This window comes from Schistocerca americana, chromosome 1 (assembly GCF_021461395.2).
Source record: "Schistocerca americana isolate TAMUIC-IGC-003095 chromosome 1, iqSchAmer2.1, whole genome shotgun sequence".
In the NCBI taxonomy this organism is placed as follows: domain Eukaryota; kingdom Metazoa; phylum Arthropoda; class Insecta; order Orthoptera; family Acrididae; genus Schistocerca; species Schistocerca americana.
Window position 1 is genome coordinate 828072429 of NC_060119.1, and position 72089 is coordinate 828144517.

The window sequence follows — 72089 nt, forward strand, 5'->3', positions numbered from 1 at the left end:
GTTTTTCCACGGCAGCTGAAAATGTCAGCCGAGAGAAATATGGTGTTAAGTTAGGACGCTGCTTCGAATATCTTGATGCTGCAGTCAGCAGAGCAGAAGCCGATGCCAAGCCCATATAGAGTGGGCCACCCAACTACGTGTGACAGATCAGCCGCGACGTATTCGGCGTCACAGGAGGAGCGCCGCACGTGCCGAGGTCACCTTCAGCGAATCTGCCGCCGGAAATGCCACCGGCTGACTCACTACGTTGCTACCGAGAAAGCGGGGCCTCATATCGAATTTTGAAAACGAGTTTCATGTGACCTTTTGAAGAAAGTATAAAACTTAACAACTTCGCACTGGCAGGACCAGCTGTGAAGCAGGTCGTAACTATACTGCTGAGAGAGAATTTTAAGGGGTCGACACGTAGTACCGCTTCTCCTCGCAGTTTATATCAAACCAATGCACGCTATATTGACAACCGTTAAATTAATTTAATTAAACTTAGTAGGAATTACAATTAATTCGCTACCGACGTTGACCCAAATGTCAACATTGGGGACAAAGTTTCAATAATGTATTGCTGTTCTTTGTGCGGTGACTATCAAAACAATTTCGTTTCTGCTTTACGTGGATTACGAATTAGATGTGTATCTGTATCGCCTGATGTTCAAGAATATTTCGTTACGAAACGCCGGGAAACTTTCAGAAGTAAAGGCTCATTGTCCACCGACATTTACTCGTAAAGTTGATTCCAACGTGTTTCAGAGTAAGTACTTCACTTCCTCGATGACTAGTAAGTGAGGCTGAAAAATATGAGGAACGCTTATTTATCTAGGACATTTAACTCCTTATCTCAAGCACATTCCATGTTGCTGTTGTATTCTTCAATCCAGAGACTGGTTTGATGCAGCTCTCCATGCTACTCTATCCTGTGTAAGCTTCTTCATCTCGAAGTAACTACTGCACCGTACATCATTCTGAATCGGCTTAGTTTAATCATCTGTTGGTCTCCCTCTACGATTTTTACCCTCCACGCTGCCCTCCAACACTAAATTGGTGATCTCTTGATGCCTCAAAACATGTGCTACCAACAGATCCCTTCTTCTAGTCAAGTTGTGCCACAAATTCCCCTTCTCCTCAATTCTGTTCAATACCTCCTCATCAGTTACGTGATCTACCCATCCAATCTTCAGCATTCTTCTGTAACGCTAAATTTCGAAAGCTGCTATTCTGTCCTTGTCTAAACTATTTATCGTCCACGTTTCACATCCATAGACGGCTACGCTCCATACAAATTCTTTTAGAAAAGACTTCCTGACTCTTAAATCTATACTCGATATTAACAAATCTCTCTTTTTCAGAAACGCTTTTCCTGCCATTGCCAATCTACATTTTATATCCTCTCTACTTCGACCATCATCAGTTATTATGCTCCCCAAGTAGCAAAACTTATCCACTACTTTAAGTAACTCATGTCCTAATCAAATCCCTCAGCGCACCTGATGATTTACTTATTCCAATATCCTCGTTTTGCTTTGTTGATGTTCATCTTCTAAGCTCCTTTCAAGACCCTGTCCATTCCGTTCAATTGCGCGTCCAGGTTCCTTCCCGTCTCTGACAGGATTACAATGTCATCGGCAAACCTCAAAGATTTTATTTCTTCTCCACGGATTTTAGTTCCTACTCCAAATTTTTCTTTTGTTTCCTTTACTGCTTGTTCACTACATAGATTGAATAACATCGGCGATAGGCTACAATCCTCTCTCACTCCCTTCCCAACCACCGCTTCCCTTTCATACCCCTCGATTCTTATAACTGCCATCTAGTTTCTGTACAAATTGTAAATAGCCCATCGCTCCCTGTATTTTACATCTGACCCCTTCAGAATTTGAAAGAGAGTATTCCAGTCAACATTGTCAAAAGCTTTCTCTAAGTCTACATATACAAGAAACGTAGGTTTGTTTTATCTTCTAAGATAAGTCGTAGGGTCAGTATTGCCTCGCGTGTTCCAGCATTTCTGTGGTATCCGAACTGATTTTTCCTAAGGTCTGTAAAGGTAAGTATTTTGCAGCCGGGACTTATTAAGCTGACACATCGATAATTTTCACACGTGTCAACACCTGCTTTCTTTGGGACTGGAATTATCCAAATAGTTGAAATGGCTCTGAGCACTATGGGACTTAACTTATGAGGTCATCAGTCCCCTAGAACTTAGGATTACTTAAACCTAACTAACCTAAGGACATCACACACATCCATGTCCGAGGCAGGATTCGAACCTGCTACCGTAGCGGTCGCGTGGTTCCAGACTGTAGCGCCTAGAACTACTCGGCCACCCCGGCCGGCTTGGAATTACTATATTCTTTTTGAAGTCTTAGGGTATTTCGCCTGTCTCATATATCTTGCTCACCAGATGGTAGAATTTTGTCAGGGCTGGCTCTCCCAAAGCTATCAGTAGTTCTAATGGAATGTTGTCTGCTCCCGGGGCCTGGCTTCGACTTAGGTCATTCAGTGCTCTGTCAAATTCTTCGAACAGTATCATATCTCCTATTTCATCTTCACCTACATCCTCTTCCATTTCCATAATGTTGCCCTCAAGTACATCACCCTTGTACACACCCTCAATATATTCCTTCCACCTTTCTTCTTTCCCTTCTTGGCTTAGAACTGATTTCCCATTTGAGATCTTGATATTCATGCAAGTGGTTCACTTTTCTCAAAAGGTCTCTTTAATTTTCCTGCAGGCAGTATCTGTCTTATCCCTAGTGATTATGCCTCTACATCCATACATTTGTCCTCTAGCCATCCCTGCTTAGCCATTTTGCACTTCCTGTCGATCTCATTTTTGAGACGTTTGTATTACTTTCTGCCTGCTTCATTTACTGCATTTTTATATTTTCTCCTTTCATCAGTTAATTTCAACATCTCTTCTGTTACCCAATGATATTTGCTAAGCCTCGCCTTTTTATATATTTGATCCTCTGCTGTCTTCACTATTTCATCTGACAAACCTGCCCTTCTTCTTCTTCTTCTTCTGTATTTCTTTCCCCTGTTCCTGAAATCGTTCCCTAACGCTCTCTCTGAAACTCTCTACAGCCTCTGGTTCTTTCAGTTTACCCAGGTCCCATCTTCTCATATTCACACCGTTTTGCAGTTTCATCAGTCTGAATCTACAGTTCATAACCAATAGATTTTGATCTGAATCCACATCTCCCCCTGGAAATGTCTTACAATTTAAAACCTGGTTCCTAAATATCTGTCTTACCATTAACCATACAGCAAAGCTGCATCCCCACGGGAAAAAGTACGGCTGTAGTTTCCCCTTGCTTACAGCCGTTAGCAGTACCAGCACAGCAAGGCCGTTTTGGTTAGTGTTACAAGGCCATATCAGTCAATCATCCAGACTGTTGCCCCTGCAACTACTGAAAAGGCTGCTGCCCCTCTTAAGGAACCACACGTTTGTCTGGCCTCTCAACAGAAACCCCTCCGCTGTGGTTGCATCTGTGGTACGAGTATCTGTATCGCTGAAGCACGCAAGCCTCCACACCGACGGCAAGGTCCATGGTTCATCATTTCATAAGAGATGTAACTGCGTAGGCTTCCGCGGCCAGAGTCAGTTGAGTATCGTATCACGTTATAAACTAATAAACTACTTTGGAGAAACCAACGTTTAGGCCAGGGTTACAGTGGCCATCTTCTGGGTCTACTGGGTCTACCCAGAAGATAGTCACTGTAACCGTGGCCGGAACATTGGTTTCTAAAGTCTAGTTTTTTGCATTACGATCCAGTACTACACACAAAAATCTTTTGTTTCATTTTCATAAGAGATGTTTACTGAAACTCTTAGTCGCTTAACAACGGTTATCTCTCAAATATAACACATTAGCTTATGCGGTACGCTCTTTGTATACCGGAACCTATAATGATGTTTTCATTTACTCTTCATGCTCTTAGATGTCGTCTCGCTTCTTAGGAAAGTTTTCGTACAATCTGAGCAACATAAATTCTACAAAAATCAGTTTCGATGGGTACCGGATAGTTCAGTGGAGGGACATGTATAGAGACAGCAATCCTGATCAATTTCACCTACGGGATTTAATAAATAGTTTTGTTACATTGATTGGCTTTGAATAACAAATCATAATATCTCTGAAAATACTTCCGAGACCCTGTTAGTCGTATTGCGAGCAAAGAACTTTACATAAATCTCTTTTTTTCTGTTTGAACTGTGATTTCGCAACGCGTAAAATTAGCGACTACACCAACGTGTAGAGCGTTTCATGACAGGTGAATGACCTTTGTGAGCCGTAAAACATGTGAGTAATATCTGGTATAAACAGTGTGAAAATTACATATTTGCTACTGACTGATAAAACCTGGCATTTCCCGGGTATTCATATTGCTAGTTTTCTATTAGAAACGAAAACAAGAATTGAACTGTGTTTGTAGTGTAATATCGAAAAAACTTCACTTCTATGTATTCGCGAAAACCTCTTTTTCACATTACGAAACAGTCTTACAAATAAATGCGCCTAATGTATAAGTACAGTTGCTTTTCGTGTCTACAACGCGATTTTGTAAACCTGTGTACGGCAACGCCTCTTCATAGCTCTATAGACGGTTATTGTTTTCACCTACGAGAAGCGGACTGCAGTAGAGACTGTTTGAAGGTTCCGTCAGATTCCAGTCTAACATCCTCTGTATTTTTTGGTCCACTGCACTGTGTAGTTTACAAGAAAATGGATAGAAACTATGGTAGTATGTTCTGTGTGGCTTGACGTTCAGATGACATGTATAGCCCTTGATGATACCTGGTTGCTCGTGTACTTGCATAACAGAGCAGGCAATTGTGCCTTTGCTCTTCCCTACGGTGCTCTGACTTACTTAACTTCTGTTGTATCTGCTCGGACACTTCTATTACTTGCATTACTCTAATCGAACTTGTCTTGAACTGGCGGCGCTCTTTCATTATTAATTGTAACTCTGCCCCTCGGCAGTATCTTCCATGTTTTCCCTCTTTAATTAGAAAGTCTACCTGAGCTAGGTCTCCATCGATTCAAAAATTTACCTTCCCGGTAGAGAAGTCTAATTTTGCGTTCTTCTTCCGGATAGTCTCTAATCTAAGAACACAGTCGACTATTAATTTATCGACTACTAGGAACGCGCATGTTATCGCTGCATTTCCGAGATTCAAGTTTAGCATCGTCTGTATCCTCACCGGTTGGGTTCGCATGCCAAACGCTCCTAGTATCCTGCAATATCGTATAGTCGGTAACTGCATCTTCTTGATTAATTTATTAAATAGGTTCATAGATACTGTATTTACTGATGCGCCCTTATCCAAATCTTCTGTCACTGGAACGAACACCCTTAGGTTTAAGTAGTTTATGTCTAGGGGACTGATGACCTCAGATGTTAAGTCCCACAGTGCTTAGAGCCGTTTGAACCATTTGCTACGCCGGTTACGATGTTGTTCGTAATCATTAAAATGCTGGGGGGCGCAACTCGCATTTGTTTCTTGAATCAGCTGATTGATCGCACGGCTGCCGTATGCATTATTCGCCTGAGAGTACGAGATGTGTTGATCTGCTCTAGCCTTAATGTCTTCTCGGATCAAGTCAGTGGAGTCCAAGACTGACATAAATTCTTCCAAACTCCCCTGTGATGCGTGTATTAAATTGTATCGCCTCTCAGCCTGAAGTTTCGCCTTCAGTATCCGCCAAATATCCTTATGCGTTATAGGCTCATCCCAGTACTTCTCAAAGTGTTGCCGTAGACTTCCTGATTTTTCACAGAAAGGTTTCGTTCTTGCTCGCCATGCAACCAATACTTAGCGAGAAACGCCTTCTCAATTCCCTCGTAAGTTTCGCACCTATCGATCATATCCGTGGCCCATAACGCACCATCGCCTTTGATATAACCTGAAACGTAGCTAATCTTCCGCGCTTCAGTCCATGCTCTTGGTAATACTCCACGAAACCCTCGTATGAATACAACCGAGTTTTTTTATTTTCGGTCAGGTGAGAACGGCTGAAATTGCGGACGCTTCAACAATTTTTCTTCCATTAGCATGGCAACGAACGCATTATTAGCTTGTGGCACTGCATGCATTCCGTTGTAATTTTCGTTTCCCATAGGCGAAGCATGTCAGTTACGCTGCTCGCTTCTACAACCTTTTACTGCCCCTCGAATCTGTTCCACACCTTTCGAAATATTTTCGACAGAATGGACTATTTCGAATCCATGGTTTGAAATTCGCTCCTAATTGTTCTTTTACCTCCTTAATATTTTCCTTAACATTCTCTGAAATTGGTAAGCTGTCAACAGGCAATTTGCTTACCACTTCTTTTATGCTTTCGTTTACATACTGCATCACCTGCTTCTTTAGAGGATGCCCTTTCGTCTAGTTTAGTTTATAAGTCTTGCTGGTGCTTATTGAAATTTGCTTGTATCAACTGATCACACCCAGAAGCTATGCTAGTCACAGTCTCTGTTAACCCTCCTACGGAAATTTCTACTTCCTCGTGCTTCCATCTAATACTTTGCATTTCTTGAGTAATCTTTTGAATTTCCAGAGTAAACTGCTTTTGCGTAGTTCGCAATTCCGCTATCTCATTTGAGATTTGTTGTTGCTTGCTAACTAGTGCCTGAATTGCAGCTAACATGTCAGTTTCTTTTTGACACATGTCTGCTTGTTTCTGTGACAGAGTTTGTACCATCGCTGACATATCAGCTTGTTTCTGTGACGCATCAGCTTGTTTCTGTGGCATAACAGCTTGTTTCTGTGACATGGCCTCCACCACTATTGACATATCTGCTTGCTTTTGTGATATTGTCGTTACCGACACAGATAAAACTCTCAGCTGTTCCAAAACCCTCCTTCTGAGACGAACCTGCAATCTCCTCTGCACTATGAATTCCACAGATTTCCTGAACCTCTGAAACTTCCTCTTCATCCATCTTAATTTGTCTTCAAGCCTTGACCATAACCCAATTAGAAACAGAAACTACCTGTATGCTTTTACACACCTAATTATACCACTAAACATAAAAAATTCTCCTGAAAAAAAAAAATGCACAGTATAATTGCCTACGACTTCTTCTGAATAAAATACAGAAATTAACTGAAAATACAGCACTATTCTACAATGTACAGGTTGAGGCTATTCAGATAATAATCCCGATTGAGACAGGAATGCTGATCACTGTGTGTGCTTGCCTTATACAGCTTGCAGTGATGTGGAGTTCTGCGGTGGGGATCGGGACTGCTCAGCTCACACGACCAGACTCCACCAATATTCATAATGAACGTGAAACACACACACAATATCTGGATTAATACATGCATGTAATAGTGAGATACAATGTATACAACAACTGCTAATTGTTGGACGTCCTGTTCTCGGACGACAGTTTAATATATTTATTATTTGGTTAGTTAATTAAAAATATTATTCATTTATTAATTATTATTAATAAATATTCTTTATGTGTGCTTTTATTGTAATTATTGGTTTAGTTATCGGTTTTAGTTGGTTTAGCTTAGTTCCTTATTACCTTTAACTTTACTCTCCTGAAAACCAGGAAAACATAAATATTTCGCTTTAAATACCACAGGAGAGCAAGAGATGTATTCCACAGCGACGATCTCGCGGAAATTCCTCGTCGTTATCTGCTCCCCCTGAAATTTCTAAAACCTTTACTCGCTACGCAGATCGTTCAGCACAGCTGTGTACTATGTTGTTCGATGAGTGTGGATGACAGGTCCAACAATTTAATAAGTTAAAGTTTATTAATTCAGAGATAATCTCTCGACGAATTATGACCGTACAAAATGCAGGTTCGCACTCTTGTTCCAAACTTCACCTCCGAGCCATCTGCGTCTCGTAATATCTCTACCGTGATAATTAACTAATTTCGGTAAGGAGATATACACACCTCGAATACTTGATGTTAGTTGCAGCATTTTATTTTGTACAAAAAGTATTTGAACATTTACTATATACCGTAATGGCGTCTCACAACAATCTCTCTCCTCCTCTCAGAATTACGATCTCTCCATTTTCTTCACAGAAAGTTCCTACTGCAAAATTTTTTGTTCGGTAAGACACAGAGATGCGTTCGTAGCACCGAACATCCTACTCTCGCAATCGGTATATGCCGTTCACCACAATATCAGTTCCTCGCACCCAAACAAGAGATATGCATGCATTATTACGCCGATATAGTCAATTCTCATGATAACATACAATGATTTATATTTCAAATACAGTGATGAACCAAACACTGGGGAGGCCCAGTTGGAATAACAAGAATAGTATGAAAAGGATAGATTGCTGATAATATTGTAAATATAGTGGTAAGGTACGTTAATAGTACCAATTAGTAATATATAATGAAGAAGTTTGTGAAGTTGATAGATTGCTGATAATATTGTAAATATAGTGGTAAGATACGTTAATAGCACCTATTAGTAATATATAATGAGGAAGTTTGTGAAGTTCGGTGGCAGGAGGAACAAGACTTCTGGTCAGGTGAATACAGTGTTATAAATACAAAATCAAATAAGTGTAATGCAGGAGTGGGTTTAATAATGAATATATATATAGGAGCTCGTGTAAGTTATTACGAACAGCATAGTGAACCCATTACTGTAGCCGAGATAGACATGAAGCCCACGCCTACCACAGTAGTACAAGTTTATATGCCAACTAGCTCCGCAGGAGACGAAGAGATTCAAGAAATGTATGATGAGGTAAAATAAATTAGTAGGAAAAGGAACAGAGGGAAAGGTACTAGGTGAATATGGAATGGGAGTAAGGAATAAAAGAGAAAGCTGCCTGGTAGAATTTTGCACAGATACATAACTTAATCATAGCTAACACTTGGTTCAATAACCATGAAAGAAGGTTGTATACATGGAATAGGCCTGGAGACACTGGAAGGTTTCAGATGTAATGGTACGACAGAGACTTGACTGGAATACTCTCTTTCAAATTCTGAAGGCGGCAGGGGTAAAATACAGGGAGCGAAAGGTTATTTACAATTTGTACAGAAACCAGATGGCAGTTATAAGAGTCGAGGGACATGAAAGGGAAGCAGTGGTTGGGAAGGGAGTGAGACAGAGTTGTAGCCTCTCCCCGATGCTATTCAATCTGTATATTGAGCAAGCAGTAAAGGAAACGAAAGAAAAATTCGGAGTAGGTATTAAAATCCATGGAGAAGAAATAAAAACTTTAAGGTTCGCCGATGACATTGTAATTCTGTCAGAGACAGCAAAGGATTTGGAAGAGCAGTTGAACGGAATGGATAGTGTCTTAAAAAGAGGATATAAGATTAACATCAACAATAGCAGAACTAGGATAATGGACTGCAGTCGAATTAAATCGGGTGATGCTGCGGGAATTAGATTAGGAAATGAGACACTTAAAGTAGTAAATGAGTTTTGCTATTTGGGGAGCAAAATAACTGATGATGGTCGAAGTAGAGAAGATATAAAATGTAGACCGGCAATGGCAAGGAAAGCGTTTCTGAAGAAGAGAAATTTGTTAACATCGAGTATTGATTTAAGTGTCAGGAATTCGTTTCTGAAAGTATATGTATGGAGTGTAGCCATGTATGCAAGTGAAACATGGACGATAACTAATTTGGACAAGAAGAGAATAGAAGCTTTCGAAATGTGGTGCTACAGAAGAATGCTGAAGATTAGATGGGTAGATCACATAACTAATGAGGAGGTATTGAATAGCATTGGGGAGGATTTCGTGGCACAACTTGACTAGAGGAAGGGATCGGTTGGTAGGACATGTTCTGAGGCATCAAGGGATCACCAATTTAATATTGGAGGGCAGCGTGGAGGGTAAAAATCGTAGAGGGAGACCAAGAGATGAATACACTAAACAGATTCAGAGGGATGTAGGTTGCAGTACGTACTGGGAGATGAAGAAGCTTGCACAGGATAGACTAGCGTGGAGAGCTGCATCAAACCAGTCTCAGGACTGAAGACCACAACAACAACAACAACGACAGAGACTTAGATAGCAGGTTTTAAATTGGAAGGCATTTCTAGGGGCAGATGTGGACTGACTATGATCTGTTGTTTATGAACTTTAGATTAAAACTGAAGAAAGTTCAAAAATGTGGGAATTGAAGGAAATGAGACCTGGATAAACTGTAAGAACCAGAGATTGTAGAGAGTTTCAGAGAGAGCATTAGGGGAAGACTGACAAGAACGGAGGAATGAAATACAGTAGAAGAAGAATGGGTAGCTTTGAAGATGAAATAGTGAAGACAGCAGATGATCAGGTAGGTAAAAAGACGAGGGTTAGAAGAAACCCTTTGGTAACAGAAGAAATATAGAATGTAATTGATGACAGGTGGGAACATAAAAATGTTGTAAATCAAGTAGTAAAAAGGAATGCAAACGTCTCAAAAATGAGATCGAAAGGCAGTGCAAAGTGGCCAAGGAGGGATGGCTAGAAGGCAAATGTAATGCTGTGTAGGCATATATGTCTAGGAGTAAGATAGATACTGCCTTAAGGAAAATTAAAGAGACCTTTGGAGAAAAGAGAACCACTTGTATAAATATGAAGAACTCAGATGGAAAACCAGTACTAAGCAATGAAGGGAAAGCAGAAAGGTGGAAGGAGTATATAGAGGGTCTATAACACGCCAGTATTCCTGAGGTCAATATTATGGAACTGGAAGAGGACGTAAATGAAGATGAAATGGGAGATAGGATACGGCGTGAAGAATTTGACAGAATACTGAAAGACCTAAGTCGAAACAAGGCCCCGGGAGTAGACAACACTCCATTAGAACTACTGATCGCCTTGGGAGAGCCAGCCATGACAAAACTCTACCATCTGGTGAACAAGATGCATGAGACAGGCGAAATAGACTTCAAGAAGAATATAGTAATTCCAATCCCAAAGAAAGTAGGTGTGAAAATTACCGAACTATCAAATTAATAAGTCACGGCTGCAAAATACTTACACGAATTCTTTGAAGACGAATGGAAAAACTGGTAAAAGCCGACCATAGGGAATATCAGTTCGGATTCCGTAGAAATGTTGGAACACGTGAGAAATACTGAAAATGTTAAAGCACGTGAGCAATACTGATCCTACGACTTATCTTAGAAGATAAGACAAACCTACGTTTCTTGTATTTGTAGACTTAGAGAAAGCTTTTGACAATGTTGACTGGAATACTCTCTTTCAAATTCTGAAGGTGTCAGATGTAAAATACAGGGAGCGATGGGCTATTTACAATTTGTGCAGAAACTAGATGGCAGTTATAAGAGTCGAGGGGTATGAAAGGGAAGTAGTGGTTGGGAAGGGAGTGAGAGAGGATTGTAGCCTAACGCCGATGTTATTCAATCTATGTAGTGACCAAACAGTAAAGGAAACAAAAGAAAAATTTGGAGTAGGAACTAAAATCCGTGGAGAAGAAATAAAATCTTTGAGGTTTGCCGATGACATTGTAATCCTGTCAGAGACGGGAAGGAACCTGGACGATCAGTTGAACGGAATGGACAGTGTCTTGAAAGTAGGATAGAAGATGAACATCAACAAAGCAAAACGAGGATATTGGAATGTAATCGAAGTAAATCATCAGGTGATGCTGAAGGTATTAGATTAGGAAATAAGTTACTTAAAGTAGTGGATAAGTTTTGCTACCTGGGGAACAAAATAACTGATGATGGTCGAAGTAGAGAGAATATAAAATATAGATTGGTAATGGCAGGAAAAGCGTTTCTGAAAAAGATAAATTTATTAATATCGAGTATAGATTTAAATGTCAGGAGGTCTTTTCTAAAAGAATTTGTAAGGTGCGTAGACATCTATGGATGTGAAACGTGGACGATAAATAGTTTAGACAAGGACAGAATAGAAGCTTTCGAAATTTAGCGTTACAGAAGAATGCTGAAGATTGGATGGGTAGATCACGTAACTGATGAGGTGGTACTGAACAGAATTGAGGAGAAGGGGAATCTCTGGCACAACTTGAATAGAAGAAGGGATCGGTTGGTAGTACATGTTTTGAAGCATCAAGAGATCACCAATTTAGTGTTGGACGGCAGCGTGGAGGGTAAAAATCGTAAAAATCGTAGAAGGAGACCAAGAGATGATTGAACTAAGCAGTTTCAGAATGATGTACGGTGCAGTAGTTACTTCGAGATGAAGAAGCTTGCACAGGATAGAGTAGCATGGAGAGCTGCATCAAACCAGTCTCTGGGCTGGTCACAACAACAACAACAATGAGGAAACAAAACGGAATTCCCGCATCTCGTGGTCGTGCGGTAGCGTTCTCGCTTCCCACGCCCGGGTTCCCGGGTTCGATTCCCGGCGGGGTCAGGGATTTTCTCTGCCTCGTGATGGCTGGGTGTTGTGTGCTGTCCTTAGGTTAGTTCGGTTTAAGTAGTTCTAAGTTCTAGGGGACTGATGATCACAGCAGTTGAGTCCCATAGTGCTCAGAGCCAATTGAACCATTTTTTGAACAAAACATAATGTTGAAAATATAATAACTTAAATCAATGTAAAACAAAATCAATCTAATTAATGCCCTAGGTGACTAACTTTGAACTTAAATTACTACAGCTGTTGCTGGCAACCTTGGAAGATATTGATATTTGCCATATACGTTGATGTCTTGACCTATTATTGCTACTCTCTTCCATATTACCACCACTGGTATCTGCACTCCTCGGAAGTCGTCGTGTCCACACAACCTATATTTTACAAAAATATACATATACTTGCATTTTCAAATAGCTTATTTTAATTATATTTTAGTCGTGCCTGCTATTTTATATTCTTCTTGTTATTTATTCAGCTTGGCTTTTCGGGAGGCATCGGTGTAGGAAAGTTGTGTATATTTTATGGAAGCGAAATAAACGTAAGGAAATCTAACCACTGCCAGTCTTTCTCATGTAGGTAGATCTAATTAAATGATTACTACTGTTCCCTAAGGACTTTACTACCCTAATTTCTGATAAAACGCAACAACGGTCTGCTGTACACTCAAGTATCTGTAATCTTAATTCGCTTGGTGAAATTAAAACTCCACCTCCTGAAAAATACCTATTGTAAGGTATATGTTAGTAAGGGGTCCTCTGTGATAAATAATGTTACATCATTTCTTCTGAAGCTTTGTATATGAAATCCTCTTAATACACTAGCCAAAGCAAGCCCTGTTAAATTGACACACAACACTTGGCATCCATCAGATTAGAAAGTTTATTATTGCTTCTACGTTCACGTTAGCCACTGGTCCATTAGGTGGTATTAGTGCTGACCCAAAATTTCTAGTAACACGCTCGCCAGGTGGTATTTTATGTAGTGAGAACACAAAAACTTACGCGAAATACGAAATTTCAGATGCTTTACTATATCTCTTTCCATCATCACCCAAACACCATATTCCGTGTATCCCCATTAACATTGAATCACCTGCGGTATTATAATCCGAAACACAGCTGTCCAAGCTACGGAATTTTACTTGCATTCACGAATAAATAAACTACTTTCACAACCTGCATGCTCTTCTCCCAAACAGTGCTTGCTCCTCTGTGGAACTTCTTGTTTAACGTTCACTGTTGCAGACGGAGAAAGGAACGCATAGCTTTCTTTCACGCTGCACTAAACTAGAGGCTAAAAGGCCCCTCCTGTAACACAGAATTTTGAACAACTTCCATAACTGGGATTCTCAACCATTTTTTAGTATTTCTGCTGTGTAAGATGGTTCTACAGGCACTCTGAGTCAAGCTCCCTCTCAAACACTTACGAACACTATGATCTTAAAATGGAAATGGTACTCACCTTTCATTTCCTGTTATGCGTGTTCAGAACGCTATATACCTTAAACTGTTACAATTACGAACTTGAAAAACTGGTACAGTTTTATTCTTTTGTATGTGTAATATAGCACTATATTTCCTGATTTCTATGTTAAACCAAAGGGACGATAACCCACCCAGTTTTGCTGTTATTCGATCAAGTTTCACATTTTACAAAATAACGTACATGTTAGTAGAGATATTTAAACAGGGACCTCAGTATGATGTTTGCACACTTGAACACAAACGCTATAAAATTTTTAAGTTCGTAATTTCCTTTTTCAGCATAATTCTTAATCAAGAAAACCTCGATTTTAGCAGAAACTTCTGAATGAATTGGCGTCTTATTCGGGATGTGTTTCTTTTACTTAAAACTAAACGAATGAAACTACATTTTGATGCAGGTTAATCACAATCATTTTGTTGATGTGTTGTTGCACAGTCGCTACCCGCCAGTAGTGGAATGCCACAACCGCTGACTTCAGCAACGGGAGCGGAAATTCCGCTCTATTGGGGGCTTAAGCTTACTGTAAATATGGGTAATGCGTAATAAATCATAGTTGCTTCTCCATATCTGAAATTTGAGCTGCTTTTTTGGTATACGAAGTCCAATCAAAATAATTTTAGTCCCTGAATTTTGATCTTTTACAATTGTTTGCAAATCACGATCTAACCATTTGCTTCCCTAACTACCTGAAAACTGGCTCCACATTCACGTACTGTCATGTTACTGCGTTTCCCTCGATGTAGATGTTGGAGCCATGACCCATTAATAGATGCAACTACCCTGAGAAGGGTCAATGTCACGCATACCTAGCCCGTTACTAGTGACCGGGAGTAAGACGTACACTTGTCTTGCAAGTGATCACCATCTCGGCTCAACCGCTCAGAGTTTGTAAGAGTAAAACCATGTATACTTCTTGTTATAGAAGTCATAGATTTTCTGACTGGTCTTATGCCCCCGCCACTAGTTCCCCATTTGTGCCAACGTCTTCACCTCAAAGCAATATTTGGCCTCTACGTCCTCAATGCTTTGATGCATGTATTCCAATACCTGCCTTCCCCTTCAGTTTTTACCCTCCACTATCCCTCTAGTACCACATAGCTTACATCTGCACTGACGAGATCATTGGCCGCGTCTCGTTTCTGTTCTTTCGGACATGTCTCAAAGAACAGACACCACATGCGTACATAATTACGGCGAGACGGCCAGTGATCTCTTCAGATGCACACCATGCTCGAACTCTTACGGGAATCGGCGAAATGCCACGAGTAATGAGAATAACGGGCAAGGGGCACATCAGTAGTGTGTGGATAAGTTGAGAATTTGGGTCTGAGGGGAGGCGTGCTAGGGTAATCCGTACAGGTGCAGTGACCATTGACTGGATGGCTGGGTGGTCAGAGCATCTGCCTAGTAACCAGAAGACGTGGGTTCGAATTCCAGTCCGGCAGAAATTTTCAGCTTTCCCTATTCATTTCACTCAATGGCCATTCGCAGCCAAGGTCTGTAATTCTTTTGTGTCTCAAGAAATACATAATTTTGAGCTGGGAACTTCCAGTTGGCTTTTGTGAGAAAGTTGTATTTCCGACACACACCACTTGGCAGCCAGCCTGCCCCTATGAAGAAGAATTACAGTAGCTTCTGGATAGAAGGAGACAGATTTTGGCAGACGAATGTTTTGAGGCGGGCCCAAAATAGCGTCTGGATACCTCAGCTGACAAGTAAATTGTCCGCAAAAATCAAGGTACCATATTACAATTCACAATCATTTTATGTACGATTCAGAAAACTTGCCAATGAATGAGTTTTGAGGGATTCCTAGGAAGAAGCGTCTACACTTTACCAGCGAGGTGGAGGAGGCTACTGTATTTGGTTCACATATGCGAGACGTGGGATTCACATCGTCTTATAGTCATTGTCTGCTAGTCCCTACATTGGTGCAATCAATCGCTGAGCTGATGCGTTCAACATCTGTGGATGTTTTGCTCTGGCATCTCTGACCAACTAAGATAGTATCCAGAATGAGATATTCACTCTGCAGCGGAGTGTGCGCTGATATGAAACTTCCTGACAGATTAAACCTGTCAGAAAGTTTCATATCACCGCACACTCCGCTGCAGAGTGAAAATCTCATTCTGGAAACATCCCCCAGGCTGTGGCAAAGCCATGTCTCCGCAGTATCCTTTGTTTCAGGATTGCTAGTTCTGCAAGGTTCGCACGAGAGCTTCTGTGAAGTTTGGAAGGTAGGGGACCAGGTACTGGCAGAAGTAAAGCTGTGGGGACGGGGAGTGAGTCGTGCTTGGGTAGCTCGGTTGGTAGAGCACTTGCCCGCGAAAGGCAAAGGTCCCGAGTTCGACTCTCGGTCCGGCACACAGTTTTTATCTGCCAGGAAGTTTCAACTAAGAAAGTACTGTGTCTCTAATGATATTTTTATGGTCAATGTGATCCTCACCACTTTTTCCAATCTCAACATCTGTACTGAATGCCTTCTAGAAATCATGAAAGTTCTGAACGGGAGCTGAACTGCTACCTCCCATTGTACAGAGTGCCCAGCAACATGTAATCTATCAATATACTAATAATACAAATTCATAATATTTCGGCATGTTTCACCACAGGGTGAGAGTCATTTCATCTCCCTGTACTGAACCCTCTTCTTTCCAGAAATTAAGAGGAGAAATAAAACTTCAAAGAGGCGTTTTCATTTGAGAACCTGAGCAGAAAGAATCCTCATAAAAAATGAATGTGAACAGAGTGGAGTATAGTGCCCTTTCAGAGGCAACGCTGAAAGCCAAAGGCTGTCGGATACGTTTCGGCACCCATTCCCAGCAGCCGTCCGTAGGCAGCTTGCCGCTGCAGCAGTTCCACTTTAACATTGATTCCCAGACACCGAGGCACGCCTCCGCTGTTTACGCGCGAATGGCGACGTGTTAATATTTTTGGCGTTAGCGCGCGCCAGCGGCTCCAAAGGAGGAAAAAAGTGGGAGCGTTGACATGGTGATATACTGCCACTTCCCACACGAGCGAAATCCTCTTTTTTCTCTTCACCCTCCGTGACGCATAGTTTATTGCTGTTTCTCAGTTTGATACGTAATAAATGAGCGAGTTTCGTTAATTGTAACTAAATTCACAACCATTTATTTTAGTGGGCGTACTCCGGATTACTCAACCCACATTCCTAAATTTGTTCTCCATTTGCGAGTGCATATACAGGTATATGAATCTGGATGTTTCATCACAGTCTCTTCTTTAGGTCGTATTAGAGCAGTCTGGATGCTAAATCCTTCACTTTTCTTTTGATTCGCGTTACCACGGCGTCATTTTAATGAATACGTAAGTCGCGAAAGGAAAAGATCAAGAATTCACATTCCATATTAATATGTCGAATATATTGGAAATTTTTGTTTTTGTGTTGCTCTGCCTTTGCATTAATTACTTGCTGTTAATGCCGTCCAACTCTCATACCAAGCAAAGAGACCTCTCAGAAACCTCGCTCTTTCTACCGCTGTAAGTTTTGGTAGTGATAGATGTACTACGAGTTAAAATCATGCGCTCAGCTCAACACGAGTATTTATTATTCCCAAACATTTATCGGAGGGTTGCGCGGGTAGCCGCACGTTCGGAGGCGTTTTGCCATGGTTCGACATGTGTGTTTTCTTTACCGTAAGTTAGCTTAAGTAGTGTGTAAGCCTAGGGACCGATGATCTCAGCAGTTCGGTCCTATACGAACTTACCACAAAAATTTATCGGAGGAAACGCTCGTTTGTCGGTTATGATTCTTCGTTATTTTATGGCTTCCGTGGAGGGCGGGTACAGCTTTACATACAGCAAGATAAACCAGTGTTTGAAACTTTTTATGCACATCTACACTCCAGAAACTACTTTACGATGTATGGCGGAGGACATGTTGTGTGCCACCGACTGAGAAAAAACAGAGAAGCAGTCTAAAGCGGAGGAGGAAACTAAAAGAAACTCCGCGGATTTAGAGAATCTGTGATTTCATTTCAATAATCATAAAATAGAATCCAATTTACAAAGAAATGGGCATTATGAGACCACTTAGCAGTATGACTTTGCACCTTCTATGTCATGGATACATGCAGTGATTCGGTTGGGGGGAGGGGGCCGGCGAGTCATAAAGCCATTGTATCCTCTCGTGCGGCGTGCTGTTGTCACTGGTCTCTGATATCCTGAAGCTGGGACTGGGACAGAGTTGATGTCCAAGCTGGTGCCATTCATGCCACTCACTCTGGGGTCAGATCTGAAGATCTACCTCAGCATGATGCACTCTGTCGTAGAGACTTGCGCAATGTCCTGTTGAGCATTGTTCTATTGAAAAATGCCCCCACGATACTGTCGCATGTGAGATAACACTTCAGGAACCAGGATGTCCGTGACGCACCGTTATACCGTCAGATATCCCTCAACCAATATCAGATGGGACTTGCAGTCATACCAGACGGCTCGTCACCACCACAACGGTAGGAGTAACACCGCTGTGGTTCTCCAGAACACTGGAAAAAGGGACCTCTCCCCAGATCGTCGACATACTCGCCTACGATGGTCATCTAGGGCAGTGCAGAATCGTGATTCGACGCTGAACACAATGCGACGCCATTCATCAGCAGTCCACGCTTCCCGGTCGCGGCACCACTCCAAAATTAGCCGTTTGTGTTTTGTTGTTGAGAGCAGGCTACGCATGGGTTGGAAATTTCCTAGCTTGGCTGATACTGGTTTCCGACCAATGGTGCGGGACGATACAGACTGTTGGAGGGAGTCCATTACTTGTTCTCCGAAGGCAGGCGCAGTTGTGAAGCGGTTACAATCTGAAGCCCCTAGAAAACCTCCTTCAGACTCTGTCGGGTGCCTCATCTCCTTCTGAGTAATCACTCAATATCAAACGCTGTTCACGTCCCTTATATATCCCGCCTGCAAGTTAACAACTCTAAGCCAGAAAAATTCTAATATACTCTCATGGTCATTCTACCTTCCATAAAAATTGCAAATCTAAGGATATGTAAATCTGCCTCCTTAGCTGAGTGTTCAGCGCGGCTGACTACCGGGCGCAGGACCGGAGTTTGATTCCCGTTACTGCCAGGGACTCCCTCTTGGTGGGTGAACTTGTACTATAGTATATCTTTAGCATGAAATAACTTCCTGTCGAAATATCGGCAGTTGTCGACGACGCCACCCAGCTGAATTCCCGTAAGTTATTTTAACACTGTATACGCAGGGAGAAACTTAGATCTCACTCTGTGTTCAAGATCCTTCCAATGACTCTGCCTGCCATCTACTTCTCCTACAATTAGTTTCATGTGTTAGTTGCGTTTCAGGTTACTTCAGACGTATACGCCAAAAAATGGTTCAAATGGCTCTGAGCACTATGGGACTTAATATCTGAGGTCATCAGTCCCCTAGAACTTAGAACTACGTAAACCTAACTAACCTAAGAACATCACACCCATCCATGCCCAAAGCAGGATTCGAACCTGCGACCGTAGCCGTCGCGCGATTCCAGAATGAAGCGCCTAAAACCGCTCAGCCACAGCGGCCGGCGTATACGCCATGATACACTCAAAGACAAAAAGAGCCCCTCCACGAAGGAAATACGTAAATTTGATAAACGTCTACAGCCTAAAAGCTTATTACAGTTTTCAGAAAAATTGCATGATTCGTTAAAAAGAGCGAATAGAGGAAGTTAATAACGCATTGGTCTGTCTCTGGCCCTTATGCAGGCCGTTATTCTCCTTGGCATGGATTGACACCGTTGTTGGAGGTCCTCCTGAGAGGCCTCGTGAGAAATTCCAAAAATGTTCAAATGTATGTGAAATCTTATTGGACTTAACTGCTAAGGTCATCAGTCCTTAAGCTTACATACTACTTAACCTAAGTTATCCTAAGGACAAACACAGACACCCATACCCGAGGGAGAACTCGAACCTCCGCCGCGACCAGCCCCACAGTCAATGACTGCAGCGCCTAAGACCGCTCGGCTAATCCCACGCGGCTGAGAAATTCCCTCCAGTTGACGCGTTAGGTCGACAAAACCCCGAGATAGTTGCAAGGCCCTACCCATTATCTTCTGAACGTTCTCAGTTGCGGAGAGATCCGGTGACTTTGCTGGCCAGGGGTTTGACAGGCACGGAGGCAAGCAGCAGAAACTCTCGCAGTCTGCCGGCGAGCATTATCTTGCTCAAATGTAAGCCCAGGGTGGCTTACTGTGGAGGGCAACAAAACGAGGCGTGGTTTATCAAAGACGTACAGCTGTGATGTGAAAATACGTCGGATGACAACCAAAGGGGCCCTGCAATGAAAATACGTGCCATCCCAGACCATCCCTCCTGGTTATCGGGCCGTAAGCGGGCGACAGTCAGGTTGGTATCCCACCGTCGTCTGTGACGTCTTGAGACACGTCTTTGTGGGTCATCGGGGCTCAATTCGAAAGGAGACTCATCACATTACATCACTCATCATCTGGGATGTCATTTCTTTTCATAGCAGGACCCCTTTGGTTGTCATCCACTGCATCCTTACAGCACAGTGATACTTCGACGATATCCTATGCCCCGTTTTGTTGCCCTTCATGGCAAGCCACCCTTGGTTTACATTTCAGCAAGATAATGCCCGCCCGCACACGCCGAGAGTTTCTGTTCCTTGTCTTTGTACTTTCCGAACCCCACCTTGGCCAAAGAGTCCGACGATCTCCCTCCAACTGAGAACGTTCGGAGCATTATGGGCAGCGCCCTTCAAACATCTCAGGATTTTGACGATCTAACGCACCAATTGGACATAATGTGGCACGATATCCCTCCAGAGGACACCCAGCACCTCTTTCGATCAATGCCAAGTCAAATAACTGGTTGCATAAGGGCCAGAGGTGGACCAGCGCTTTACTGACTTGCTCAGTTTATAAAGCTCTTTCTCCTGAATAAATTATCCAGTTTTTCTGAAATTCTACTCATTTGTTTGCCTGTACACTTACATCACATCTGCCGATTTCCGTCCCATTCGGGCAATTCCTTCGTAGTGCATCAGTTTTTTGTTTTTTCTGTGTGTGTTTGTGTGTGTGTGTGTGTGCGTGTGTGTGTGTTTTTTTGCAGTGTACACTGATCAACCAAAACACTATGGCCACCTACATAACAGTCGGTATGTCTACTTTTGACATGGATAACGGTTGGGACGCGTCGTCACGTGGAATCAATGAGGCCTTGGCAGGTAGATTATGATAGTTGGCACCACATCTGCATACATAAGTCACCTAATTCCCGTAAATTCTGGCGAGGGGGACGATGAACTCTAACGCCTTGTTCAATCGTATCACAGATGTGTTCCATCGGTTTCAGATAAGGAGCGCTAGTGGGCCACAACACCGACTGAAACTTGCTACTATGCTCCTCGAATCACTCCATCACACTCCTGGTCTTGTGCCGTGGCGCATTATCTTGCTGAAAAATGCCACTGCCGTCGAAACATGATCGTCATGAAGGAATGTGCTTTGCACGAGCTCCACTAGACCCATGGATGCCGGCGTGAATGTACCCCAGAGCATAATGGAGCCGCCGCCAGTTTGTCTCCGTCACGCAGTACAGGTGACGAGGAGCTGTTCCCCTGGAAGACGACGGATTCGAACCCTCCCATCGGCATGGTGAGAAATGCTCTGCTCCTGCGCCAACGTCCGGTGCCGATTGCCACGTGCCCATTTCAGTCTTAGTTGCCGATGTTGTGATGTTAACATTGGCACATGCATGGGTCGTCGGTTAACGTTAGGTAGTGTCACACTGAGGATTTCCGGCGTCATGCTGAGCTCTTCACATGGGATAACACAGTCACCTGCAAGGTAACAGCGATCCAGTGTTTGAGAACATGGGGAAACAAAACCAGCCTATGATCGCAAATTGTTGATAGCGAGTTGCCGACGGCGCTACATGATGTCCCACGTGAGTTTATTACAATTTTATCATTTTTTACGCTTTGTGGGGATGCCAATCATGTCTACAAATTTTATTTGGCTCTTTTATAAATTTTGAGGAGAGAGATCAATTTGATGGCGGCCATAACGACAGAAACAGAAACCGTTCGTTGAATAAAGTAAATTTGCGCTCATAGACTGTTCTGGTTTCTGCGTAATGCTGAATTCTATTTTCTCAGCAGACGTTCCAGTCGCAGAGGTAGTCCGATTACCGTAAACGCGAACTTTGTTCACCAGCTATCACTTCGAAGTTGAATCGAATTATCCGCCATGTGTGATAAAAAATTATAATTAGTGCAGCTGGGGAGAAAACAACAGAACAGACTGTAATATTTTAGGAAGAAGTGTTAGTTGTTCTCCGAGAACTTACTCTCCCTTCATTTTAAAAACATGTAGTATATTTAGTTCTGCACGACAAATGTAGTATCTAACGATGAAAATAACCCAGATTAGGAGTCAGAATGATCCAATTTTTTATGTGTGCGGAGGGACGAAACATGTTACTGAGATTCTCATTCATCTAAATAAATTTTACGAATACAAGCTCAAATGACAATGGCCAAGGTGCACCCTTCCGAATGCTCGTGGACATTTAATCTTTTGACACAGCTGAGATCTTCAGAGAATTTTATTAACCTTGACACAGTTTACATCTTAAAATATTTGACATATTTCTAATCATTAATGTCTCATGATTTAATTTGTTATGGTCACTTATTACTTAGAAAGAAAGTAATGACTGCGGAAAAGCGAGCACTGGCGGTAATGTGACATGTTAGTTAACAATCATCTTGTAGACGCCTATTCAAAGAGTTGTACATCCTGAACACGGCTAATAATAACTAGATTAGGTAATGAAATTCGTCATAACAATGGAAGACGAAATGGCCTTTCTTACTCATTACTAAAGCTGTTAGCTTCTTAGAAAGGGATACAGTAAACAGCCACAATAACATAAATGACTGAATGATACTCATTCCTCTTGGACAACTACTTCAATTCCATAGTGGAATTTAGAAACTTGTCACTATAAAAATTAAATTCCGATTTATCGCTGGTCACAAGAGTACTATTAGAGGTTAATCTATTGATTTTTATTAAATTGAAGTTAGTGTGCTACACTGTGTGGCCAAAAGTATCCGGACACCGCCAAAAACATACGACCTCAGTAGTCATTACCCTCCGCGGAACTCACGGACTTCGAACTTCGTCAGGTGATTCGGTGTCACTTGTGTCATATGTCTGTAAGCGAGATTTCCAGACTTGTGAACATCCCTAGGTCCACTGTTTCTAATGTGATAGTGAAGTGGAAACGTGAAGGGACACGTACAGCACAGAAGCGTACACTCCGACCTCGTCTGTTGACTGACAGAGAACGCCGAGACTTAAAGAGGGTCGTAATGTGTAAAAGGCAGACATCTATCCAGCCCATCACACAGCAATTCTAAACTGCATCAGGATCCACTGCAAGTACTATGACAGTTAGGAGGAAGGTGAGAAAACTTGTATTTCATGGTCGAGCGGCTGCTCGTAAGCCACACATTATAAATGCCAAACGACGCCTCGCTTGGTGAAAGGAGCGTAAACATCGGACGACTGAAGCGTGGAAAAACGTTGTGTGGAGTGACGAATCACGGTACACAATGCGGCGATCCGATGACAGGGTGTGGGTATGGCGGGTCATCTGCCAGCGTATGTAGTGCCAACAGTAAAATTCGGAGGCGGTGGTCTTATTGTGTGGTCGTGTTTTTCATATCGGGGGCTTGCACCCCTTGTTGTTTTGCGTTGCACTATGACAGCACAGACCTACATTGATGTCTTAAGCATCTTCTTGCTTCCCACTGTTGAAGAGCAATTCGGAGATGGCGATTGCATGTTTCAACACGATCGAGCACCTGTTCATAACGCAGGGCCTGTGGCGGAGTGGATACACGACTATGACATCTCTGTAATGGACTGGCCTGCACAGAGTTCTGAGCTGAATCCTATTGAACGCCTTTGGGATGTTTTGGAACGCCGACTTCGTGCCAGGCCTTACCAACCGACATCGATACTTCTCTTCAGTGCAGGGCTCTGTGAACCGTCTCCCATTCCACAAGAAACCTTCCAACACCTGACTGAACGTATGCCTGCAAGAGTGGAAGCTGTCATCAAGGCTAAGGGTGGGCCAACACCATATTGAATTCCAGCATTTCCGATGGAGGTCACCAATAACTTGTAAAGTCAGTTTCAGCCAGGTGTCCGAATACTTCTGATCTCATAGTTTATTTAGTAACTTGTAAACGATCAACTTGTAGCCATTTCTTCGACAGTCAATCTGCCCTCTGGTTCGATGCGACCCAGCACGAAATCGTCTCTTGTGTCAAATAATATAATATCACATACCCTCTCAAACCACGAAGTATGACGTCGTTTCCTCCTCCTGTTCGAGGTGCTTTACCCTCTTTGGTAGGCAGTCTAACTGTTAGGCGACAGCGTTGTGAACATTGCCCCTGCAGCACAATACGCGGAGGGCACTGAAACATGTAGTCTACCACGGCAGTTAAAATTTACGTTGACAAAGCAGGTTCCTGCGCAAGTTCGTAGAGAGTTCGTTTTGCGTGCTGTCACCCAAGTTGCTTTGAGTACAATTATCAACTGTCATTTTTTATTGATGGTTCTAGACTTGTTCTTGCAATGACGTACTGAAAGTTTCATAGTTGATAGCTACAAGGAACGTTGTTTAAGTATTAGAAAACGGAATATGAAAGGGATAAACCTGATATTTGTTTTCTTTGGATTTAATAAGGGGTGCAGCCCCCCCCCCCCCCCAACTCCCCCCCCCCCCTCCACACCCCATGAACCATGGACCTTGCCGTTGGTGGGGAGGCTTGCGTGCCTCAGCGATACAGATAGCCGTACAGTAGGTGCAACCACAACGGAGGGGTATCTGTTGACAGGCCAGACAAACGTGTGGTTCCTGAAGAGGGGCAGCAGCCTTTTCAGTAGTTGCAGGGGCAACAGTCTGGATGATTGACTGATCTGGCCTTGTAACGCTAATCAAAACGGCCTTGCTGTGCTGATACTGCGAACGGTTAAAAGCAAGGAGAAACTACAGCCGTAATTTTTCCCGAGGGCATGCAGCTTTACTGTATGGTTAATGATGATGGCGTCATCTTGGGTAAAATATTCCGTAGGTAAAATAGTCCCCCATTCGGATCTCCGGGTGGGGACTACTCAAGAGGAGGTCGTTGTCAGGAGAAAGAAAACTAGCGTTCTACGGATCGGAGCGTGGAATGTAAGATCCCTAAATCGGGCAGGTAGTTTAGAAAATTTAAAAAGGAAAAAGGATAGGTTAAAGTTAGATGTAGCGGGAATTAGTGAAATTCGGTGGCAGGAGGAACAAGACTTTTGGTCAGGCGAATACAGGGTTATAAATACAAATTCAAATAGGGGTAATGCAGGAATAGGTTTAATAATGAATAAAAAAATAGGAATGCGGGTAAGCTACTACAAACAGCATAGTGAACGCATTATTGTGGCCAAGATAGACACGAAGCCCACGCCTACTACACTAGTACAAGTTTATATGCCAACTAGCACTGCAGATGACGAAGAAATTGAAGAAATGTATGATGAAATAAAAGAAATTATTCAGATAGTGAAGGGAGACGAAAATTTAATAGTCATGGGCGACTGGAATTCGAGTGTAGGGAAAGGGAGAGAAGGAAACATAGTAGGTGATTATGGATTGGGGCTAAGAAATGATAGAGGAAGCCGCCTGGTAGAATTTTGCACAGAGCACAACTTAATCATAGCTAACACATGGTTCAAGAATCATAAAACAAGGTTGTATACATGGAAGGAGCATGGTAATACTGACAGGTTTCAGATAGATTATATAATGGTAAGACAGAGATTTAGGAACCAGGTTTTAAATTGTAAGACATTTCCAGGGGCAGGTGTGGACTCTGACCACAATCTATTGTTTATGAACTGTAGATTAAAACTGAAGAAACTGCAAAAAGGTGGGAATTTAAGGAGTTGGGACCTGGATAAACTGACTAAACCAGAGGTTGCACAGAGTTTCAGGGAGAGCATAAGGGAACAATTGACAGGAATGGGGGAAAGAAATACAGTAGAAGAAGAATGGGTAGCTTTGAGGGATGATGTTGTGAAGGCAGCAGAGGATCAAGTAGGTAAAAGGATGAGGGTTACTAGAAATCCTTGGGTAACAGAAAAAATATTGAATTTAATTGATGAAAGGAGAAAATATAAAAATGCAGTCAATGATGCTGGCAAAAAGGAATACAAACGTCTCAAAAATGAAATCGACAGGAAGTGCAAAATGGCTAAGCAGGCATGGCTAGAGGACAAATGTAAGGATGTAGAGGCTTATCTCACTAGGGGTAACATAGATACTGCCTACAGGAAAATTAAAGAGACTTTTGGAGAAAAGAGGACGACTTGTATAAATATCAAGAGCTCAGATGGAAACCCAGTTCTAAGCAAAGAAGCGAAAGCAGAAAGGTGGAAGGAGTATATAAAGGGTCTATACAATGGCGATGTACTTGGGGACAATATTATGGAAATGGAAGAGTATGTAGATGAAGATGAAATGGGAGATATGATATTGCATGAAGAGTTTGACAGAGCACTGAAAGACCTTAGTCGAAACAAGGCCCCAGGAGTAGATAACATTCCATTAGAACTACTGACAGCCTTGGAAGAGCCAATCCTGACAGAACTCTACCATCTGGTGAGCAAGATTTATGAGACAGGCGAAATACCCTAGGACTTCACGAAGAATATAATAATTCCAATCCCAAAGAAAGCAGGTGTTGACAGATGTGAAAATTACCGAACTATCACTTTAATAAGTCACGGCTGCAAAATACTAACGCGAATTCTTTACAGACGAATGGAAAAACTAGTAGAAGCCGACCTCGGGGAAGATCAGTTTGGATTCCGTAGAAATGTTGGAACACGTGAGGCAATACTGACCCTACGACTTACCTTGGAAGCTAGATTAAGGAAAGGCAAACCTACGTTTCTAGCATTTGTAGACTTAGAGAAAGCTTTTGACAATGTTGACTGGAATACTTTCTTTCAGATTCTGAAGGTGGCAGGGGTAAAATACAGGGAGCGAAAGGCTATTTACAATTTGCACAGAAACCAAATGGCAGATATAAGAGTTGAGGGGCATGAAAGGGAAGCAGTGGTTGGGAAGGGAGTGAGACAGGTTTGTAGCCTCTCCCCGATGTTATTCAATCTGTATATTGAGCAAGCAGCAAAGGAAACGAACGAAAAATTCGGAGTAGGTATTAAAATCCATGGAGAAGAAATAAAAACCTTGAGGTTCGCCGATGACATTGTAATTCTGTCAGAGACAGCAAAGAACTTGGAAGAGCAGTTGAACGGAAAGGATAGCATCTTGAAAGAAGGTTATAAGATGAACATCAACAAAAGCAAAACGAGGATAATGGAATATAGTCGAATTAAGTCGGGAGATGCTAAGGGTATTAGATTAGGAAATGAGACACTTAAAGTAGTAAAAGAGTTTTGCTATATTGGGAGCAAAATAAATGATGATGGTCGAAGTAGAGAGGATATAAAATCGTTTCTGAAGAAGAGAAATTTGTTAACATCAAGTATAGATTTAAGTGTCAGGAAGTCGTTTCTGAAAGTATTTGTATGGAAGTGAAACATGGGCGATAAACAGTTTAGACAAGAAGAGAATAGAAGCTTTCGAAACGTTGTGCTACAGAAGAATGCTGAAGGTTAGATGGGTAGATCACATAACTAATGAGCAGGTATTGAATAGGATTGGGGAGAAGGGAAGTTTGTGGCACTACTTGACTAGAAGAAGGGATCGATTGGTAGGACATGTTCTGAGGCATCAAGGGCTCACCAATTTAGCATTGGAGGGCAGCGTGGAGGGTAAAAATCGTAGAGGGCGACCAAGAGATGAATACACCAAGCAGATTCCGAAGGATGTAGGTTGCAGTAAGTACTGGGAGATGAAGAAGCTTGCACAGGATAGAGTAGCATGGAGAGCTGCATCAAACCAGTCTCAGGACTAAAGACCACAATAACAACAACAAGGGAAGCAGGGGGCGGGGGTAGCATAAAACATTCGTGTCATTGGAAGTTTTTGTTATGATTTGTCAACTTCAGTGTGTCCATGTGTTTGTCGCTCTGAGCAGTCTTTGCCATTGCATCTGCGCACACTGGTAAATCACCCACGCAGTCACTTCTGCTACTGCTGTGCTAGTTTGTTTCGTCTAAAAAATTTGAGACGAGCGATGGCTCGGCCAATGAGAATTGAAAGCTCGTCCTCTGTCTGCATGTCATGCATGTTCAAAGGGAACAAAGCCTTCTTCGCTCTATTCTGTTCGAATCAGTTCTGGCTGTTAGTCATATTATTTGTCTTGTGTGTATTGCGTTTGGTAATCAGCATGGCTGCTTTCATTTATATTGAGAGGGATGGAGAGTGATTTATGAATGCAGTCTTGTGTTTCTACACATGAGGCTACACTGAAACTTCCATACAATTTTTCTCCATGTGCCTGCTATGGAAGACAATGTTTTGCTGTAATTACGAACTTGCCAAGCCATATCATGAAAGGAATTTCTTTTCAGCACTACAGCAGTACGAATAGCAGACTGAATCTAGCAGTTGCGATTAATGTAGGGAGGTTTCAGTTCTATCTGCATGGTGTGTTTAACCCATAATCGAAGTGAGCAGACAGATTTTTCATTCACCAAAGATTTCTTGCATTTCTTTAATTTCACAACTTCTATATGCGCGAAGTTTTCATGTGATTGTGGCTGTGGATACCACGTGGCTTTCGTATTACTAACTATGATGTTACCTGTAAAAGTATTTGAATCTTACGGCTTTTCAATAATCATTAATTGTTACCAAATCTGTTCTTTACACGTCATTCTCTCAGTAAATTAAACACGAAAGTACATTTTTTTTAAATTTGTGTTTGAAGGACGTGAGGTTCGGTGCAGCTGTAGCTTACAGTAACGATAACTTATTATGATGTCATACGATCAGCACGTCCGTTATTTCCAAGGGAATATTTCACAAATGTCACAAATATCTCAAAGCAAAAGATTTCTTGCAAATTGTAATATAATTATTACTGGTTGCAGAAACTGAGTTTACGTAGAGATCTTCAGAGCGGGTGTTGTGGGGCCAAATAGTTTGTGTAGATATCTGGTATCTGAACTTCGCTGTACATAAGAATGTTCTAGATTATGAGTGAGAGCCAAGTATGCTCTTTACACTTACCTCCCAAGCGAAGTGTGCATTTACTGGTTTATAAAGTCACTATCTTCCAGCTTACATCTGGTCGACCATACATTGATGATAAACTGGAATTTTTTTCGGAGTTGCTTAGGGATATCAGTTCTTTATTTAGTAAGTAATATTATCAGTGTCTGTCAAGATTTCATTCGTCTGACATAAATTCTGTTTTCACTGAAACATTAATCAAGTGGGTATACAGCTTGTTACAGGACATCATTACTTGTACTGATAACAAAGGGTATGATGCATTAAAAATTAATGAGACCTTTCTTAACTTCTTCTGTAGGGAATTTTTAATGATAAATGATTGTGTGTGGTTTTTGAGAATTTGTGGAATCTCTGTGCGTTATTCTGAAATAAAATTTGATGATGACTGAACTGTAACTTTAGACCTCAAACAGCAATAACAAATTAGACGAGTAATCTTTGTGAAAGAATAGTGGAAGAAAACATTATCATGTTTATTTGTGAATGATTGTGGGAAATAAGAGCATACAGGAGAGTAAATGTTTTTGTTTGTAAGTTCACGTTACTTGTCTTTTTAAAATCAAATGGTTCAAATGGCTCTGAGCACTATGGGACTTAACATCTATGGTCATCAGTCCCCTAGAACTTAGAACTACTTAAACCTAACTAACCTAAGGACAGCACACAACACCCAGCCATCACGAGGCAGAGAAAATCCCTGACCCCGCCGGGAATCGAACCCGGGAACCCGGGCGTGGGAAGCGAGAACGCTACCGCACGACCGCGAGATGCGGGCTTGTCTTCTTAAATTGGGACAATATTGTGGGACAGTGCCCACTTGTTACTCTTGGGTTAGGCTTCGTTCAGCTTGTTAATGCTTATTTACTGCGAGAAGTCTGGGAGCTGAGCAGGAAAGTGTGAAATCTGAGAAAAGATTTTGGAATTTGTGGTGGAAGAGCATCTTCTTATTTAACTTTAAATGTCCTGTGAAAGTTATTTACTTTGCAAATACTTGATTGAGAGGGACAAGGGTGAAGAATCATTCCTGAGAGATTGTTGCAGGGTGGATTAAATTGCGTTTTGGCGTTTTGCCTAAATTGTTCTTCTGTTAATTTCATGGATATTTTGTTGCTAATGTGTTGAACACACTGCACAGGAGAATTAAGGAGTCACTTTCTTGAAGCTCCGTAATTCTATACTACTAGGACACATTTGTTTCAAATTTGGCTCAGTCGTTCCTCTGTAATGCTGCAAAAGTTTGGCGCCCTGTTATGTCACCAACGGTCTCAGTGGCGCTTCAAACAGCAAGGTGTTGACATTTGCAAAAAAAAGGACATTTTGTCTGTATCTTGTATGTATGGTCTCCCCTCCCCCCCAAGTGTTCCTTTGTGTGCGTTGCCAAGAATTGTTCCCAATGTTGCTTCCTAGTCTCTGGTAGTTTCTATTTGAAGATGTCTTCGGCTTATCTGTACGCAGAAAATGTAGTCTCTATGAATCCGTGCTTGTTGGTAGTTTTCGTTTCCTCCTCGTGTCTCGTTTTAGTCTTGTTAACTTACCTGTGCAGTGTGTTGTTCTGTTTCGCGGAAGATGCTTTTGGTACTGAGTGTTCCTGTGCCCGTTGTATAATTTGTGGAGCTTTGTAATGTATACTACATCAAATATTTTGTAGGTTGTGATCTTGTACTATTGGTTTGTTCGGTCCAGTTTACTCTCCAGGATATGTAGTGTATTGTTGTCTGCTCCTGTGTGGTGTTACTGTTTCCTGTTAATTCGAAAGTTTTGTTGTGGGCGCTCGTTCTCATGTTATGCATTGTCCAGTTGGTGACGTCTGTGTGATGTGTTGTTTTCTAAGGTCGTGTTTGTTACTGTATGATCCACCATATCCTGCATATGTATGTGTTGGCCCTGCCGTATTTAAAATGCGTAGATACGCCTCCTGTATCGTGTCGTTTGTGCTCTGGGTCATCCGTTCTGAGTGCCACAGGGTGGATCATGAGTTAGTCATAACTTATAATTACGTTTTTAGCCTAGAATGGTCTGCTACATCCTTAATCATATTAGCGCATGTCTCAACTGTATGGCTGCATTGGACATACAATGAGGCTGTTACCCATTTTTCCCTTAAACAACTTGCTTCTGTTAGCAAGTGGTTGTTGCACAGGTCGGATACTTCAACAATGTTTGATTTGTTGTCAAGGACTACAATCGCCACTTCGCAGTCGTGACCACCAGTTATTGCGATAGCATCTACGGATAAGTTTCTTGATTTCTCGAGATAACATACGGTTCCTGTAGAGACGTCAGCTTTAAGGTCCTGAGCATCTCTAGGTTGTTCGCCACTGCCTAATGTACCCTTCTTTGTATTTAGTTGTAGTACTCTCACGAGTGTTTCACGTAAACAAAGCATTTTGATCCCGTTTGTGCAAAGTCAAAGTACGTTCTCCCTTATGCCGTAACCTGATCCTTATACAGTTTTAATGGTTTTTCAGTGCTGCGTTCGTAGACCAAAGTCACTAATTCTTCCAGAGGTTTTGGTTCTGCTGGCAGGTTCTAAGGGCGATTCTATCCGCTCGCTCCTTTGTTGGGAAGCAGATACTTCGTCCCTGTGGATCTACAGCTACATCTACATAGTTACTCTGCAATTCACACTTAAGTGCCTGGCAGAGGGTTCATCGAAGTAATCCTGTAAGGTGTCTTTTCGTCCCAATCTACTTAATATTAAATTATACATTTCACAGTGTATCTCGGCTGGCGTGAAATTCGTTTCTTTTGCATTGCTTGTGTGTGGGGCAGTGGTGGCCGAAGGTTGTCCCATTGTGGCACGAGCCAAATGGAAGATAGCTATTGATGGCTTCATCTGAGTTTTGCATGTGATTGTGACGCCGGTGGTGGTGGTTGGTGAAAGAGCCTTCTTGTTTTCCATTTGAGGGGCTACTGTTGTCGTGCCATCATTTTCTTACCTTAAATGTAGTGCTCTGGTGATTGTTTGTCACTTCCGCTAGAACTTTCGTCATCGTTATGTAGTTCGCCGTCTTTGGGTATCGTTAGTGCTCCAGTTTCGTACATCCACCAGAGATGAATCTGGTAGGTGTAATGTAATTTTCGATCTTCCTAGTGTCGCTCTTTGTATACTAGTGAGATGGATTGGCACGCATGCCTTTTTGTTTCTTGTCTGTTAGGTGTGTGTTACTGATGTTGTAGGGAAGCAGCATACTCACGCCTTATAAAATTCACATCAGTCTTTCCATTGTGTGCCAGCCAGTCTGCTGTAACTAGCTCTGACGTCATGAATGTTGCGCAATACTTTAAAAATCAAGTAAATAACCTGAAACGTTTCTAGCATGTCAGGAGTAACACAAAATCAATATGTGTTGGATATCAGTTCAATAACTTTAACCATTTTCGAAATTTGGATATTTTTCTGTAAAAATCATTGGCGCATCAGAAAAGAGCTAGAAACTTAAAAAATTATATTTAGATTCCTTTTGCATAATAATTTAGTAGAAACAGTATTCTGGATCTCACAAATTAAAATTTTACTTGAAATTCATGATTTTCTGGTTTTTGTCTTAGAAATGAAGGAAGCAAGATAGATTAAGTAAGCGAATAAATAAAGGTAGGATGTTTAAATTTAAGTAGAAGGGAGATCCGCTATAATCATAAAGATGTGAGAAGTTTCAACTGAATGACTATAAAACTATAGCTATAGCGTATCTCCAAAGAGCAAGTTCAGAGCTCGTCTATTGCGTGTAGTGTAATTAAATTAATTCTCTCGCCCAAAATATTTGACTTAGCCACGTCAGACTTTTATTATGATTACTTACTTATGTGCTGATTGCACAATTAAATTGAAAGCTTCATCGGCCATCAGCAAAGGAAGCAATGATTTATTCGATAACTTAAAGTGGTGCATTACTAGCCCAGCGGCTAGTCGGGAGAGCAGATTTGATCAGGCGTTCCCTTAGCCGTCCGCACCACGGCTTTATATGTAAGAACGCTGCGCGAGAAGAAGGAAGGCCCCAGTTCTCTCCAGACGCTGATTAGCTAACCACCTGTGGCGGGAGTCGCGTAGCGTCGGTATCGTTGATATAAACAGCCTCGGATGCAGTAATAAGTTACTCGGGATACGCGTAACCATGAAATCGTTTTCGAGTGAAGTGTTAATTTTGGGATGACGTTAATGATCTATCTTTAGTTTGCGTATGTCGTATTTTCACGTGCCACCGCAGGACAGACATTCTACCATTATTAGCGTGGCGTTTGATGAACATTATCATCAAATTATGGCGAGCATTCACTTAAACATTTAATTTGAACAGTTATAGTGGCATCAGCGCATTAGAGTCTGAACTGCTTTGTTAGTTGGGTTGTGTGGATTCTTTTTGCTCTGTGACTTTCAGAATATAGTGAACATTTTAGAGAGAATGGTTTTGATTATGACTCCCAGACAATCCCCTAATTCCTCAGAGCTATAAGCTGTAGCTATAAATGTATTTCTCAGATGAAGTGGGCACTAGGAACTCTAATTACAGGCTTCACGTTTTGCTAATCACTTTCTGGTTGACAATATTGTAGTTAGAGAGCCAGTGTTGAGAACGGCAAATAGCATAAATACAAAACATTTATTCTATTATTCCACCTGCCGCCCCACAGTGTTGTGCATTTGCGTGGTGTGGGTAGTGTCGTAAGGTTGTTAATGTTTAGTGTTTACTTTATAAGTCAATTCACTTTCATATTCAGTTCTGTATTGGAGGGCATTTTGGAAGTTTGCACATTACTACAAATGTTCCTTTATCTGTCTTGACACGTCAAAATGAATTGCCCCATTTTCCTTACCTCTATGTACTCAGTTGTTGATGTAACTGTCTTATAGTGCCTGCTTTTATATTATGGATGGTGTTTCATCAGCGTATCAGTAGTAAACGGGATAAAGTTCCATGTGTCTTCCCCATGTAATGGCATTCATCACCAACTAAGATTTGAAGGAGATTTACATGTCTTTTATGTGGTGTCTTGTTCCATACTGTGATTAAGCATCATAGTCGGTGCTTTAGAGTAGTCTATCACAGAGAACTGCGTAAGTCTGACACTCTCCACCTTTGGTTTTGTTGCACTTTCTGCCTGTTTTCTTGCTCGGGATGCAGATGACTGTTTCATTTTATGTGTAACCTGCGCGTTTTCGGCCTTGTTGTCCACACCTGATGCAGGTAATTTCTTTTCTTGGACGGCTTTGTCGTGTGGCCACCTTCACAGTAACTGTAGCACTGTGCGACCACAGCATAGTTTTTTCACCGCTATACATTGAAAGTCAGTATAAACCCGTTCACGTTGGACCGCGTCTTTCGTATAGATGGGCTTACCGATAAGACCTGGTTATTGTAGCCTCTGCCCTTTTTGGGCCTCTGATGAAATGTATTTTCACTTTCTGGTCAAAGACCTCTCGCGTGGTGTCGTCGCTTAGGTTTAATTGATAGGCTGTCAAGGAAGTCAGAGTCCTGCAGTATGTCAGGGACGCATGTCGCAAGAATCGATGGATTTCAGCTGGTTCCTGTCAACCGCAGTCGTGTGGACTTCACCTGTTGCAGTAGTAGCGTATTTTCTTCCCTTAATTTGTCGCACCCGTGTTATTGCTCCATGCAACAGATGATGCTTGAAGATTGGTAGGAGACTTAAGACCTTCTTGCCTGCAAGTTAGCTTGTCATTAATTAGCTCTTCTATTGAGAGATGGTTTCTCAAAAAGGGGCAGGATAAGGTTATGATTGTGGACGGGGCCATAATCAGTTACACTCGGTTGCACAGCAAATACGAAAACCTTATTTAAAGAAATTAAAATTTTAAAACAATCTCTTAAAAAAACACAATTGACTATATGACGGCCTTATCACAAAAAAAAATTCCACAATTTTGGGGCCGAAAGCCACCAACAATAAACTCAAAAAACAAACGGCTGAAGACCTGAATTTGGAGTCAGGAAAACAAATCCAAATAGCACACATCTCAACAAATACCTTTCTTTTAAAACAAGTTTGCTTTAAAAAAAACTTATTGTAAGACGGCAGATGCCTTATTATGAGAGAAGTGAAATTATTTCTCGACTGAAGGCCACACACAACTTCAAATAACGAACGCCTGAAAGCCTGAATTAGAAGTCAGAAGAACGATTCCAAATAACACACATTCCAACAAATACCTTACTTTTGAGCAATTTTGCTTACAAAAAAAAGTTATTGCAACATGGCTGAAGGCCTTATTATAAACAAGTGAAATTATTGCTCGACTTAAGATCACACACAACTTCAAATCACAGATGGCTGAAGGCCTGAATTAAAAGTCAGAAGAACAATTCTAAATAGCACTTTTAAAATAAATACCTTGCTTTTAAAACAAGGTTGGTAACAAAACTTACTGTAACACGGCTGAAGGTCTTATCACGAAAGAAGTGAAATTATTGCTCGGCTGAGGGCGACATCAACAATAATTAGAAAATTACAAATATCCTTAAAACAACATCATAATCTAAGGAATCAGGCCAAGCGATTCTCAGAAAGTGTTCCAAGGGTCGGCCTGGGAAGGTAACTCAAACATAAGGTAAGGTGAGACAGGCAACCAAGAGTTGTACTCACGTAACAGCATGGCAACTCAACTAGGGGTAGCTTCAGTGCCGACCGACCAACTAACCAATCCCTCTAACGTCCGATCACTGGTACAACGATGGAATATTTTTTGGAGAGGGCGAAGAGACAGGCAGCACTACGTATTCAGAAAACACCCAAGGCCGAAGGAAAAACTAGAAAGAAGGTAGACCTCCCAAAAAAAATGCACAGTACAATACAAGTGGCTGTCGAACTAAACGCCGTGTCCGACAGCATCAACACGACGAGGAAAAGTACACTGCTGGAAAAGTACGCTAACCTCCAGGGCAGGTAACTGGGGCGTTAGTGGCTGCAAGGCAGAAAATCCCGCTGGTTGCACTTCACTAATAAGAATAATACTAAATTCAATGATGAATAACAAATAGAGAAAGACGGCTGCAATATTTCACCGCCTCGAAAGACTTCACTCATTGCTGCCAGGCTCAGCGGCCTTGGAAGCAACAAACTGCCGACCAAACGCGAGGTTTCTGAATAGTCGGGATTGCATTAGCAGTTAACTCTTCACTGAATTTAACGTCCAGGGTCCAGTGTGCAACGAAGTCGTCGCTCTCGCAGCTACCCTTCCTCTATCCGGCAGTGGCAGCAAGCCGCCAGCGGTCCCGGCTTGCCCTTCGTGCTACACGGACCTGCTCGCTGCTGCGCCCAGCCGACCTGATGTCCGTTCGCCACTCTCCACTCCACATAACGCGACCCAGATATACTAGCGGTCGCTCCAAAGATAGTACCACAGTACTCGTATCGATAAGCGCTGCTGCTGCCACTCATGGGCAGGCAAGCCAACGACTTAGTGACGCCAATAAATCGAATAAGAAACGAGATGCCGTGACCGCAATGACAAGGTGCCGAGCAATAAACGGCATGAACACGAGCTGCGCATGTCTCATCTATTTTACTCAGTCTCTTTTCATCAATTTCTATTAGTTTTTGTCAGTGAGACGTCAGTAACCCGCCTTACACTTCACATTTACTCCTGATCTCTGGCCTTTTCTTTCCGCATGTCGTCTGGCTGTTTGAAGTGTCCCCAAGACAAAGTGTAATATTACAGGGCGTCATGCTTTTGGACCATTACAGAAAAAAAATTGTGGGCTCTATTTAGTCACGTTTTAAACGCCTGTCGCAATGGAAGAAAATAACATTGTTTCGAAAAGCGACTACTTAATTCTTCTGCATAATGTATTTGTTCCGTTTCGAGACGTGGTCCACAGCAGTGGAAATTTTACTTTCAATGTCACTGTAATTGATCAAACTTTCAATGATAGGCTGTAAGTTCATTTGATATGACTGGATATGTAATCTGTTTTGTTGATAATGGTGATTCATATATTGAGGAAGGAAAGCATGTGTGGAACTCGTTTGTTCTACAACAACAATTCGCTGCCTGAGAGAAAAAATGGTGGTGAAATTTGCTGAATGATTGTTCGTGTTCAACATACCTACTATAGTTGTTTCCAAAGCCTGGTTAAAGAGGCATTGTTAGCTCATTCAATGATTTTACACTCTTTGGTTACTTTATGCTTAATCTCATTTAGTTACAGTATTTATTTCCTGATTTTGAGACTTAAGTTCTTAATTTTATGCATAGTGTCTGAGGTTATGTTGAATACATAGTGAAGGATTATTGAAAAATTTCAGGTTGTTATGTACGACTGGACAGTGCAGCTGAGGATATTGCAGGGAATTCTTAGCTATCTCATTTCTATGGCGATAGTTAGGGATTTTAATACTATTTCAATTAGCACCATTTTGTAGTCTACTCTTGATGTTGTTGGTTTTTAATGTGAGAGGTTTCGATCTGAATTCTTTTTTCTCATAATTAATTGGTTTTTGGATGATTTCTGAAGAGATTTGGGGACTTCTTTTAATTTTTAAGGAATTTTGGAATCTTATGATTCTTCACTTTGCGTATTGTGAGGTCATTTCGACATGACTGCTTGGGTTTTGGTGGTTCTAGTATTTGATAATGAAGAAAGGAATGCTTTCTCATAGATAGACCAGAACAACTGCTTTTGAGAAATGTAGCGAAAGAGAAATTTTTTGAACTGTGCACACAGTTCCACTCCGCTTTACGGAAGTATTTCCTATGTTGAAAGTGAACTTGTCACTTTTGAATGAGGTCAAAGTCTATTCCATTTGTTAATGAACAAACCAAGCAGTTGCAAACTGACTTTCAAAATTTACGAGAACAGTATGAAAAGAATAAGGTAGGTTTTGTAAGACCGATTTTATTAATCAGAAACCTATTACTTAAAGCCAAGAAAAGATTGCTAATAACGTTACATTATTGTAGGGTTTAGAACAGTTCTCATCAGTTAAAGCTTAGTTATGAGAGAATGGTATCTGAGGGAAATTAAGAGATTAAACATGCAGTTAAGAAAGTTGAAATGGGATCCATAGTTACACAATTAGGTAATGCTGAGAAGATTTCTAGTGGTACAGTTGCTGTTTATGTTGGTCAGAGGAAATAAGATCCTTACTAAGATTTAAAGAGGGCGATATGGAGATTAATAGGGGAAGATGGGGAGAGAATTAGGAGAGATTATCGAAGAATGAGGACAAGGTAACTGAAGGCATTGCTGGAGATCAGTGTAATAGTAGTCATGTGCTGGATTATTATGCAGAGTCTGGTCATGGAAATGAAACGGATCCTATCTCTCATCATGACGGAGATGGGTTGAGTGAAATAATTGTAATTTTGCATGTTGGAAACTCAAACCCGTTTCCAGAAACGGTCAGTGTCTAGATTTTGGATCCAGTGTATTTATTCAAAAATTTCTAGAACTATCAGGAAATCTGATATTAAAAGTGTTCATTTGCCTTTGGTCAAGACTAGAGCCCTGTTTGGATCTGGTAAAGAAGACTAGGGATTGAGGAAGCGTGCAGTTTATAAAAATCACTGTCATTGTAGAAAGGCCTATATTGGACATACTATTCGCCCTGTTCATGACCCATGTGTGGAACATCAGCGGCATATACGTTTGCTCCATCCTGAATAATCTGCCGTCACCAACCATTGTCTCAATGAAGCGCATAACATGTCGTTTAAAGAGACACAAATTATTGCTCCAGCTTTTCGTTACTGGGATTGTGCTCAAGAAATCTATCCAAATATGATTATCGGGTGACATTATTAATAGAGACGAAGTTTCCCTTCAAGCAAGATATGGAAACCTATTTTATCTGATATTAAACAACAACGGTTTGGTTTTCGACCACCCACATCTTAATTTGAGATTTATCTCTTTCGCCTGTTTCTACAGCCGGCGGCGTGCAATTCTTCGCTTCGCAGAGGGCAGCTCTTCTGCTTCTCGCACATGCGCAGTGTCCTGGACCCGGGGTATATAGAAGCCGACGCTTCTGATCTTCTTCCAGTTCCGGTGTGATTGTGCACTCAGTGATCGCACCTCGTATAGTGAAGACGGTCGTATCTGGCAGTATACTCACGGAGCATAAATGTACCATGTTTATTATAGAATATTTTCACTTAAGGAAGTATTTTTTAATAATGTACTAATCCTTTATTTAATCCATAGTTTCCTATGATGGATGTGACATGTTACATAAAGATGCAGTTGGTTCAAGATGGTGGTTAGGTTTTGTTTCTGATTGTGGATGTGGTTTCCCATGTGTTTTATGTATGTTCCTCTATTACTGTTTATTACTGAGTAATGCCATTCGTATAGAAGTTGATGTGAACATTTCACCACAGCATGTCTCTTGGTGTGCCTTATTTTATTAATGTTTCTGAGGCCATGATAGTGACATCGTGTGAATATTATGGGACTTTTCTTGAATGAGACAGGAAAATGATTTTTTTGTGTGCCACATGAAATTTGGGGAATTATTTAATGGATTAGTAACGGATGTTTGAGAATGTTTGATGTGAAATAATACAGGTTAATTTTTAATTGTTCGTCGATCTTTTACGAAAACATTTAGTTACAAATATTTGTGTGCAAGGAGATTCATTATTTGGTGAATGATAAGTAAGAATGGCCTGCTTTGTTCTGAATGCTTGCTGTCTACTTTTTCTGATTTATGGTTTTTGAGCTGTTTAGCTGAAATGCTTTCAATTCATGTGTGCTGCTTAGCAAATTTTGTTACTGGATGTTACTAGTGACATGTATGTGGTGTGAAGGATGTCTTGCGTGTCTCATCATTGAACTATTGTGAGTACACTATGAGGGTGGTTGTGAATATTGTATACATTGAGACTGAGATGAAAGTTTGTTTAAGTCAATGTTTAATGTAAGAAATCTGGTTGTGAAAAATTTGAGACTATCTGAACTGATCCCACATATTGAGAGATGCACTGTGAAAAATTAATGGATGGATTTGAGTGTGTTGATGATTAATGAAAGGAAATAGGATTTAAATAAAGTTGTAAAACATTAAGAACTGTCACAGAATGTCTATTGAGTGATATCATAAAGGTTGATATGTAGAAATTAGTAATGTCTCTAGTCTGGTGCTGAATGATTATTTTGAAGCGAATTGTATAGTTCTGAATTCCAATGATAGAAGTTGAGATGCTATGTTCATACAGTTTTTCATACTAGTATTCATCTTAAGAGGTATGTGATCTCTGTCGGTTTTCCACCGAATGGATGTTGCCAGGGGGTGTCTTATGGTATTTAAATGAAGTTGAGCAGTAACCCCAAGGGTTCTGCAGTACTTAGCTGTCTTCTGGAGACTATGAAGGAATTGACATGAAGTGTCTGCTTGTGTCAGGACTGCTGCAGCCTATATGTGAACTGACGATGATTTTGGGTTCTGCCGGTACCCACACAGAACAGGTTCAAGCTACGAATTGTTAGGTGTGAGACAGCCAATAATTCACATATAAGAGAAATTCAGTGAGGTTACTGTTGATTGTATTAGGGTGACGTGATTCTTGCCATTTAAGCTGCAGTGAGAATGAAAGCCTGTGCGCAGCTGTAAGTTTGGAAGAAAATTAACTGAGATTCACTTCTCAGATTAAAGCACATTTTATTTATTCTGAACACTTAGAGAGATACCATGGTTGGAGTGTAGACACCACAGGAATAATCAGAGTTTGATTTTGAGAGGATTGACAATGATGGAAACCTGGACCTAAGTATAATAATGGTCAGAATTTTCCTTTCTTGATCCATGTATGTTGGTGAGTCAACTATTCTGGAACAGCAGTATGAATCTGGTTAATAAGAAGTAAGCTATTTTAATTGAAACTGTAAGTGTTGTTTTTCAAGGTTTAGCAAGGCATTTGTGGTAAATATCTGTCGAGTGCTCACACTAGTATGAAGCCTTGTTGCATGTGAAGTAGTGAATCAGTTTATAAGTGTGTTCATGTGCTTCAAGAGGGATTTGATAATCGTTTGATTCGGTGATATTCAGGTGATTGTTTCTTATTCGAAGTTCTGAGCTGCCTACCAATCTTAGTGTTATTTGTTTTCTGCTTATGGTGTCATGTTTTGAGCTTATTTTCAGTAAATGGAACTACTTGTGGTTGCTTGTGCGTTTTATCACTGAACTGCTTCTTGTCAGTGGAGCTCCCCATTCAGTTATGATTGGGTCAGTTATAATGCAGATGACATTCCCGTTGTTATTGTGTTGGTATGCCACCAGGAATATCTTTGTATTGTGTTGTTACAAAACCATTTTGCCTTTCGTTTAGGCTTATGAACTATTCATCTTGTGTACATGTTATTTCCTAGACTACAATGTGCTTTCTGTAACTGAAATCATGAATATCTTGCAGAATATTGAAGCAATTCATTTGGTACTCTGTCAGTGACTTGAATAATTATTGATCTTGTATTCACCCATACCTGTTGACATTTATTGTGTACATAACAAAAAATTTTTAGAGGCTGTGAGTACCCTGCTCAACTTTACATGAGCCTATAGAGACTTTATATTACCCAGTTTGATACATATATGTAATCTGATTCTCTTTCACATGAGGTCCCAAATGGCCAAATTCAAGAAATATCTTTGTCTTGCCTGTATAATAGTTATAATATACATAGTATTTAGTTACCTTCCTACAGACTATGTTACAGCCATACTCATATTACTCTTTTCTTGTTAAAGTATTTTGTATGTTACTCAAAAACATCCATACTGAACTGAGCATTGAGTAAAGTCACAGAGAGGCAATATTGGAATATTTTTTCTATACTTGCACATTCTATAAATTTTTTATATTAAACAAGAAGCTTCACACAAAATTTTTTGCTTAAGACCACAGTGAGACCATAACTTAATGATTTTGCTATACTTATTTATTTGCCTTTTGTATGTTATCTAAGAATGTTCACACTCAATGAGACCATAACTTAATGATTTTGCTATACTTATTTATTTGCCTTTTGTGTGTTACCTAAGAATGTTCACACTCAATCTTGTTTATTAAGCCCATATATCAGTACTATAGTATATCAAACAAATAATTTGTATAGCTTTACACTAATCTATAACCATTTAGAGACAACAGTGGTCATGTATTAAGCATAGATAACCTTTATTTGCTGAAGATTTTGTTGTATTTCTGCAGTATTTTACTTAAAAAATCCTTGTCTAACTTGCTAAACTGGTGCATAACGAGTGAGGCTGCATGATTATCATATCTCAAAGACAACTAACTTTGTTGTTTAATTATGTTATACCCATTTATGTAGAAAGATGTCTCTTTAATCACTTTTTCATCAGACCACAGAGGGTAAAATTTAATTATGTTTATTTCAGTAAGGTCAGTCAGTTTGGTAATTGTTTTACACTCTGTCACTCAATTTTCATGAGCCAATAGAGGACATAATTTGTTAATTTCTCTCTTTCAGTTACTTCAAAATGAGGTTAAAGGCAGATATGATTAGGTTCAGTGTCAAAGTAACTTGTCACTTGTGTGAGGTCCACAGAGTCCATAACCTAATTACTTATTGTGTTGACACACTTAGGTAATACTTGTACAAGTTTTGAAAACCAGTACTATACAGGCCACCTTGATACAACTAAGTAGGATTGTTATAGGACATTTGACACTGCTACAGTTCTAATTTGTTTATGTTTTACATCATTAATCACATATACATATGCTGTAAATTGATTGTTCCACAATATTTTGATAAAATTATTTTTCAAATGATTTGTGAAATATACAACCAATATACCCCCTGTTGCATCACACAAGGTCATTGACAATGAATATATGACAACAGTGACAATGATATACGCTCACTGGACAACATCAATAGCACTGAATGCATAATATCATATTGGATAGTGAAAATTTACAGCTTGAAGTTAGTGGATGGTGAGAAACTTAAAAATTAAATATAACTGTAAACCGAAATTTTATATTGGTAGATGTCAGAAAATTTAAAGATTCAAGATTGTAGATTACAGGAAATTTTAAAACGTTGGGTACTGGGGATTTTTTTTTTTTTTTTTTTTTTTGTTTTCATATTTAATATATGTGTTAAATACTGTAGTGACTTGGTAGTATATTTCTTCTGTTTTCATACTCCACAAATGTTTGTGAATCTTGTACTGCCTCATTGTTAGTATAATTCAAGTCTACTTCCTTTTCAAATGCTATGTTGCCTAATCAGTAAAATTCCTCTGATTTTGTGAGATGCTACATAGGAATGGGAAAAAATAAAAACATGGGGTCTACATATAAAATTTATTATCGAACAGATTCCACTACAAAGTAAGTTAGTGGCACACTTGGTTGACTATGCAGGTTAACACACACTTTAGTTATAACAGAAATTTACACTTCAAAATCTCCATTGTTTCTTTTACATGCAATAGTTTCACATTTTTCCACACATACCCAATTCAAAAATCCTCTAGATTTTATAATTAGATTTTCCTTGAGACTTTTGAGTCTCATCTTTATCTACAGTAGTCACTATATATATAAGATACACACACATGGTTGACTGCACTTCTCTACATACTGTTAAGCATAACTTATACTCTAGATGCAATCAGGCATATTCAAAGTCTACATCTTACAGTGCTTCTAGTTCTGGTGTTTCCACACTTAATATTTTTACATATTCCCACTATCTGTGATGACCAGCTCAAAATTTTGGCACAACAGTTCTGCCTACATTCAGTTTTCCCATGAAATCAAATACAATCTCTCACCACCTGTTCCCAAGATCCAATGTGTGTTTCTATGTGGAGTTCCCTGCAATAAGTATGATACATGAACTGTTTCCAAAGCTTTCAAATTTGCAGAAAGCTCGCTCCTCTTGGGGATGTCTTTAAACAGACAGTCATCTCACATGGAACTTCCCATTCTGCTAATATCCAACATTATCGATAACCATTCTAACTTCAAGAAGCAGTTACTGTTTCTTGAAATTCCTCTTAGATAGGTATTACTTAATCAGCATGTGATTTACTTCCACTGCTTTCTAAGCCAGTAAAAGCACCAATAAATTCACCAATCTGAGTTATTCTAGTAGATATCTGCTGGCGGTTCACTGTTCATCCTCCATGACATTTTACATACATATTTCTACTAGACCCATCTGAAAAAAGATTCATTAGTTCATATCACTATTTGCAAAGTCAGCTGTACCCATGTTTCTCAGACTTCCAAGATATATTATGTGCAGACTGCTATTGTTGAGAAAGTCAAATACACCATCACTGATAGCTGAAAATCTTGACAGTAGACATATTCTGATGTCCTTTGGATAGACCAGTCCTGCTGCTCCAAACCTGGTGTTAACATATCTAGTTATCAAGACTCCCCCATTTTCTAATCCCGAAAATCTTTCATTGCCTATTTTGTTCCACCGTTACTCAATTGCTTCAAGTCCTGCAATACTGAATTAGAATAACTCTCGTTTTCTTGATATGAACACACTGCTCTACTGCACCTCTGACAAAATACCGCCAGATTTCTGGTGCCAAACACTAAGCACAGCTGGCTAGTGGCCTGGAGTTGAGAATGTCTCATTTCTTCATTGATAAGAGATTACATAAATATTATATATAATGGTTTTTAAGCATTGATTTAAAGTGTTTTAATTGTGGATGATGCCAAGAAACTTGGAAATTCACGTTAAAATATTCGCTCACTCTATGTTAAACTGTTTTCTAAGATAACAGAACTGTAGACTTGTAACTACAAACAGAATTACTAGTAGAGTCAGTTTTCATTTTTCGACAGAATCACTGCAATATCACGAAATTTATTCCATCTTTGTTAGCGGCCTGTCTCAGTAAAGAACCAGTATTACTTCTTTAGCTACTTTGCTATATTTCTCTTTCGGCATTGTCGCTATCTTTTTGCAAACTTCTCAAGCTGCTTTCACAAGGAAAATACATATTAGTTTTAGGTGATGCTGCGTTGATGGTTAGACGGTAACAAAGTACATTTAAGTAACACAAATAATATTACTAGGTTAGTATTTGTGAAACTGTCATCGATGTCCACATTATTCAAACTGCCACGACTTGTCCAAAAAATTCAAGTCGGTCTTAGGTCTTTTGCAGTCCTTCAGATACGCAACGACCACCACTCTAAATCATCACGATCAGGAACTTTTTCGGGGACAGGCTGTTTGTAGGTTTTGCAACAATGAAAGAGAAAAAGTCCGTCAGTTGCAACAAGTAATCAGAAGGTAAAAAAAGTAAGACTGTCAATAGTATTTTACTTAAATTTTTGTTGCGTGTGTCCAAGAAGAAGATAGCATTGCACAGCAGCTGTTAAGGTTCAGCATACATCTTTCGCCTAGACTGACGGCTTTGGATTTTACAACCCCCTCCTTCCAGCTGAGACAGCAACTTCTGACGTTTGCACCTGCACGTTGATGTAATATCAAAGTAGATCATATTTCACTGACTCGACAAGTAAGGGCAATTGATTATTGATGTGCTTCCAGGAGTTCTGCCGAGTTATTGTTTCCACTTGCATTTCAACGACCGACCAAGCTGTTTGCTTCTGGTGTTAGGAGTTTCGCTTTTATGTGTACTCGCTGCGTGTACTCCAACCAGTGAATTACTATTGGTCTCACACTGCTATTTACAACTGAATTTGATTCCCGTCGTTCTGTACACTATTTGATGCTCTTCCACTTTTCCGGACTCGGACTGACTTTCCGTGATATGCGAATTCTCTCAGAACTTTCATGGTCTGGTGGATGTGATGGCCGTCGAAATTTCAAGAGTGCCAGACCTCGTTATTTAAACTGAAACCTGTAACTTTAAGACATCTTTGTTTCTACAGCACCTTAATTGCGCTGTCCCAGAATCTTGGCGTTTGAACCACAGTACCGGTCACATCGTATTTCATTTAATTATCATATTCGAGGCAGTGCTCGGTGAGAGCTGATTTGACTGATTAAGTCGGGTGTGTCGCTGATGTTCCTTGCATCTTTCCTCAACTACCCCACGTAAGTCATTACATATTTGCGTGGAATGGTATCCACACCCGTCAATCGCAGACCTAAATCGTCTTCAAAATCACAAAGAATGCTTTTGATCTTAGTAGAAGGTAGCGAAAATGTCATGTTTCGATAAGAGTCCAATGACCTTAAGACCGGATGTCCCGTCGCTTGTATAGACGACTCAGGTTATCAACCGGACGCTCTGTATCAGCATCAGAATTCCTTTGAGAGGGTGGGGATGATGATGATGATGATGATGATGATGATGATAATGATGATGGCGGCTCGCGGCGTAGAGATGTCGGTATGCATAGGTTTTCTATACACAGTGTGACACATGCATCCGTTCTTCCCTTAACACGTGGAAGAAAGGTAGTTGGCTTTATTTTCAAGTTCCATGGTAACTTGTATTTTACGATCGATAGAGTTTAAATGTTTTCCTGTCCTTGTCGCCACACAACAAATGTTGTCCACGTATTAATAAAAACATGTTGGTTTCAACTTGAAGGATTCTCGTGGCTTTGCTTCAAAGTCTTCTACTTATATGTTCACCAGGACAAGTGATAATGGAGTACTCATCGCCATGCCATCGGTTTGATCATAGTATTCTCCATCGAAAAGAAAAAAGTTTCTCTCAGTACGTACCTAAATTCTCTGAAACGATTTTCTGAGGTTCGTTCCAGGAATCGTCTAGAAACTGACCATAATATATGTATCTGGGGAGCCGCAACTAACAGCGGTGTAGCCAGTGGAGTCGCGAATGCGGCGTTAGTTTGCTTAGAATGAGTTTCAGCTACTGAAACCCAGCATCAAAGGACATTTTGTGAACTGCTATCGTGAACCGTGAAGGTAAATTACATGTAGCCAAACTACTGCCGATACGGTACACAGACTTCCTGTGAGTATTTCAAGTTGTAGTACTGATCAACTTCTTCGAGTGCCTGTTTTGCGATGTGTAACTGCAATACAGCAGGCAATGGAACTCTCGTTGATTGGGATCACCACCGCTTCAGAATCAGTTCTTGGCACAACAGTATCAAATACGGGGACTTGTAGGGGCAAGAGTGTTTAGACTTAAAACTTAAGATGGGATGTAGAAACACATCAGAGTATATAAAGCTTGAAAAAATTAAAAATCCGTTGTTTTGAAATCAATGTTAATCAATGCAAAATCGGATAAGCAGGTATTAGGTCAAATTTGTTGGTTTAAGTTAGTTCTGTACTAAACAACAAAAAAAGTTTTGCATCACCTCGGTTCCGAGAGTTCCAGAACCTGTACAGAAAATTGGAATAGAGATCAGCATAAACATCATTTCCGCCCTTTCTATTACTCATGAATACCACACATTGAATGTTGTACCACCATACAGCGAGACCTTTAGAGGCGGTGGTCCAGAGAGTTCCAGAACCTGTACAGAAAATTGGAATAGAGATAAGCATAAACATCATTTCCGCCCTTTCTATTACTCATGAATACCACACAATGACCGAGCGAGGTGGCGCAGTGGTTACCACACAGGACTCTCATTCGGGAGGACGACGGTTCAATCCCGTCTCCAGCCATCCTGATTTAGGTTTTCCGTGATTTCCCTAAATCGCTTCAGGCAAATGCCGGGATGGTTCCTTTGAAAGGGCACGGCCGATTTCCTTCCCAATCCTTCCCTAACCCGAGCATGAGCTCCGTCTCTAATGACCTCGTTGTCGACGGGACGTTAAACTCTAACCACCACCACCACCACACATTGAATGTTGTACCACCATACAGCGAGACCTTTAGAGGCGGTGGTCCAGATTGCTGTACTCACCGGTGCCTGTAGTACCCAGTAGCACGTCCTCTTGCATTGATGCATGCCTGTATTCGTTGTGGCATACTATCCACAAGTTCATCAATGCACTGTTCGTCCAGATTTTCCCTCTCCTCAACGGCGATTCGGCATAGATCCCTCAGAGTGGTTGGTCAGTCACGTCGTCCATAAACAGCTCTTTTCAATCTATCCCAGGCATGATCGATAAGGTTCATGTCTGGAGAACATGCTGGCCAGTCTAGTCGAGCGATGTCGTTATCCTGAAGGAAGGCATTCACAAGATGTGCACGATGGGAGTGGGAATTGTCGTCGATGAAGACGAATGCCTCGCCAATATGCTGCCAAAAGGTTGCAGTGTCGGTCGGAGGATGGCATTCACGTATCTTAAAGCCGTTACAGCGCCTTCCATGACCACCAGTGGCATACGTCGGTCCCACATAATGCAACGCCAAAACAGCAGGGCACCTTCACCTTGCTGCAGTCGCTGGACAGTGTGTCTAAGGCGTTCAGCTTGATCGGGTAGCCTCCAAACACGTCTCCGACGACGATTGTCTGGTTGAAGGCATATGCGACGCTCATCGCTGAAGAGAACGTGATGCCAATAATGAGAGGTCCATTCGGCATTTTGGTCCCATCTGTATCACGCTGCATGGTGTTGTAGATGCAGAGACGGAACTCGCTGCGGACTTCGGGAGTGAAGTTGCGCATCATGCAGCCTATTGCGCACACTTTCAGGCAAAACACAACGTCCTGTGGCTGCACGAAAAGCATTGTTCAACATGGTGGCGTTGCTGTCCGAGTTCCTTCGAGCCTTAATCAGAAGGTAGCGGTCATCCACTACAGTAGTAGCCCTTGGGCGGCCTGAGCTCCAAGTCCGAACAATATCGCTTTGGTTCACTCCGAGACGCCTGGACACTTCCCTTGTTGAGAACCCTTCCTGGCACAAAGTAACAATGCGGACGCGATTTACGCGGTATTGACCGTCTAGGCATGCTTGAACTCCAGACATCGCGAGCCGTGGACCTCCTTCCTGGTGGAATGACTGGAAGTGATAGGTTGTCGGACCCTCTCCGTCTAATAGGCGCTGCTCATGCTTGGTTGTTTACATCCTAGGGTGGGTTTAGTGACATCTCTGAACAATCAAAGAGACTGTGCCTGTGGTACAACAGCCACAGTCAACGTCTCTCTTCAAGAGTTCTGGGACCCGGGGTGATGCAAAACTTTTTTTGTTGTGTGTTTATACTTACATGATACATATATATATATATATATATATATATATATATATATATATATATATATATATATGATGTCTTCGTATGTTTAGTGTTTTCGAATATACTGGTCGTGGAATAGCCGTTGGCTTTTCGTAATAAGCCCAGATTAAAATGAACCATTTTTTTCATGCAATATAACCAAACAAGGAGGCACTGCTGTTAACTCTATGGAAAATTTAAACTTGATTAATAAGAGTGAACGTAGGGCACGTAGATTGACAGTGGTTCGCATCCAGGTAACGAAGGTACGAGGGATGTTAAGTAAGTAATGAAGCTTTTTTTTTTCAGCCAGTTACGGCTCAGGTCTAATTAGTTATGTGGAACATTATGGAATATTCTCACTTCAACCCCTATAGCTTCATAAAGTTCCAGGAGGTGGTGCTATAAGTAGCCTCCAGAGCATCGCAGACTTTCATAGTCGCTTGCAGAACACCTACGGAGAGCTGGTAGCGAACAAAAGCACGGCGAGTGGTTAGGCGAGGCATCATTGCAACAAGGTCGTGCGAACCAGTCCCATGTTTCCCGTGTGCCGTCCGGCCGCACGCAGCTATCACTCCTGCAGTGTTAAAATGTACGGACACATTCGTTCGAAGTGATAGACGGACCATAATCAGCCACCTCTCATCACAATTGGAAGCCTCTGTTGGTGTTGTTGGCGCACTACTGGAAGGTGTGTGCCCGCTGGGATCCTCGCCGCTTAACAGTCGACATTAAAGAGCATCGAAGTGCCATGTGTGCGTAATCACAAGTGCGTTTTTGTGTAACATCGTCACAGGCGATGTAAGACGGGCTCATCATAGCAATCCTTGGACTGGCGACGCTTCACCTCTCCTCCAAAGAATAAGTTTAAAGCCGCACCCTCAGCCGGCAAAGCCATTGCGACGGTCTTCTTGGACTGTTGAAGGCATTACTCTGCTGTCCTGTTTCGACGTGCAACGATTAACTGTGAAGCGTTTTCTGCTAGCCTCAGGAAATTGAATTGACTTCAGCGTGTTCGTCCCAACAAAAAATGCGATCGTACTGCTACTACTACTACTACGACTACTACTACTACTCGATGACAACCCAAGGCCTCACACAAGCCTTCGCATGCGATAGGAGCTCATAAGACTTCATTGGACGGTTCTTCCTCATCCACCCTAAAGCCAGGATCTCGCCCAATGGAGGACGCACTCCGCAGGGAGCAGTACGTGGGTGACGGGGAGGTTACTGATGCAGCAAGACGTTGGCTCCGACGTCGGCCAGTAGAGTGGTACCACGTGGGCGTACAGGCCCTACCAGTAAGCAGGCGTAAGGTCATCACATTGAACGGAGATCATGTTGAAAAATAGGGTTTTGTAGCCAAAAGAGTGGGAAATCATATGTTGTATTGGAGCTCTCAATAAAATCAACCAGCTTTCAGAAAAAAAAATTGTTCCATTACTTGTTGAACTCCCCTCGCAAATTAAACTAAACTGAGGAAGCGAAAGACGCTGCAGTCATGGACTGTGCGGCTGATCCCGGCGAGGGTTCGAGTCCTCCCTCGGGCATGGGTGTGTGTGTTTGTCCTTAGGATAATTTAGGTTAAGTAGTGTGTAAGCTTAGGGACTGATGACCTTAGAGTTAAGTCCCATAAGATTTCACACACATTTTTGAGAAAGCAAGCATCCCAAATAAACCTATTTCTATTCACTTTCCCATACACTTTATGTGCGATTCTAAATTCCACTTCAAGAGAATTTTAATAGTGCAGTTTATTAAGTGCATTTGTTACGTCACATATGTTGCAGATGACTAATAATTCCTGAGTAGTCTCATTTGGGTGTATGTGGGAGAAGTCCGATAGCGGTAGTGATCTATAACATCAGAATTCTCACGTTATTCTCGTGAGGTGTCTGCGAAAACAATTATCGGCAATGCAGCGCGAGAGAGTCTCACACTGTCTTACTACTTCCACGACGAAACTCGTTATCTTCATCAGGTGCAAGCGATGGAGCTCCGATGCCAGTGTCAGGAGGCTGCTCCATTTTTACAAGCTAAGGATGAGCCCTTCGATGACTGTTCCGTATTTTTTCTTCTCTCTGAGTGGGAATCCTGCATAAAACCAACACGCTTTCAGAAAAAAAATTTGGCATTGCTTATTGAACGTCCCTCGTTTATCTGACTGACGTTGCACTAATCTCACCTCTTTACTAATCCATAAATCATATACACTACAGATGAATGTAAATCTACCACACATGGTCATCAGCAAGTAAAATATCACGTGTATATATGCATTGATGATCAGCTCTCAGATATTTTTGGGATTGTACGTTTGGAATACAGTATTGCCGGGTAAGGAAGCATGGACTGTGGGAAAACCGGAAAAGGGGAGAATCGAAGTATTTGAGATGTGATGCTACAGAAGAATGTTGAAAATTTGGTGAACTGATATGGTAAGGAATGAGGTTCTCTGGAGTATCGGCGAGGAAAGGAATGTAGGAAAGGCACTGACAAGAAGGGACGGGATGGTAGGACATCTGTTAAGACATTAAAGATCAGCTTCCGTGGTAGCAGAGGCAGCTGCAGAGGTTAAAAGAGGAAGGCAGAGATAGGAATACGTCCAAAAAATAATTGAGGACGTAGGTTGCAGAGGTTTGGACAAGAGGGGTTTCTGGCGGGCTGCATCAAACCAGCCAGGTGACTGCGAACTCAGAATAGTAGCTCTCCTGAGCATTAATTCTTAATTCATTATCGCACCGTGTCTGTATTATCAACGATTGTTTCCCAATTTTGGTCAGGTAAGGTCTCTTAATCCACTGCTGCTAATACAATGTAATCAGATAGAGTGCAACATATTACCAATTTTTATACACATAGGGCATCACTGAGCGGAATTTAAGTAGACCATTTCTAGATTCACGCCTGCTAAATGTATCGAAGATACGAAACTACCTGGCAGATTACAACTGTGGACCGGACTTGGACTGGAATGCGGAACCATGCTTTTCGTGGCCAGTGCTGTTAATACTCTAGCCGAATGAGCTACCCAGGAACGACTCACGGCTCCCTTCGTGCCAGAACGTGTCACGCAGTTTCCAGATTCTGTTCGGTGCTGTCTTGTGAAATACACGCAACATATAAATCTGAACTGTCCCCTGTCACCCTCAACAACTCTATCATTAGGCAACATTACCTAACAAGCGTTTAGTAAAAAAAAAATGGTTCAAATGGCTCTGAGCACTATGGGACTCAACTGCTGAGGTCATTAGTCCCCTAGAACTTAGAACTAGTTAAACCTAACTAACCTAAGGACGTCACACACATCCATGCCCGAGGCAGGATTCGAACCTGCGACCGTAGCGGTCTTGCGGTTCCAGACTGCAGCGCCTTTAACCGCACGGCCACTTCGGCCGGCTGCGTTTAGTAAATCTTGTAATCTGCTTTCAGTGTTAAGACATGCTTGACACATTACTCTGAGAACCTCGCTGTTCCATTACTGTATATTTTATGAGCATTTATCAAAATGACTCAGGGTTTTGGACTGCCATCTAATTATTAGTTTGTGTGTAATCTGGCTTAAGGCACAGTCGATTATTTTATGTCTGTTACTAATGTTTAGTACGTATTTTACACAATTTTAAGCAGAACAAGAAATTAATGAAATGCGAACTCGTCGCTGTAATGTTGCATACAGAGCTGCTAATATTATTGATTGGGTGTTCGACAATTTTGTTTGTATTATTAGCTGGCGCAGCAGCCTTTTTAAGACGTCTATGCAGCTCGTCCGACACCTTCATTAAGATACGAGCGGCGCCTTTTAAGTTTTTAAAAAAGGAATTAACAATGAAGCTTTTTTGATGCAGTTTTATTGTGAAGTGTGAGGACATCAGTAAACCCCGATTATTTACAGAATTGTGACACACAAAACAGCTTCAGACATCAGATTTCATTACGGATGAGTTTATGTTTTAAATATTTGACGTTAAGCAAATAAACGAGAAGTGTACAATAGATCTGAAATAATTTTAAAGTTTGTTGGAAATAGTTAAATGAGCTCATTATCGATCACTGGATGAGTATAATCTTGGTATCCTGCGCCTTTTTTCTTAACGCAGCTCAATGTTTATCACATCGTATCTCCTGAACTATGCTTCGTTTACAAATACTTTCAGTGGTGTATGTGGCTACGGTCTCCAAACTGGGTTGCAAACAGCAAGCAGTAAAAAGTAATGGATTAAAACGTTATGCGCGATGTTGAAGTTTTCGTACATGAAGAGCGAAAATATAAGTGATAAACTTTTTTCTTTTAATTATTTTTTGGGGGTTTTGACGAGTAGATGTTCCGTAAAAGTTTGAAACATGTAAAGTTTGTTGGAACTCACTAAGTGCCCTCATTCTCTGATACTGTATGAATTTAGGTGCTTTGCCTCAAGACACACAGATTCTATCTATAATATTTGTCTTACTGTGCTAGACCTGGAATACAAGATTATACTTATTAACGAGAAGACTCCGATAGCATTTTAAATTTGCTCACCAATCATACGAAATACTGAAAATAAAATTTCTGTTTCCCTTGAAAGCAACTCTATAGGCAATATCGAACTGGGATTGTGCATGATGATTCTTCACCCAGATTTGCCGTTTAGCAATGCAGATTGGCATTTAGGTTTCACACAGATTTTTCAACGAGTCAACAGCTTCACGAAGTGATGAAAATAGCTGTCTACGTATCCCTTTGTTTGACATCAGACAACAGAAAGGCCTTAGATTATGAATCAGGCAAATACGATCTATGAGACGTTAACTGGCTGTTTTTCTCCGTGAAATAATCAATTAACTGCTGGACGCGCTAAGTGACAACCGGCTTTGTCACAATGAATAATAATGCGACTTTTCTGGGTTCTGTTCCTGGCTTTATCAATGAAGTGTGGCAATAAATTACCGTATACCGTTCGGCATTCTCTACAGTAATAGTTGCGACATGTCCAGCGTAACCAAAGAAACAAGCCACCATTTTCGTGGTAGTGCCTCGAGAAGAACCACATGTGTTGGTTTCTGTTCATCATAGAACACCCGGAGAGTTGTCTGTCGCGTAGCTCGCGGCTCTTACGAATACATCCTAGTTTCGTCTCTTGTTACGATTTTGTACACAGATTTTGTGCTTCTTTACAACAACTGACACGAACCTGTTTGCGAACTTCAAAAATCGAATGTAGTACAGTATTCAATATGGCTAAGAGTGCCTCTATCTTATGGGAAGTCACGTGACAGTCGTCTCCAATAATACTGCCCACAGTATCGGTGTTTTTTTGGAACAGCAGTCGAGTTTGATCGACGACGAAATTAATCGCTGACGCAAACACGACAACGACGAAATTCTGCAAACCAGCTGTAAACAGATTGTTAGCAAGGTGATCGGTTATCTAAAGCAGAAAGAAGGGATTCGAGATACTGTTCCTTTAAAAGCTTCCCGTAAGCAATAACAAAGACAGTAGTGAACCACATCAGCGTCGCTGTCTAGTGGTGGTTAGTAAAAAAAAAAAAATAAAATGCGGCCTCCTATTCAGCCGCTGTGTTCCACATGACTGAAATTCGTCCTGTTTCCCATACTTCGGCAGTGGCGGAAGGCGTATGTGAAACAAAACATATGTGATCCAGCAGGATAATGCTAAACGCTGTGATTCCTTCCACTTTCATAGATTTTTCAAAGGCTAAGTCAAATTCCGGGAAGTGTTCTATGGAGATCCGCAACAATATTCGTGCATGTCGACGTAGGGAAATATTACGAAAACTAATGTTCGACGTTCCTACATATGGGTAAATTAAGTCGACAGCTGACGTGAACTCGATAACACCAAGTATCGGGTATAATTGGTAGCTCCGAGGTAGCTCCTGCTTTTCCCGCTCTGAATTATTCGCCCGATCGAACAGACAAATTCGTCGGATGACAGAAGTAACCAATCAAAATTTTTATGCCGCGATATTTTCTATCAGGTTACAGCACTGTCTTCGATTAACAAGCTTATAACTCGTCCAAGTTACGATCGCCATATTTAATCTAGCTCGGTTTTTATCTGATGAACGACGAGAAACAAGGTTCGTGCCGTAAGCGGAGGTGGCCCCAACCAGCGCCCAAGGACACGGTCCCACTGCGCTTTTCCGACTGCTGACCCCCTGAGTTATGGTCGCACATAAAGCGCTCGGAGAATCACAGGCCGCTGGCGGCGGCGGCTACGCTAGGGCAGCTCGTCCTCTGGCCGACTCCCGGTAACCCCGGCGGTTCTTCGCGACCGCAACGCTGCCTAACGATGTCGGCGAAGACTGTTCGCCCGCGATGCGTATTTTATGAAGCGGATAACAGCGCCAAGTTAGTAATTAATGATCTGTGAAACGCCGGGAGGAAGTGTGGACTGAACAAAGGCTTATGCTAATGCCACACCGTGATATATACGTCTTGCGGGGCGGCAAGCCGCACGTTAGCCGCCGCTGCCGAACAAATGAAGCGCGTCCGGTAAATCATTGCTTCCGCCGAAACAAAGGAGCGCGGCCTGAGATCCTCTCGCGAAAAAAAAAAAAAGACCTCCCTGAGCGGACGCGTCCATAGGCAATCACTTGGCAGATGTTATTAGCCTGTCAGCTCACACGGAGCCGCACGAGACAGTCTTGCACGAAAAGGCTTAACCGCAGTCGTGCGAGGGAAAAATGAAGCATTCGCGGCTTGGCAATAAAAGACTGTCTGAAAATGTACTTTTTTCCAACAAAGTCCCTATGTCGTCTCCGCAGTCTGCCATCGGTTTCGAAATTAGATTCCGTCACTGAAGCGCTATTCTGGAAGGATTACAACACACTCGTGTACACAGTCCAGTCACGTTAACATGACCACCGCTTTGTGTTCGACGTTAACGTGCTATAACCACTCACGAACGGTAGGTAGCAGCGCTGGCAGTGGAGTGTATGCAAAGCTTGTCGGGGGACGAGGAAGGAAGTGCAGTAGTCGTAATGTCGAAATGGAACGAATTGTCTAACACCCAAAACGGGGCCATCATTGGCTTTTCGGCCAAGGGAGGAAGCATTTCCGAAACGGCTACTTTTGTAAACTCTTCGTTAGTCTCCGTAGTTAAAGCATACCGTGCATGGCAAAATGGCGCTATCCCAACCGTGAGCCGAGCCAACTGCGATGCACCGTGTGCCGTAGATGACAGGGTTGAGTGACAACTGCGGAGATGTGTACGGGAAAATAGACTTGCAACTGCTGAGCAACTGACAGCCGACGGCCGGGGTGGCCGAGCGGTTCTAGGCGCTACAGTTTGGAACCGCGCGACCGCTACGGTCCGAGGTTCGAATCCTTCCTCGAGCATGGATGTGTGTGTTGTCCTTAGGTTAGTGGGTTTACGTAGTTCTAAGTTCTAGGGGACTGATGACCTCGGATGTTAAGTCCCATAGTGCTCAGAGCCATTTGAACCCACACCGAACCCAGGGTTACTGTGCGGTTCGGCCCACAGTGTATAGTCCCCTCCTCCCCACCCCTCCCTCCCGGGAACGTCTCATACAAGAAGAGCGTAACCTCAAATGTTTGCGTGGTAGAGTAATTACGGTGTAAGCGTACGTGGAGGCAGTGTTTGCTCAGAAATCGCCGACATAATGTTACTGAGAAGGAACAAGGGGAACCAGCCCGCAGTCGCCGAGGCAAGTGGAAAACCGCCTTAAAAACCAGAGCAAAATTGCCCATGCTTTATCCAGGTTACCGTTGAGGGAAGCTAATGAGGTAGGGTACGATGTGGATGAGGAACATGTAAAATTATTTTATATAAAAGGTGTTCAAGGGGAAAAGAAAATTGAAGGGATTTGTAAAAGCCGGCTGGTGTGGCCGAGCGGTTCTAAGCGCTTCAGTCTGGAACCGCGCAACCACTACTGTCGCAGGTTCGAATCTTTCCTCGGGCATGAATGTTTGTTAGTAGTATGAAGGCTTTCACGACCGGATGACATATCTTCTGGTAAACCTTGCGGGATGTAAGGTCGTGGTCCATGAAACTCTTCAGCTCCTAACGTTTCGTCCAGTGCTTCGCTGGACATCTTCAGAGGGGTGTTTCTCCTCCGGTGAGTCTTGCCGACTGACGAGTCGGACGTCTGAGAGCGACTTATGTATCGTAGAAAGTGGGCGTGACCAGAGTTACACGTGATATGCAGAGATAACCTTTGTCAGAGATAAAACTTAACTATCGATCGTAATCTTGTCACGGATAAAACTATCTAGCAATTCTGTAGTGCTACTGTCCAAATATCACTAAGTTTCATGGTCTCTTCTTTCCGATTAAAATTATCCCTATGTTTATATATTTCAATTGCTTCTCTACAAAGCCGTGGGTAGTAGTTCGTCGTCGTAGATAAAATTTTTGTTTCGGAAAACTTCACTTGATGATTTCCTGGCTGAAAAGCGTGTTCTGCTACAGCCGATTTATCTGTTTTTCCTAATCGGCAAAGACTTCTGTGTTCTTTTAACCGTGTATTTACGCTTCTTTTTGTTGTTCCAACATAAACTTTACCACATATACACGGAATTTTATATACGCCACTGGCTGATAGAGGAGCGCGTTTATCTTTTACAGACCGAAGAACATGACAAATTTTCTTCGTTGGGCTAAAAACAGGTCTAATATCATGTTTACTTAAAATCTTTCCAATCTGATCCGTTACTTTCTTTATAAAAGGGAGAGAGACTGTATTCTTCCATCGTTTTTCGGACTTGTCCTTAAGCTTTTTGTTGTTTGGGTGCAGAATTCTGCTTACTTCTTTCTTTGAGTAGCCATTTCTCTCAAAAGCGTGCTTCAGATGTTTTAATTCGTCGTCTAGATACTCCGGCGTGCAAATCCGTCTGGCTCTGTCAACGAGACTTGTAATCACACCTCTTTTTTGTTTTGGATGGTGGTTAGAGTTTTTATGTAAGTATCTGTCTGTGTGCGTTATTTTTCAAAAAATCTGTTGTTTCAAGCTTCCATCCGTCTGTCTCATAACTAAAACATCCAAAAACGGTATTTTGTTATCATTTTCTCTCTCCATGGTAAACGTATGCAGAATCTACAAATAATATAGTAATGTCCGAAACTGTTATTAATAAGTCAGACAGAGTTTTATCTCAAGACGAAATTTCAGTTCTTGCAAAAGGAGGAAACTACTCTATAACACCTCCGAAAGTTCCTGTTGAGGATATTATTGCAAATGTAGAAGCAGGTATACGTACTCTCCCCAAAGAAACTGCAAATGCAATCCGGATCGAAACCACCAGAGTATTATGCCGCAGTAAACCTCTGGAAAGTAATTTAACCAATGGCGAAAGAAAGGCTCTGAGAGATTTAAATGCAGATGAAGACATAGTGATTGTTCCTGCTGATAAAGGGAATGCTACGGTCGTTTTAAATACAGAAGATTATCAAAGCAAAATTTTGAATCTTTTAACGGCAGGGCAATACAAAAAACTTAAGAAAGATCCTACAGCCAGCGTATTACGAAAAACAAATAATTTGATAAAATCGGCCACTTCTATTCAAAAAGAAGAAAAAAGAGCTTTATTGAAGACTGAAGCTATGTGTCCTAGACTCTATGGGCTACCCAAGGTACATAAGAAGGACCTTCCTCTGAGACCGATTGTTAGTGCTATCAATTCTCCTACGTACGAAATAGCAAAATATCTAACAACTCGCTTACAAGCATATTTAGGAAAAACGGACTCATATATAAAGGACTCACGTCATTTTATAGAGAAAATTGAAGGTTTAATTCTGACTCCTGAAGATATTTTAGTAAGTTTCGATGTAGTATCTTTATTTACCATGATTCCAGTTAATGAAGTTATGGATTTTATAACGGATATTTTTCCAGAAGATCTGACTGCTCTTTTCAGACACTGTCTTACTTCCAGTCATTTCCAGTGGAATAATGAGTTTTACGAACAACTTAATGGCGTAGCAGTGGGTAACCCATTGGGTCCTGCAGTAGCTAATTTCTACATGGAGAAATTCGAACAGTCAGCCTTGGAAAAAGCAGATAAGAAACCATCTCGCTGGTATCGGTATGTAGACGATACATTTGTGGTCTGGCCACATGGTAGAGAAGCCTTGGGCGAATTTTTTGATTACCTTAATAATATAAATCCAAGAATCCAGTTTACCATGGAGAGAGAAAATGATAACAAAATACCGTTTTTGGATGTTTTAGTTATGAGACAGACGGATGGAAGCTTGAAACAACAGATTTTTTGAAAAATAACGCACACAGACAGATACTTACATAAAAACTCTAACCACCATCCAAAACAAAAAAGAGGTGTGATTACAAGTCTCGTTGACAGAGCCAGACGGATTTGCACGCCGGAGTATCTAGACGACGAATTAAAACATCTGAAGCACGCTTTTGAGAGAAATGGCTACTCAAAGAAAGAAGTAAGCAGAATTCTGCACCCAAACAACAAAAAGCTTAAGGACAAGTCCGAAAAACGATGGAAGAATACAGTCTCTCTCCCTTTTATAAAGAAAGTAACGGATCAGATTGGAAAGATTTTAAGTAAACATGATATTAGACCTGTTTTTAGCCCAACGAAGAAAATTTGTCATGTTCTTCGGTCTGTAAAAGATAAACGCGCTCCTCTATCAGCCAGTGGCGTATATAAAATTCCGTGTATATGTGGTAAAGTTTATGTTGGAACAACAAAAAGAAGCGTAAATACACGGTTAAAAGAACACAGAAGTCTTTGCCGATTAGGAAAAACAGATAAATCGGCTGTAGCAGAACACGCTTTTCAGCCAGGAAATCATCAAGTGAAGTTTTCCGAAACAAAAATTTTATCTACGACGACGAACTATTACCCACGGCTTTTTAGAGAAGCAATTGAAATATATAAACATAGGGATAATTTTAATCGGAAAGAAGAGACCATGAAACTTAGTGATATTTGGACAGTAGCACTACAGAATTGCTAGACAGTTTTATCCGTGACAAGATTACGATCGATAGTTAAGTTTTATCTCTGACAAAGGTTATCTCTGCATATCACGTGTAACTCTGGTCACGCCCACTTTCTACGATACATAAGTCGCTCTCAGACGTCCGACCCGTCAGTCGGCAAGACTCACCGGAGGAGAAACACCCCTCTGAAGATGTCCAGCGAAGCACTGGACGAAACGTTAGGAGCTGAAGAGTTTCATGGAGCACGACCTTACATCCCGCAAGGTTTACCAGAAGAAATGTTTGTTAGGTTTAAGTAGTTCTAAGTTCTAGGGGATTGATGACCTCAGAGGTTAAGTCCCATAGTGCTCGGAGCCAACTGACAGCCGAAACGAACCTAGGGGCTACAAACAGTATCTCTCCAACGACTGTTCGATGAACGTTCGTGCGTATGGACCTCCACTGCAGGTGTTTGGTTCTGCTGTTCATCAGCGACGAAGGCTGGAATTTGCACGGCAGTACCGCAAATGGAAATGAGCGTTTGGCGTCATTGGCCTTGAAGCCTGTTGCGGGGCAGGTCCGGCCGTCTTGGTGCAGGTCTAACTACATTCGACGCCACATTTGGCGACCTGCGCGCCGGATGGGGATGAAATGATGATGAAGACAGCTCAACACCCAGTCCTTGAGCGGAGAAAATTCCCGACCCAGCCAGAAGTCGAACCCGGGGCAGTAGGACGGCAGTCCGTCCTGCTGACCACTCAGCGATCGGGGCGGACGCAGTACCGCAAATGGACGTCCACTGACTGGCGCGGGTGGCCATTTTATATGAACCACGTTTTATGCTACATCACACAGGTGGCCGTTGGTGTTTACGGCGTGAAACGTGTGAAAGCAAACACCCTGCAACAATGCAACGTCTCACACAGTTCGCAACGTACGTGTGTTGTTCGAAAAGCATCAGACTGAGTTTACCATACTCCCCTAAGCACCAAACTCCCCAGGTTTGAAACAAATCGAGAATCTGTGGGACCACCTGGATTGGGCTGTTCGCGCCAACTGAGAAACGCGTAGTCGATATGGTTCCACAGTCCCGTCGGTACCATTCACAACCTCAGTGATCCTCTTCCTGCACGTCACGCAGCGGTCCGCATTGCAAAAGATTTTATCCTATCAGAGCTAATCTGTGAGAATAATCCGTTTAGCACCAAACATACATTACGCTTACATGGTGCCCCCACCCCTCCCACCAAAAATCCCAGTTTTCGTAAAGCTATTTCCCAATACAGCTTCTGATTGGTCGAGTAAACCCACCAACGCTGATTTTGTAAACGTTGTTGTAACTGCCGGATTTCCTCATCGTCAGTCAGAAAATCGCATCTTCGATGTAAACACTCAACATGCTTGAGTGGTCAGATTCCCCCTATTCTTCAAATGTTTGCTAATTGTCAAGAAGTGACGCTTTATGCAACGAAAGAGAAGCAGAAATGTTAGACTGAACAAGAAATTATCTGCCTCTTATATTTAAATGAAGAGAAACGGCTATCATGGAGAGTAAATCCGAAACCGGCACAGCTGATTCCCAGACGCTATTTGTGTAAAATTCCCCCCCCCCCCCCCCCCCAAATTATTCTGATGGAACATTATCTATACCTTCTGCCTTGCTTGATCTTAAGTCTTCGAAATTTCTCTTAAATTTTGATTTCAATACTGGATCCCCTGTCTCTTATAAATCAACTCCTTCTTCCCCCTTATAGAGGCCTTCAATGCACTCTTTCCACCTATCTGCTCTCTCCTCTGTATTTAGCTGTGGGATTCCCGTTGCACTCTTGATGTTACCACCCTTGCTTTTAATGTCACCGACGGCTGTTTTGATTTTCCTGTTTGCTGAGTCAGTCCTTCCGACAGTCACTTCTCTTTCAATTTCTTCACATTTTTCAAACAGCAATTTCGTCTTAGGTTCCTTACACTTCCTATTTATTACTTTCCTCAGTGACTTCTATTTCTTTATTTCTGAATTTCCCCGAATATTTTTGTACTACCTTCTTTTATCGATCACCTGAACTATTTCCTCTGTTACCCACGGTTTCTTCGCAGGTACCTTCTTTGTACTTACGTTTTTCTTTCCAACTTCTGTGACTGCCCTCTTTAGAGATGTATATTCCTCTTCAACTGTTCTGCCTACTAAACTAGTGCTTATTGCTCTATATATATATAGCCTCAGAAAACTTACAGCATACTTCGTCATTCCTTAGCATTTCTTTATCACACTTCTTTGCGTATTGATTCTTCCTACTAATCTCTTGAACTTCAGCCTACTCTTCATCACTACTGCATTGATATCTGTGTCTACATCTGCTCCTGGGTACGACTTACAGTCAGTACTTGATTTCGGAATCTCTGTCTGACCATGACGTAATCTAACTGAAATCTTTCTGCATAACCCAGTTTTTTCCAAGTATACCTCCTTATCTTGTGATTCTTGAACAGAGTATTCGCTATTACTAGCGGAAATTTATTACAGAACTCAATTAGTTTTTCTCCTCTCTCATTCCTTGTCCCAATCCCATATTCTTCTGTAACATTTTTTCTTCTCCTTCCACTACCACTGCATTCTAGTCCTCCATGACTATCAGATTTTCATCTCCCTTTGTATGCTGTATTACCCTTTCAATATCCTCATATGCTTTGTCCATCTCTTCATCTTCAGCTTGCGGCTCGGCATGTATACCTGAACCATCGTTGTCAGTGTTCGTTTGCTGTCGATTCTAACAAGAACAACCCTATCATTTAATTGTTCACTGTAACACACTCTTTGCCCTATTATAATTGCCATTATCATAATGTGGCCACTGTAGCTGCTGGTAAGGTGCTGATGGCGCGATAATGGGTACATACATTATTATAAGTGTTTTTTCTATAAAAACTCGCTTCAGTATCTGATGTTGTTGATATCATGGCAGGGTGGGTGATGCATCAGAACTACGTGGTCCATTGTGGAAGAAGGCAAGAAGATAAAGAAGAAGAACGGGATACTCCCCCTCGATAATATGTTGTTGTTGTTGTGGTCTTCAGTCCTGAGACTGGTTTGATGCAGCTCTCCATGCTACTCTATCCTGTGAAAGCTTCTTCATCTCCCAGTACGTACTGCAACCTACATCCTTCTGAATCTGCTTAGTGTATTCATCTCTTGGTTTCCCTCTACGATTTTTACCCTCCACGCTGCCCTCCAATGCTAAATTTGTGATCCCATGATGCCTCAAAACATGTCCTACCAACCGATCCCCTCTTCTCATCGAGTTGTGCCACAAACTTCTCTTCTCCCCAATCCTATTCAATACCTCCTCATCAGTTACGTGATCTACCCACCTTATCTTCAGCATTCTTCTGTAGCACCACATTTCGAAAGCTTCTATTCTCTTCTTGTCCAAACTAGTTATCGTCCATGTTTCATTTATATACATGGCTACACTCCATACAAATACTTTCAGAAACGACTTCCTGACACTTAAATCTATACTCGACGTTAACAAATTTCTCTTCTTCGGAAGCGATTTCCTTGCCACTGCCAGTCTACATTTTATATCCTCTCTACTTCGACCATCATCAGTTATTTTACTCCCTAAATAGCAAAACTCCTTTACTACTTTAAGTGTCTCATTTCCTAATCTAATTCCCTCAGCATCACCCGATTTAATTTGACTACATTCCATTATCCTCGTTTTGCTTTTGTTGATGTTCATCTTATCCACTCCATTCAAGACACTGTCCATTCCGTTCAACTGCTCTTCCAAGTCCTTTGCTGTCTCTGACAGAATTACAATGTCATCGGCGAACCTCAAAGTTTTTACTTTTTCTCCATGAATTTTAATACCTACTCCAAATTTTTCTTTTGTTTCCTTCACTGTTTGCTCAATATACAGATTGAATAACATCGGGGAGAGGCTACAACCCTGTCTCACTCCTTTTCCAACGACTGCTTCCCTTTCATGTCCCTCGACTCTTATAACTGCCATCTGGTTTCTGTACAAATTGTAAATAGCCTTTCGCTCCCTGTATTTAACCCCTGCCACTTTCAGAATTTGAAAGAGATTATTCCAGTTAACATTGTCAAAAGCTTTCTCTAAGTCTACAAATGCTAGAAACGTAGGTTTGCCTTTTCTTAATCTTTCTTCTAAGATAAGTCGTAAGGTTAGTATTGCCTCACGTGTTCCAACATTTCTACGGAATCCAAACTAATCTTCCCCGAGGTCCGCTTCTACCAGTTTTTCCATTCGTCTGTAAAGAATTCGCGTTAGTATTTTGCAGCCTTGACTTATTAAACTGATAGTTCGGTAATTTGCACATCTGTCAACACCTGCTTTCTTTGGGATGGGAAGTATTATATTCTTCTTGAAGTCTGAGGGTATTTCGCCTGTCTCATAAATCTTGCTTACCAGATGATAGAGTTTTGTCATGACTGGCTCTCCCAAGGCCATCAGTAGTTCTAATGGAATCTTGTCTACTCCCGGGGCCTTGTTTCGACTCAGGTCTTTCAGTGCTCTGTCAAACTCTTCACTCAGTATCTTATCTCCCATTTCGTCTTCATCTACATCCTCTTCCAATTCCATAATATTGTCCTCAAGTACATCGCCCTTGTATAAACCCTCTACATACTCCATCCACCTTTCTGCCTTCCCTTCTTTGCTTAGAACTGGGTTTCCATCTGAGCTCTTGATATTCATACAAGTGGTTCTCATCTCTCCAAAGGTCTCTTTAATTTTCCTGTAGGCAGTATCTGTCTTACCCCTAGTGAGACAAGCCTCTACATCCTTACATTTGTCCTCTAGCCATTCCTGCTTAGCCATTTTGCACTTCGTGTCAATCTCATTTTTGTGACGTTTGTATTCCTTTTTGCCTGCTTCATTTACGGCATTTTTATATTTTCCCCTTTCATCAATTAAATTCAATATTTCTTCTGTTACCCAAGTATTTCTATTAGCCTTCGTCTTTTTACCTACTTGATCGTCTGCTGCCTTCACTACTTCATCCCTGAGAGCTATCCATTCTTCTTCTACTGTATTTCTTTCCCCCATTCCTGTCAATTCTTCCCTTATGCTCTCCCTGAAACTCTCTACAACCTCTGGTTCTTTCAGTTTATCCAGGTCCCATCTCCTTAAATTCCCACCTTTTTGCAGGTTCTTCAGTTTCAATCTGCAGTTCATAACCAATAGATTGTGGTCAGAGCCCACATCTGCCCCTGGAAATGTCTTACAATTTAAAACCTGGTTCCTAAATCTCTGTCTTACCATTATATAATCTATCTGATACCTTTTAGTATCTCCAGAATTCTTCCAGGTATACAACCTTCTTTTATCAAATCAGACTAAGAGCAGCCGACCAGTTGCAAAGGATAAAGTAATCTTTACCTAGGTTTCAATAGATATAAATCTATCTTCTTCAGAAGACAGCCTGGGGACAATGAACCTCGTAATATATATTAAGGTATGATACATGAGTCAAGAATGAAGTTTAACATATATTAGGAAAATATTGTATTACAAGATGTGAGAAAGATTCTTGGTACTTACAGTATTATAACAACATGAACTGATATGTCCTTATCGTTTAGGCAAACATCTGCATAGTTACATTAATTATATAAAATATAGCCCTGAAAACAGGGTTTGTCAGACAAATAAAATAGGTACATAGAAGTTGCAGAGCGCCTAAGCGACTGAGTAAAATCGGCCAGCGTAGTAGCACAGCGGCCAGGGCAGGTGGCGCTCATGTCGCGAACTATGTGCCGATAGGCGTACTGAAGTAACATTTGAAACATCAATATTAAATGCGTTCTTAAATAGAGTAATAATAAATAAAATGGCAAGCATTTAACTCCCGTTATGACATTGTGGGAGGTATAGGAACAATAACGTAGATACATACATCAAAAAGATAGGTGGCGCTTCCGCCGTGAGTTACATGCAGTGGTCTATATAGCCAAAATATAAAAGTTATATTACCATATTAGTGAAGCCCATAGAACGTATATCAGTCAAAACATCCAGAACAATCAGTAATGGCTTTTAAGAAAATTACGAGACCTGGTCTACAATCCAGTTACTACGTAATATAGAATAAGAGAAAATTACATGAGGGCCGCTGTAGTGGCAGCCATACATCGTGAGAAGAACACATTATATAAACGGTAGTAAACTGAAAGATTTGAAAGTGCATTATAGCTTCCTGAGGAAATAGACTACTGAGGTTACTAGCATTAATGTTATATATTAAACAGTACGGGTTTAAAGCCTTCGAAAAATTGTTTACAGGCAAGGTTTAACTGATCATTCAGTATATTGCCGTCTTTGAGCTCTAGACGGCAATATACTGAATGGTCAGTTAAACCTTGCCTGTAAACAATTTTTCGAAGGCTTTAAACCCGTACTGTTTAATATATAACATTAATGCTAGTAACCTCAGTAGTCTATTTCCTCAGGAAGCTATAATGCACTTTCAAATCTTTCAGCCCCCCCTTTTTTTTCATTTATTGAATTTCAATTCCCCCCGAAGGGGGCGGGCTGGCAGCAGCTTAGTACGCCGCTCTTCAGCCGACAGATTTTGTGACAAAGAGCAAGAGAACAAATAATAAAAAAACAGGCGATAAAATCGGAGACTTAGAGAGTAACAAGGCGAAAAGAAATCGTGGAACTTAAAACAACAACGCAGGGATGATGACGCTAATAAAAATACATACGAAGTAGACAGGGAAAACAATAGACAATTAAAAAACACGGCGACAGTCTGGATTCCGTTCGCAAAGGAAATAAAATTCACACCGAGCGACAGCATGGTTTCTGTTCGCAACACGAGAAAGACAAACAACACTGAATAGTCACTGGAACACTGCACTAAAAAGTTGGCAAATGTGACACCACAGTCGAGAGCAGGTGGGGGGAAACTGGACAGAAGATGGGAAAACGAAAAAGGGGGGGAAAGGAGAGTAAAAGCGAAGGGGGGAGCCGGGAAAGGAGCTGAAGGAGGATGAGGACCCATAAGAGGGGTGGGGGGCAGACGTGACAGGGAGTGGGGTAGGCAGAGGAGGGGAATACAAAAGGACCGGGGGGGGGGGGAGAAGGGAGGTAGGGAGAGGTTTAGTGGGGAGAAAAACAGGACAGAAGGGGAGGGAGAGGGAGCCCAGGGAAAGCACAGAGGAAAGGAGGGGGATGGAGGATCAGAGTTGATAGGAAGGATAAATGGAGGGAGAGAGGGCATCATCCGGGAGGGGGAGGTGACGGAAGCCACCTTGGGAAAGGAGATGGAGGGTGTAGAGATGGAGGGTAGGGAATCTTTCAGTTTACTACCGTTTATATAATGTGTTCTTCTCACGATGTATGGCTGCCACTACAGCGGCCCTCATGTAATTTTCTCTTATTCTATATTACATAGTAACTGGATTGTAGACCAGGTCTCGTAATTTTCTTAAAAGCCATTACTGATTGTTCTGGATGTTTTGACTTATATACGTTCTATGGGCTTCACTAATATGGTAATATAACTTTTATATTTTGGCTATATAGACCACTGCATGTAACTGACGGCGGAAGCGCCACCTGTCTTTTTGATGTATGTATCTACGTTATTGTTCCTATACCTCCCACAATGTCATAACGGGAGTTAAATGCTTGCCATTTTATTTATTATTACTCTATTTAAGAACGCATTTAATATTGATGTTTCAAATGTTACTTCAGTACGCCTATCGGCACATAGTTCGCGACATGAGCGCCACCTGCCCTGGCCACTGTGCTACTACACTGGCCGATTTTACTCAGTCGCTTAGGCGCTCTGCAACTTCTATGTACCTATTTTATTTGTCTGACAAACCCTGTTATCAGGGCTATAGTTTATATAATTAATGTAACTATGCAGATGTTTGCCTAAACGATAAGGACATATCAGTTCATGTTGTTATAATACTGTAAGTACCAAGAATCTTTCTCACATCTTGTAATACAATATTTTCCTAATATATGTTAAACTTCATTCTTGACTCATGTTTCATACCTTAATATATATTACGAGGTTCATTGTCCCCAGGCCGTCTTCTGAAGAAGATAGATTTATATGTATTGAAACCTAGGTAAAGATTACTTTATCCTTTGCAACTGGTCGGCTGCTCTTAGTCTGATTTACGTGGAACCGTTGCTGTAGCGCAGCTATGTTTAAAGTACTGACCTTCTTTTATGATTCTTGAACCAAGTGTTAGCTATGATTAAGTCATGATCTGTGCAAAATTCTACCAGGCGGCTTCCTCTTTCATTTCTTCCCCCCAATCCATATTCACCTACTATGTTTCCTTCTCTCCCTTTTCCTACTGACGAATTCCAGTCACCCATGACTATTAAATTTTCGTCTCCCTTCACTACCTGAATAATTTCTTTTATCTCGTCATATATTTCATCTATTTCTTCATCATCTGCAGAGCTAGTTGGCATATAAACTTGTACTACTGTAGTAGGCGTGGGCTTTGTGTCTATCTTGGCCACAATAATGCGTTCACTATGCTGTTTTTTAGTAGCTAACCCGCACTCCTATTTTTTTATTCATTATTAAACCTACTCCTGCATTACCCCTATTTGATTTTGTATTTATAACCCTGCATTCACCTGACCAAAAGTCTTGTTCCTCCTGCCACCGAACTTCACTAATTCCCACTATATCTAACTTTAACCTATCCATTTCCCTTTTTAAATTTTCTAACCTACCTGCCCGATTAAGGGATCTGACATTCCACGCTCCGATCAGTAAACCGCCAGTTTTCTTTCTCCTGATAACGACATCCTCTTGAGTAGTCCCCGCCCGGAGATCCGAATGGGGGACTATTTTACCTCCGGAATATTTTACCCAAGAGGACGCTATCATCATTTAATCATACAGCAAAGCTGCATGTCCTCGGGAAAAATCACGACTGTAGTTTCCCCTTGCTTTCAGCCGTTCGCAGTACCAGCACAGCAAGGCCGTTTTGGTTAATGGTACAAGGCCAGATCAGTCAATCATCTAGATTGTTGCCCCTGCAACTACTGAAAAGGCTGCTGCCCCTCTTCAGGAACCACATGTTTGTCTGGCCTCTCAACAGATGCTCCTCCGTTGTGGTTGCACCTACGGTACGGCCATCTGTATCGCTGAGGCATGCAAGCCTCCCCACCAGCGGCAAGGCCCATGGTTCATGGAGGGGATGCTCGATAATATACGAGCAGTAATTTTGGGTACATACAGCTGTAGGAAGACAAATGTTCTCACATCGCTGATTGTATACCCAGATGGAGTCCAACTTGAGTGTCTACGTTTGTGTATTTTCAAAACCACTTCTTCAGCCCAAGTACCAGTTGCTGCAAAAGATACTATAAGGTGTCAGTGGTGTAACACAAAGACATTCAGTCAAAGCTGTGAAATCCCTCCACTAGAAAATGTAAAACCGATCACTGTGTCCATATTTGATGATGTGGATGTGGAAAACCAGGGTCAAATTCTACAATGTTTCCAGTTTGCAAACCTTATTATAGTAGTCTGGCAAAACAATTTAAATTTAAAGCGCATTTCTCAAGCTCATGTTGGAACTGATATGTCATTCAGTGAATTTGTAAAGATATGTGGAGATTGCTGGAATCACAACAGTATGTGTATCTTGTTATTGATAAAACATGAAAAATGAATGACAGTAGGTACAAGCACAGCTTCCAGGAGTTCCTGTGAAAGTGGTGGGTATGTTAGTATACATCACACTATGCTTGCCGGGCACCGCCGCCCGCCCCCCCCCCCCCCCCCTCCTTGCCTGAGAGGATGGGTATATATAGACAGAGAATTCGACTATATTTTCTTTCTTTCTTGGGCCCTTCTGCCACTCCAACGCGGGTCAGCCGTGTTACTATTGACTTGGCAGTGTGAGCTACAGAGGGTGGCCAGATGCCCTTCCTGCCACCACTCCAAACCCCTCAGGACAGAAGTAGTGTACTCCAGCTGTCTGTATCTTGTGTAAGCCATATAGTGTGCGAACGTTTTCACATGTCTGCGAGTCGCATAACTGAGGTGTAACGTGGGGACCAGCCCATTATTCACCTAGCGGGATGTGGAAAACCGCCTAAAAACCACATCCAGGCTGGCCGGCAGACCGGTCCTCGTCGTTAATCCACCAGGTGGATTCGATGAGCTGGCGTACCTACCCGAGTCCAGGAAGTAGTGCATTAGCACTCTCGGCTAGTTTGGTGGGTAGAAAATAATTCGACTATATATATATAGATACAAAATTTCAGCGTCTTGAATGTCAACTTAAGAACCTAGAGATATATGCCAAGACCTCGCTGAGGCTGATCAACGGTTTAGATGATAGGGTTACTCCATTTAGAAAAAATTTAAATGATGTAATTTTAAAGGTTGATGGAGCTGAGAAGAAAGTACATAACTTGGCTGTGAAAGTTGATAGAATTGGGTGAAATGTATATAAGGTGCAACGTATGAAGCAGTGCGGTTGGTAAATAACAAAATGTCGACTAAGCATAAGTTCATCACTGCACAGAAGGGAGTTCAAGACAAGTTATGACTGTTAAGGGTAGGGCAATTGGATCGAGAAAATACGCTGAGAGAAGCTTTCAAACCAGTTACGGAATCTTTTGATGAAGTCTCAAATGGCTCTGAGCACTACGGGACTTAACATCTGAGGTCATCAGTCCCCTAGAACTTAGAACTACTTAAACCTACCTAACCTAAGGACATCACACACATGCATGCCCGAGGCAGGATTCGAACCTGCGACCGTAGCAGTCGTGCGGTCCCGGACTGAGCGCCTGAACCGCTAGACCACCGCGGCCGGCATGAAGTCTCAACAAAATTATTCGTTGATGACGAAGTTGCTGATTCCATTAACCGCCACAGTGATAATAGGATGAACAAAACGAATGGTATCAGGATGAAAAACCATGCATGTTAGGCATGCACCCTATAAGTTTAAAAGAAAAAAACAGATAGATAGGAGACAGGGAATTTCAGAGAACTGGTTTAATGTAACTCATTTATCTAAATCCCACAAAAACTGTAAATTATTCACCCAAAGATCTGGAGATGCATGGTGAAATACTGAAAATGACTGTTGTACATAGGACAGTAGGAAACCAAAGCAGTGCAAAATACAAAACCATTATAAGACCTATATGAGATGCTTGATACAGCACTGGGGATGGTATTGACGACCATCACGAATAAGTTAGCAGTATATATATACCATGATGATCCCAATGACCTAATAGATCCACTACGACTGCTCATGGCATTAGTTGCTGCCGGTAATACTGCTCATTCAAACGAGATTGTTTGAATAATTTCTGAGCTTAGAGAGAGAGAGGCGTAATCGAATAAAAATGGAGAGAGTTGTTCAAGAATTGCACCAACCAGTACTTAAAACATACACTCATGGACGTGTTATGGTTAAAGGTTTAAATGGCTTGGTTTAAATGGCTCTGAGCACTATGGGACTTAACATCTGAGGTCATCAGTCCCCTAGAACTTAGAACTACTTAAACCTACCTAACCTAAGGACATCACACACATCCATGCCCGAGGCAGGATTCGAACCTGCGACCGTAGCGTTCGGGTGGTTCCAGACTGAAGCGCCTAGAACCGCTCGGCCACAAAAGGTTTACATGACTCATCGCAGACTTTGATGATGTGAGGCAATATACACAGGCCAATAATAAGTTCAGATATATTTAAATGGTTATTGATACATATTCTTAATTCGGCTGGGCATTACCTGTTAAAAGAGAAAGAGGGAGGGATCTGGCATGGGTGTTTGAGCGTTTGTTCAGAGAGAGATGAATAGATGTCTGGACAACCTGCAAACCAATCACAGTGAGTTTTAGAATATGTATTTCAAGACAGTGGTGGAGCAGTTCGGAATACATCAAAAATGGTTCAAATGGCTCTGAGCACTATGGGACTCAACTGCTGAGGTCATTAGTCCCCTAGA